General features: G+C 34.2%; 6 protein-coding genes across 8 annotated transcripts; 3 read left to right on the top strand and 3 right to left on the bottom strand.

The window, feature by feature from the left end:
• Nucleotides 1-12,695: 12,695 nt before the first annotated feature.
• Nucleotides 12,696-16,782, top strand: LOC137820719 (palmitoyl-acyl carrier protein thioesterase, chloroplastic). Of its 2 annotated transcripts, none has more exons than XM_068624933.2 (7): nt 12,696-12,955; nt 13,453-13,958; nt 14,128-14,261; nt 14,848-14,961; nt 15,311-15,479; nt 15,572-15,640; nt 16,161-16,782. In XM_068624933.2, exons 2-7 carry the CDS (start codon nt 13,470-13,472, stop codon nt 16,422-16,424), a joined length of 1,239 nt encoding a protein of 412 aa, XP_068481034.1. In that variant the 5' UTR covers nt 12,696-12,955; nt 13,453-13,469; the 3' UTR covers nt 16,425-16,782. The 2 variants fall into 2 exon arrangements, with proteins under 2 accessions (XP_068481034.1, XP_090150964.1); XM_090294838.1 differs by lacking the exon at nt 12,696-12,955 and adding an exon at nt 13,191-13,332.
• A 7,143-nt stretch (nt 16,783-23,925) lies between these two features.
• On the top strand, nt 23,926-28,750 carry LOC150025266 (uncharacterized). The gene is made up of 4 exons (XM_090295698.1): nt 23,926-25,773; nt 26,122-26,395; nt 26,972-28,359; nt 28,679-28,750. Exons 1-4 carry the CDS (start codon nt 23,926-23,928, stop codon nt 28,748-28,750), a joined length of 3,582 nt encoding a protein of 1,193 aa, XP_090151824.1.
• Nucleotides 28,751-35,536: 6,786 nt separating this feature from the next.
• Nucleotides 35,537-39,402, top strand: LOC137820598 (serine/threonine protein phosphatase 2A 57 kDa regulatory subunit B' kappa isoform). The gene is made up of 3 exons (XM_068624759.2): nt 35,537-35,861; nt 36,631-37,809; nt 38,640-39,402. The coding sequence occupies exons 2-3, from the start codon at nt 36,649-36,651 to the stop codon at nt 38,997-38,999; spliced, it is 1,521 nt and encodes a 506-aa protein (XP_068480860.1). The 5' UTR covers nt 35,537-35,861; nt 36,631-36,648; the 3' UTR covers nt 39,000-39,402.
• A 6,707-nt stretch (nt 39,403-46,109) lies between these two features.
• LOC137821763 (tudor domain protein (DUF1767)) lies at nt 46,110-50,433 on the bottom strand. 2 transcript variants are annotated; one of them, XR_016515797.1, is made up of 6 exons: nt 50,006-50,427; nt 49,649-49,816; nt 48,189-48,389; nt 47,263-47,529; nt 46,600-46,868; nt 46,110-46,482 (listed from the first exon to the last, which is right to left on the bottom strand). XR_016515797.1 is itself a non-coding variant. In XM_068626509.2 (6 exons), exons 1-6 carry the CDS (start codon nt 50,348-50,350, stop codon nt 46,315-46,317), a joined length of 1,434 nt encoding a protein of 477 aa, XP_068482610.1. In that variant the 5' UTR covers nt 50,351-50,433; the 3' UTR covers nt 46,110-46,314. The 2 variants fall into 2 exon arrangements, 1 of the variants encoding a protein (XP_068482610.1); XM_068626509.2 differs by having other exon boundaries at nt 48,173-48,389; nt 50,006-50,433.
• A 586-nt stretch (nt 50,434-51,019) lies between these two features.
• On the bottom strand, nt 51,020-54,233 carry CRR21 (Tetratricopeptide repeat (TPR)-like superfamily protein). The gene has a single exon (XM_068626098.2). The coding sequence runs from the start codon at nt 54,071-54,073 to the stop codon at nt 51,617-51,619; it is 2,457 nt and encodes an 818-aa protein (XP_068482199.1). The 5' UTR covers nt 54,074-54,233; the 3' UTR covers nt 51,020-51,616.
• On the bottom strand, nt 54,226-57,698 carry LOC137822383 (uncharacterized). The gene has a single exon (XM_068627270.2). The coding sequence runs from the start codon at nt 57,437-57,439 to the stop codon at nt 54,431-54,433; it is 3,009 nt and encodes a 1,002-aa protein (XP_068483371.2). The 5' UTR covers nt 57,440-57,698; the 3' UTR covers nt 54,226-54,430.
• Between the last annotated feature and the right edge of the window lie 14,391 nt (nt 57,699-72,089).

Raw genomic sequence — 72,089 nt, 5'->3', positions numbered from 1 at the left:
ATAATTTAAATTGTCGATATTATCTGACTTTTTTGTGAGATCGTTATCTATTATTTGAATAACTCAGATATTCATATATAACATAAACATCTTTTAGATGTTGATTGAGAGTTTTGTTTTAATTCAATAATTTTCATATTATATAGGAATTGAAGTCAATACAATTTAAATACATTCTTATTTATTAATTTTTTTTAAATATTTTTAAAAAAATCATGACAAAGTTACAAACATTAAAAAAAGACAATACTTCTAATATGATAATTAATTATAATAATATTATCTAAATAAATTAATATAAAAAATATTGTTAAATATGAATTTAAAATTTGTACCATAGTGGTTACAATTTTATAATTAAGAGTTACTTTACCATTATAGTTACTAGTGGAAACACAGACACTATTGCACTTGTGTATTTGCATTTTTCTTTTTTCTACAACTTTCATGATGATAAAATTTTAATATATATATATTTAGAAATAATTTTGGATGAGTCAAAAATGAAAAACAAAAAATAACATGTAAAAGAAAAATGGTGAATTGATTAAACAACCTTTTTTTTTCTTTTTCTTCTTCAAGTTTTTTCTTTCTCTTCTTCCATTGATAGCTTTAGGATCGGAGGGTGTGATGATGTTCACGTTAAAGTTATGATTGACTTGATGGTAGAAGAGAGTGGTTGAAAATGAAAATTATTTTATTTTATATGTGAGATTTAACGTGTGAGAGTATGCTCTCTTCTTTCTTCTTATTGTTGTCTTAAAATGAGAAATTAAGAAAAGAGTGAGAAGTAAGTTTGTGTGTAAAAACTTTACATTAATATTAAATTAAAAAATATATTTATTTCTTAAATAATTATAAAATGACAAAATATACCAGTGTACTAATAAAATGAGATATATTAAATAAAAATAGAATCGAAAAAAATTTGTGTATAAAAAAACATTATAATGAAGAATCTCTTTATATATAGATATAGATTGTATCTCAAGAGTAAAGTTGTTCCTTATAGTCGAAAGTGACAAGTTTAAAGGTGTGTGAAAAAAAAAATTAATAATGAAGTTAATTTAAATTTTAGTTTTTTTCAATTTCCAGAAAAGTCATTGAAATGTTTTAGATCTTGAAAAGTGTATCTATTTGTAGGGGCATAAAATTGCATAGCTTTCTTAAAACCGTGACAGGTGAGAAGTGTGGGTCACTTTTTTGTAGATGGGAATAGGCACAGTCCATATTCAAAGCTTAAGGAAATACAAATAATTTATTAATGTGAAATTTATTAATGTTCTCGTAAACATAGGAATAAAATAAAATAAAAACTTTAATTGCTGGAAATGATTATTAGTACGTGACACATTTTTATTTATTAATCTGAATATGTATGGTCTTTGTTTGTTGTAAATGCTACATATTGATAGTTAATTCCTTTTATCGATTTCTTCAACTAATGTTGGAGTAGGTCATAGTGTAATTCATATGTACATTACTTTGTACCTAATACTTCACCTATTTATTAATTATACTGCTTAATTCAAATTAGACGAATGAGACAACTCAGATAGACTGCTTAATTCAAATGTTTTAATTAAATATAATTAAAATATTAATTTAATAGACTGTGAAGTGGGTGTATTACTGTAATGAATGTGAACGAATGAACACCCTTAACAATTAATTATCTCCAAAGACCAAATGTGGGAATGTGAGCTACTTGCTTTAAACGGGCTTATTTTCACATGTTAAGTTAAAAAATAATAAGTTAAAATTTATTATAAATTGATTAAGGCATCTATGGGACTGCGAGTTCCATAAAGATATCAAAATTGAAAAAGTTATTGTTAAAATATTGCAACATTATTTTTTTTTATCGAAAATAAAAAATAAATAAATGTGAACTATTTTAGGGGTGGTTCAATCCTTATATAAAATAAAAGATCTAAGATACGCCATTTTAAAACTTGCATCGTCAGACACCTAGGATTACAAAATACCCCTGACTTAACCAAAAAATAAACACCCTAAAAACAATCACCTGAGCTAAAAGATATATCAAGAAATTATCACCATACAGACCAAAGGTTCGAAACACCACTCGGAAAAGGAGAACAAACCAGAGAGAGACTTGGACGTAATCCAAGACCAAGCCTTCACTTGAACCAAGACAACCACTTCTAATCCATCGACAACTCCCTCATTAAAGATTACGTTGTTTCTATGCTTCCACAAAGTCCAAATCACTCCCCACATCTCATTTACTGAAGCAGACGCATTACACAATCTAAACTGAGAAAAATTTAGTTAAAATTTGCAGCATTATTGAAACAGGAGTTAACAAAATTTGGAAAAATTGTGTTGTGGACGTATTGTGTAAAAAACAAATGAGTCTTCTTAGATGCAATGTATAAGCGTATTAATTTTAGTTATATTTTTAACTGTATAGATAAAGTAGGTCTAGATAGTACTAACTGATTAAAGTGTACTTTACAGGTTTATTTATAGTGTTTAGAGTCATAGGTCTTTGTTTTGATGAGCCGAATCAATCAAATATTTGTTACTAACTGATTTATAGCATGATCCCTGATTTATATGGAGGTATATTGGTATATTGATGCCACTTGGATTTGGTAGGACATAATCATAATTCGTGGGGGTTTTCATAGTTTTCATTGCTATCATTTATTGAGCGCCTTTAATATATTAATGCGGTCAGTCGATCACCGAGACCGAGTGACATAGAGTATATAAATTGTCATTGGTCTCGATTCCTAAGTGATGTGAAACTATATTGGCGGTACCAGAACAAACCCCCTAGTCAAGGTTTAAGGGGAGTGGATTCCCCCTAGTTGAAGGGCTCGAGACACATTTTTGTCCCCACAGATGGCGCCACTGTTCTGACCTCAAGTCCAAGAGATAACATCATTAAGGTCAATCATCGCATCTGAGGTATTGTCCGCTTTGGAGGTTGGTGCTCCGTCATGGTTTGGTTTTAAAAGGCGCCTCAGTGGGTTGGAGGAGGAAAGAGTATATAAATTGTCCTTAGCCTCGACTCCTGAGTGATGTGAGACTATATTTGCGATACCGGAACAAGTCCCCCAGACGAGGTCTTAGGAGAGTGGATTCCCCCTGGCTGAAAGGCTTGAGACACATTCTCGTTCCCACAAACGACGCCACTATTCCGACCTCAAGTCCGAGAGATAGCATCGCTAGGGTTAATAATCACATTTGAAGTATTGTCCGCTTTGAAAGTCGGTGCTTTGTCATGGTTTTGTCCTTAAAAGACGCCTCGGTGTATTGGAGGAGAAAATGAGTATATAAACTGTCATTGACCTCGACTCCATACTTTTATTTACTGGATTCTTGTATTAATTATTTATAATGTTTTAAGTGTTTCGTATATTTTTTATAATTTCTTTGTTTCATTATCTGCCTTAAATTTTTTTAAGCTTTTCATTCATTTCTTTGCATGTTCATTTTCATGTTATTGTTGAAAATTTCAAATCGACTAGAGATTACGATATTTCATATAGTGTATAAATGAGTGTAAATCTTACTTTATAAGCTAGTTTTATAAGATTAAGTTAATTTTAAAGTTTATCTTTTAATATTGTATCAAAGTTATTTCAAAATCTATCATGACAAGAGTTTGTTATCAGATCACTCCCTATCAACCATCCATAGTGAGTGCAAACTCTATTTTATAAATTCATTTTATAAAGTTAAGCTATAATTAAAATTATTTTTTAATAGTTATTTATATTACACTCAATTTTTAGATTTCAATTTTTTTTTTAATTTATGTTTAAAACTATTTTCAATAATTTAAATTTTATATTTTCAAATGGATGTTTTGTTTACGTAACAAAATCTAAAAATATTTATGCAGTTGAGCATAACTAGTTGACTTAACATAAATTTAAACTAAAAAATCCTTTAAAAATGTATAGTTTTAGTTTTACATGTTTAGTTTCGAAAACCAGTTTTTTTAAGAAATAAACGTAAAAATGTTTTGTTTTAACGTAGATTGTCATGCTAAGTTCTATTGTTTTCCCTAAATTATCATCTTCTTCTTTTTACTCATGCATTTAAATGGAAAATTTAGAAATTGTTAATATAGATAAAATAATTTTTTTTCTGTTTAAATAAATTAAAATATTTATTTTTCACACCTTAATATAATATAATTATATTTTTTGTTGATGCATAGAACTTTTTACATACTACATCAGAAAGAGAATATAACATTTTTAGGATAAAATTTATAAGTTTACAAATCTAGGATAGTCTAATAAGTCCTAAGATAAACTTTAAAATCATCTTATAACTTTAGATATGTATTTGATAATATTCTAGAATATCACTTATAAGATTTAATCCTCATATTACATCATTTATGAAGTATTGGTAATAAAGGTAATTAAAATATTAAAGCCACCTATTAAGTAAAAATTGTTGTTAGGTTATTATATCACAAGCGCGTAAAATCATGTTAGGATAACTTATAAATACAAAATGATAAAAATAGACATGCTAATTTTTTATTTATTTACAAATATATTATTATAAATTTAAATTATAATTTCATTTATTATATTTTCAAATTATAATTTTACTATTTATCAATAAAAAAATTAATCAAATTTAAAATTAAGTAAAGCATCATATTTTATGTAGACATCTCTTTTATTATAATAATTAATATAACGATTAAAACACATAATATAAACCATTGTCATTTATCATTATGGAAATATGAAATATCATCGCAAATTATGTTATATTCACGTGTTTTGTGAAAAACATAAAAAAATCTATTCAATATTTATTTTTTTAATTATTTTTTTGAATATTCTAATGTTTTGTATATTTAAAGTTATGTTCGACAGATTTTTCTTACTCCTCAGTTCTCTAATAAGGAAGATCTTATTTCTTCTCTAATAAGGAAGATCTTATTTCTTTTATTAAGAATGATGTTGGTTAAATTGCTTAAACTTGCTGCGATAACTTTTTCTATTGGAATGATATGGTGTAGGAGAAATTATGTTAGATTTCAGGATAAGATTGATGTTTTTCGGGCTATTTCGGTAATTAAAGATTTGACTTGTCTAATGGAAAATTCTTCTAAAGCTTCAATGAAGAATGATATGTTGGATTTCAGCGTCATTAAATTTTTTTGTATTAATACTCGTACTGGTAAAGTTTTGCCCTCTTCCTGTTAGATGGGAGTCCCTTCGCTAGGGTGTGTTAAAATTAACACTGGTGGGGCTGTTAGGGGATATTCTGGTTTTGCTACTTGTGGAGGTATTTTCCATGGGAGTATGGGGGAGTTTATTGTGGTTTCTCTACATTTCTTGATTTTCAAACTGCTTTGGTTGCTGAGTTTTATGAAGTTATATATGCTCTGGAGGACGTTCAAAAGATGAGATTTACTAATGTATGACTTGAATGTGATTTTGTGTGGTTTGTGTTGTGTTTACTACTAGGACTACTGTTTCGTGGATGCTTCGTAATTGATGGAATAATTATCTTAATTATTGTGGAAAAATCAGGTATAAGGTTACTCATATTTTGCATGAAGGGGACGCGTGTGCTGATAAGTTGGTTAATCTAAGATTATTTATAGAAAATCATTTCATTGGTATAATAAACTTCCATCTATTATGTTCTTAGAATTCTTTATGAATATGTATAGTCTATCTATGTATCGTTTTTGTTAACTTATGAGTTTTGATCTAGTCCCCCATAGTTTTATTGTATTTTTTTTCTTTTTTTTATTAATATTTTTTTCGTGTGATGACAAATGATTGTTGTTACTTGAGGTATCAACATAACTGAGATGTCAAGTTGCATAATAATGTCTAACATGAAAGTTTTATGTAGGTCCTATCTCCCTAATAGGAATACTTTATAAAAAAAATATTGTTGCAAATTTAACGTCAAAACAATAAAATAATATTTAAATAATAATATGCAATATAAAAGCATAAAAAAATATTTTATATAATAATATATAATGACATTTTCTCATATTATATGTATATTTCATATCTTTAGTTTACCTCTAATTATATTTTAAAATTATAACGTTTGTAATTGGATAAACATCTTAGATAGTTAACAGGAAAGAAAGAGAGAAAAAGAATAATAATAATAGATATAAACTTCTCATCCACTAAATATATAAACTTCTTTTTTCTCCTTCGCATAAATTTATAATCTATGTTACTCCTATAAAATTGTTTTCATTCAAATTGTAAACTACATGCACTAAATATAAAAAATAGAAGAATTAACTACATGCACTAAATATGCATGAATTAATGTGCATTAATTCAGTATTTCCGTTAGTCTATCATTATAAAGTAATAAACACGTAAAAAAATAAAAACTATCTCATAAAAATTTATTTCACGAGTGCAAGAAGAGAAACAAAGTATATATAATATAAAAACATATCATGTACAGAAGATATTAAAAAGAGAAACTTAATAAATAGTTAAAAATAAATACAAAAAAGTTAGAAAGCATATCCCTTTAAAAAAAAGTTAGTTAATGTAGTAGTCTCTCAAACAATATTATTTTAATAAAAAATAGTTTGCCAAATATTACTATTAATCTCAAACAATAATATTAAGAAATACACTTCTACCCATTGATTAGAGATTAGAGTCTTTCATAGTATATAAGTGAGTGCAAACCTCACCTCATTGAGCCGCTTTTATGGGATTGAGTTAGGCTTAAAGTCCACCTCGTAATATGATATCAGAATAATTTCGAACGTATCCTAACGAGTGTTTGTGTTGGACCTATTGTCTTAGAAATATTTATTTTTAGTTGAAGTGTAATTTTCAATAAATGATAAAAAAATATTTAAGAAATAAAAAAGAAGATAGAAAGTAAGTTAAGAATGTTGTGGATATATGGTTTATGCAGAGAGGAAAAAAGGCAAAATGCAGCTATGTAAATAAGGAGTTGAGCAGTTATATAATTAAGGAACCAATTTTGGTGAGAAAATCTGGTAAGTGATGGGTACAGGAGACACTAGACAAGCATATAATTAAGAAACGGCACTGTAGAGGTGATGAGCTGCAAAGAATGCAACTGCTAGCTACAAAAACACACACATATATGCACACTAAATTAAAACAAACCAGCTTTTTCGGCATAAATGTCAGAAATTAAGGCTCAGCTTAAGGCAGAATAATGCAGAAGCCGAACCAACATGGTCATGTTAAATGGGAGATGGAGACTTTCGTTAACAACCTTAACCCACTCTCTTCATTCATACCCACAAATATAAGTTTAATTAATTTGTATAGTAATTAATTATTTATATTTTTAAAATTGATTTTTTTAATAATTTATGTTTTAGTAGTGGTGGTGGTGATAGTGTAACGACATAGAAAAAGATGGAAGGGAGGACCTAGATGTGGGTTTGTGTGTACCTTTGTCATTTGGCACATGATTCTCCTCATTCCCTCAACCATCTTCCATTAATATGCAACCAAATATACGGTTCTTTGTCATCTATGTTTCGCAAATTAACTAACTGCCTTTTGCTTTATTATACCTTCCACCCCACTTCTCTCCACTTACAAATTCCATTATCACATTCATCAACAATTCCTCCTACTTTTCCAAACAATTTTTACAAGACACAAATATATATCTATGTATGAATTAAAATTAACTTTTGCATATGTTTGATTATAATTTTGTTAATATGTTCATCTTATATATTCTTAAATTCTCCAAAAGCATTCGTCATTATTTGCATGATTAGAAAACAATTATTATAAAAACTGTTCTTTCAACCATTTTTTTTCCAATCCAAGATTTTATATGAAACTTTCCATAACTGAAACGACAAATACAAAATATTTGTTGGCGTGTTTTAATTAACATTATCCCTATTTAACCACTACCAAAAAATTGGTGGATTTAATATGGTACGAAGGTGTAAAATTATTGAAGCTTCGTTATTTTCATTTAAAATATGATATTTATAAAAGTAATTCAATAAATATGTTTCCTCTCTCAATTTATAAATATTATACTTCTTATTCAATTTTTTTTATTTGACTTTTCGACTTCTCGATTATCAAGTTTTTGACAGGAATATTTGTGATTATATTTCAACGTTAAAAACGTTCTCATTCTAAGTAAAAGATATTAGTTCAGGATCAGGATTACGTAATATTTGGTCTTGGGGTGTTCTCCTATTTATATTAGTTGTGTTGGACCTTTGGCTATACGGATAATTAGGTCGGGTCCAATGGAGTCTAATTGCTCTTTAATCATGATTTGTGGGTGTTTAATATGAAATACTCATTAATGACATCGTTAATATTGTATGTTGTTCGGGAGACTATTTGTAATTTGTTGAGATGTCGAGATGTCAGTTAGCTCTTGGTACTCAACACTACACCAGTACTCGATGATACATTGATATACACTATGAGGTCTCATCATCTTAGTACTCGGCAGTACACTATTGGACCTTGTCATCTCGGTATTCAATGTTTACTATGAAGTACTTCTTAATGGCATAGTTAATCTTGTATGATGTTCGGGAGGTTGTTTGTGATTTGTCGAGATGCCAAAATGTGATATAGTTCTTGGTAGTCAGGTACTCGGAATTACATCGGTACTCGACAGTACACTATAACATCTCGGTACTCGATAATACACTATAGACCTCGTCATCTCAATATTTGGTACTACACTGGCCCCCAGGCCATGCCGCTCTTTGTCAAGGACTCACGGGAGTAAATTTGATCTTGCCTAAACACATAAGCGCTTCCCAGATGTCATTCTTGACAGGGATTCACTTGGGTGAATTCAACCTTGACTGAGAAAGTTGCGGTGGTTTCCAAATGTCATTATCAGTAGGGATTTATGGATGAATTCGACCTTGACCGAGAATATTGTCACGCTTTCTAGATGTCTTTCTTGACAAGGATTCACTTAGGTGAATTCAACCTTGGCCGAGAATGTTGTCATGTTTTTCAAATGTCGTTCTCGATAGAGATTCACTTGGGTGAATTTGATCTTGCTTGAGAACATTGTCATGCTTTCCATATGTCATTCTCGACAAGGATTTAATTGATTGAATTCGACCTTGGTTGAGAACGTTGTAATGTTTTCCATATGTTGTTTTTGTCAGAGATTCACTTGGGTGAATTCGATCTTGGTTGAGAATGTTGTCACGTTTTTCACATGTCTTTCTCAGCAGAAATGCACTTGGGTGAATTCGACCTTGTAGAGAATGTTGTTACGGTTTTTCATATGTTGTTCTCGATAGGGATCTACTTGTGTGAATTCAACCTTGGTTAAGAACACTAAAAGACTTTCTAGATGTCATTCTCGGGAGAGATTCACTTAGGTAAATTCGCCCTTGATCGAGAAAAGTTTGGTGGTCATCAAAATTAACCACTATTTGGACGAAAAATTTATTGCTTAAAGCATAACAAAAGATATTCAAAATAAGAAACTTAAATTTTCACTTGAAGCAAAATAACACATTCTAACTTAATGCGGGTTAACATTTTTTCAAGTAATTCATTGCTTGAAGCGGTACAAAGACATTCATACTTTTACCTTCCTAAGGTTAATTGTGACAAACCTTACACAAAAGAAACCTAAAAACAATACAATAAATCATTTCTTGGAAACTTGGCTTGTATTGATCTTTTGTTAAATATTTAAAATCAAGTGAACTTTTCTAAGCCTTCTTCGTGAAACTATTTGGTTCCCATTAGAGTCACTTTACACGATTGACTATATCAATCGTTTTGTCGACAAACTTGAACAACTTAATTAAATCCTCATAAGTTTTAGATTTTTTATTTTTATGGGTCAAGGAGAAGTTGTGAATGATGGCAAAGAAAAAGGGACTTGTGTTAGGTAGGCTATGACGCTTCCTACCTCTGACCCAATTGGTTGTTTATGTCTAAATTATCCTCCTAGGCAAAGCACGTGCGAGAAAATTGCTGAAGCATAACAATTTTAGCTAATTTTTCAAGGGATCTTTGATATTGACATATGTTTTTATGAATTATGTTGACAGACGAAGGAAACAAACCTTTCATACAACATAGAATAAAAATGAAGACATTTTTATAAAGTATAACATTAACTTTAGTTTGTGTATTTATATTCTAAGCAAAACTTTACTTATTAGACAAAATGTATTATATTGCCTTTGAGACGAAACACTTGCGTCTTACATAATCTATGATAAATAAAACCTTATAACCATGTTTATATTTTGTTGTTTAACAACACTTATTTAAAATATGAATGTTGAATTTTTTTTTCTCTACCAATTTATTATTATCAAAACTTGGATATTAATATTACAACGTAAAATTAAGAATGATATCTTATAAGATTTTGACTCGTCTTCACTTTAATGCATCTACCATACAAGAAAAAAAAATCAATTACTAATTATCCATGTGTCTATTTTTTTTTTATGTTTACTAATATATTTATTTCATGTATATTTACTTTTTATATATTAGGTTTTTTATTTGTTACATTTTTTAAAATAATAACTTAGTTTATTACAATTTGAAACTAAATATTTTTTTTTTCATAAAATATTTTAAAAAAATTGTGTTTCTAGTTATAGACAAACACATTAATTTCTACTATTTTTTTTATTTAATAAAAATAAAAATATAAGTAATTTTCATAGTTACAATATCATGAAAATTAATTATCTATTATGCTAATATTAATTACCGTCAAAATTGATTTTAATTTTTTATGCTTATATATATTTATTTTATTTGTTTTGGTCCATCTTTTTCAATTAATCATTTGTTTCAAAATTATACATGTTAAGACGTGAAAAAAAAATTTATACATGTGATGATCAATACATTAAAGACATGATTGTAGATTTAAAAAAGATCATAATAAATTCATTGAGTAAATAAACTAATGATCCAAATTTTCGTTGTCATAATTAAAGCTTTGCTTAATTCTAACATAATAATATTATTAATATAATATGATATAATGTTCAAAATAGTTACCATAATCTAATATATAATATGAGATAATATTGGAATATTTGACAAAACTTATTGGAATCGATTTTTTACAATAAAAATATGTATGCCGACAAAAAAAATAAAAATAAAAATATGTATATATTCATTTAAATAATTTAATTATTTTTTTACTTTAGAATAAATCCTTTCAAAATGGTTCACATGATATACCGAATAAAATTTAAATTAAAAATGATTTAAACGTGATTTTTTTTATCTCTTAGTTTTTTAGTTTTGTTTCTCTTAATAGAAAGCTTATTTATGTACAAATTACATTTGAGATATATGAAATACGTGTTAAATTAAATATCTTTTGAGTTTAATTCTTAGTTTAAGTTGTTTAATATTTTTAGTTTTAAATTCTTATTTTGGAGAGTTTTTTAAGTGGTAATCAATAATGTACTTATTTATTAATTAAGTCTCTAGAAATAAGGTGTTATTTTTTTCTTTTATCTTTTATTCATTAGAGTTTCATTTTAATTTTATGATCTTGTTGTACTCTTAACAAAAAAACTATATATATTTTTGGATAAATTATTTTTGTTCTAAATCCTTCCAATTTTTTTAGATGTTAATTACAAGTATTAAAGAGCACCTCATCACTGAAATATTTTATTGTTTTAGTATGAAATTTTGAACATTATTTCTTTATCATGTTTGTTTTTAAGTAGTTTCTTACTTTGCTACCTTTTTCTCCATATTTACTTATTTGTGCATGTTGGTTTTTAACTAATTTTAATGATAACAAAAATCATTAGGTTAAAACTTAATCTTGTACTTTTCACATTTATCCCTGTCCCATTACAAAAGCTTAATCCTTACACGTGAAATTATTATGTTATCTCAACATTTATTATGATCAAATTCCATTTATTAGACAAATCTACCTTCAATATCTACGATCAACTTATGAAGCAAGTGGCAAAATAGAGAGAAAAAAAAAAGATTGGCCCCATAAAGCAAAAGTGCATATTCATAATGTTTAACTATTAATATAGTAATATAAATTTCAACCATCTTATGAACTTACATCATTTACTCATTTATAAAGTACAATTATAAATCATAAAAGAAATAACAAAAAAAAATGTAAGTTATCAAGCATTAAATCAATTTTAAATAAATATTCCATATATTTATTGGAGTTTCACATCCTCATACAACACAGCTATTTCAATTATAGCTTGTTATTAGCATTACACACTAGCCCAGGTCATCATTATTCTTCACAAAAGAAACATAAATTCTAATTTTAATTATATTAATTATAAAATATTTTTTAATTGAAGAATACAATTATTTTATTATATTCCTTTTTCTATCTCTTCTTATTACATATCTTATTTTACAATGAAATTTATGAATACCACATCACATTTAATTTGACGTAGTTGGCAATTTTTTTCATTTATGATAAAAAAGTTATTAGATAAAAACTAATTTTAAAAACAAAAAATAATTCCTTAATTAAATTAAATATTATTTTAGAAATTAAAAATATTAATTTATATTGATTTAGGTAAAATTTGAATGAATAGAATATTTGATGGATTTAAATGGAAAAAAGAAGTTTGAAAGAGAAGAGAGCGAGGGAGGGCCAGGTGTGTTGTATATAACAAAGCGTTTGGAGGCTAATTCGGTGCCACTCTAACAATCGCTGGCCCTATCAAACACACACGCCTTATTATTAATATTCTTTCTTTACCTTTTACTTTTCGAATCCAAAAAATACCATAAAAACATCCATAATTTTTGGATTCCATTCCCAAAACGAGAGAACAAGAAGAAGGAGAGAGAGATTGGAACGGCGTTTCTCTGTTCCTTCGCCACCCAATAATCACCCACTTCTACCCGTTTCACCTCTACCCTCTCTTCTTTTCTCCGTTTCATTCATCAAGGTACGAATATAAAACGCTGCGTTTTCTTCCCGCCACGCTTCCAACCTTTTTTTTTTAATTTCGTTTCACAAATCAATGCAAGATTCGTCTCTCTCAAATCAAATGTAGCACAACCCCACCTTTCTCTCCATTCACCGTTATTTCAATCGCTTCGTGGATTCTGATGCATTGGGTTGCAGCTCATCATTTTGTGGCCATTATATTATACTAATACCAATGCTTTTTTTTTTTTTTTAAATTTTCTTTCAATAACATTAATCTTGATTTCTGGTGTTCTCTTTTCTATATCCAAACTCAGATCTGCACCGACTTTTGCATTTATTGTACATTACTTCACCGGTAGATTGGTGTCTGAAAAATCAATCGTAACTTACACTGTATTTTTTTTTTCTTCACATTTTTGTGTAACGGGAATTTCCATTTGATGTTGTTGTTGGCCTTATGATTTGAATGTTTACATGTTCCTTTTTGTAACGATGTTTCAACTTTCCATGCAGGCGTAGGAGTATTCACGATGGTTGCAACAGCCGTAACGGCGTCGTTTATCCCTGTTGTGCCTTCGCCGGACTCTGGAAAAGGGAAGCAGACGCAATTGGGTGGTGGCTCTGCGAACCTGAGAGGACTCCAACCGAGAAATGGTTTATGCGGTGGCTTGCAGGTGAAGGCAAACGCGCATGCCCCTCCGAAGGTTAACGACACCGTGAAGGTTGAGGATGATTTGCCATCGTCGTCGTCACTTTCTCATGCTCCGAGGACTTTCATCAACCAGTTACCGGACTGGAGCATGCTTCTCGCCGCCATCACCACAGTCTTCCTAGCCGCGGAGAAGCAGTGGATGATGCTCGATTGGAAGCCGCGCCGCCCCGACATGCTCGTTGACCCCTTTGGGATTGGAAAGATCGTGGAGGACGGGCTTGTGTTCAGGCAGAACTTCTCAATTCGGTCCTACGAAATTGGCGCCGATAAAACCGCGTCTATAGAGACGTTGATGAATCATTTGCAGGTCAGCTCATGAAAAAACAACTTACCAGCTGTGTTTTCCATCAGAATTGGAAACCTGTATGCTAAATATTTGTTTGCATGCATGCTACTAAATCAAACTCCAATTCTAAGTTTTTGTCAAGTTTTATGTCGGCGTTTTTTATTTTATTTTATATTTTTCTTAACAACAGGAGACAGCACTTAATCATGTTAAGACTGCGGGGCTTCTTGGTGATGGCTTTGGCTCCACGCCTGAAATGTGTAAGAAGAACTTGATTTGGGTGGTTACCAAGATGCAGGTTGTGGTTGATCGGTATCCTAAATGGTAAGTTAGTTGGACTTGCCTTTTATAGAGTGAATTGCGAAAGCATCCATGCTCTCAACAGTTGATATCTTCTCTTGTCTGTCATCATCCTTTCTTTGACTTTTCATGATATCTGGTTGAATTTTTTTATTTTATTTCTGCAGTTCTGTTACTTATGCATCCTGTTTTTCAAAAGTGAGATAAGAGTTGCGAACTTGGGATTTAATGCGTGTTTGGAATAGATTATGGATCATATTAGAAAATATTTAAAAAAAAAAAAATCTGAAGTTGTTAATAAACTACTTCTGCAATGTGCATGAAATTCTTCCTGGATGGTAATAAATCTAATAAACATAAAGTTTTATACATAAAGAGTTATGGGAAGTTGCCTTACATCTGTTAGACTGGACATGAGAGGGTAATAAACTATGTAGAGATATTTTTACCTTTAGTAGTAAAATTGTATATTTCGCGTAAAAAGATCGGTGCATACACAGGTTTTCAAAAAAAGCAACTTATACCATGTGCTCATCTTTACATTTACTCTGTGGACAATAACTTCTGCTTCTGTTTCATCTGACTCTGAATGAATCTATGTTTGCTTCAGGGGTGATGTTGTTCAAGTCGACACTTGGGTTTCCGCATCAGGGAAGAACGGTATGCGTCGTGACTGGCTTGTACGTGATGCCCAAACGGGTGAAGTCTTGACAAGAGCCTCCAGGTAGATATTCGTTTCAGGAATCCTTTTTTCTGTTGCCTATAGACATGTTTTGAAGTGTTTTTTCTGAATCTGAATATTTCTCTGGTGATTCATCTCTGCTTGTGAAGTTATGTGCTATCATATTTACTTTCTCTTAGTAAAATTGTAACATTCAACTTGCTTTTCTCATGCCTTTAGAAATCATATAAGATTTTTTGTAGATGAGAATTTCTGAATCCACAAACAGTATTTAATACAATCTGAATTTGCTACGAAGTACAAGTCTTCAACGCATCTGTCTGCTGCACCTTGGTGCTAGGAAATTGTAAGGATTTTCTGATTGGTTGATTTTGATTTTGGTGTTGGACAGTGTTTGGGTCATGATGAATAAAGTGACAAGGAAACTGTCTAAGATTCCCGAAGAAGTCAGGGGAGAGATAGGCACTTATTTTGTGGATTCTGCTCCAGTTGTGGAAGAGGATAAAAGAAAACTATCCAAACTTGATGATTCAGCTAATTTCATTCGCACTGGTTTAAGTGTATGCGAACTCTTTGTGTAATTGCTAACATTGGTTTATTTTCTGAAGTATCTCTGATGTCTTGCAATTGTGTTATGTATCTCTATTTTCAGCCTAGATGGAGTGATCTAGATGTTAACCAGCATGTTAACAATGTGAAGTACATTGGGTGGATTCTGGAGGTAATCAATCTTCTGTTCTTGTATTTTTATTTAATCTGTCCTTAATTTTTTTTCTCTTTTTTTAGCGGGGATTTATTAGTAGAGCTCGTTTGACCTTTTAAAGGCAGGTTCAATGGTGATACTGTTATTATGCAACACCCACAGTGTGCCAAAGCAACTGTCAGTTAGTTCTTTTTAGAGTAAACTGGGTTTGATTCTCAATACTTTCGCAGCCCCATAAAGTGAAAGTCGTAAGGGGATATCAATTTTGTATTATAGTTTTGCCTCGTTATGAAAGTAGTTAATGACAGTTTGTGAAGTGCCTTGAAACCTGATAATGAGATAGTTGAGTTGTAAAATGGGACGGTGGATGGGAAAATAGAAAACCACTTTTCCTGGTTTGATCTTTTTGTGTCGTACTTAAGAGTCCTCTTTTTTATCCGTGTGTTTAATTTTAAGGGTAAACAATTGATTTTTATTTGTTTAGTTAGAATTTTGATGGAGCCATTAAACCAAAAATATTATTCTTTGATTACTGCAGAGTGCTCCACAGCCACTTTTGGAGAGTCATGAGTTGTGTGCCATGACTCTGGAGTACAGAAGGGAGTGTGGCAGGAAGAGTGTGCTGGATTCCCTGACTGATATATCTGGTGCTAATGTAGGCAGTTTAGCTGAAGGTGGACTTTTTGAGTGCAAACACTTGCTTCGACTTGAAGATGGTGCTGAAATTGTGAGGGGTAGGACTGAATGGAGGCCAAAATCTGCAAACAACTTTGTTAGTCAGGTTCCATCAGAAAGCACCTGAATATTGATTGGCATAACTGGAGGAGTGGCATAGCATAAAACTCCCTTTCCCACATGCAAATTGGATGAAATTCTTTAGAGCTATGTTTATTTTGATGAGATCTACATGTCTTAAATATATAAAAATTGTGTTACTTGTAAAAAAGGGAAGGGGGAAAGTTGAATTCCATTTGGTTTTGGTTTATGGTTATGCTACTCTTAGGTGTCATCAATATTTAATTGTTCGTCAAAATGGCTAAGCCTGTACATTAGTATAATTTTTTACCTTTCCCTTATAAGAAAGATGCAACGTTCCTCGTGAACATACCTAAACAAATAAATGTATCTATAGGTTGCAGGCTGACTTGGGTCAGATTCTAGCATGGACTTCGTATGACACTTGCTATCACACTCCACTCCCTCTTTCTTCCCCTTTTCTTTTTAATTCTAAAATTTTCTAGGATTCTTAATTAATAAAATCAAGTACGTATTTATGATGATATAAAAATCGAACAAAAATGGTAAACAAATTCTTTTTTTACGTACAAATTAAAAAGGAAGATAAAAAAAGAAATGGAAGGAATAAGATAGTTTAATGCTGTTTTTTAGTTGCAAAAGGTTAGTTTTCTTTAATTTTTATTTATTGTTTTTTTACCATTTTAGTTCTCAGATTTAGAAAAACTAAAGGTTTTAGCCATATTATTTTACCTTTATCCATTCATTCATTTATTTATTTTTATAATTAAATTATTCCGTGGTAGTATCTTAAATAAATGTTAGTCTTATTCAATTGGATCAAAATTTTCAGTTTTCTAAAATCCGGAGACTAAAATAGTTGGAAAACAAAACAGGTTGATCAAAATCGTGGACAATCGATAATCGAGGAACCAAATTATATTTGGTTAATTTTTGGCTCAATTCCCTATCTAGCACCATTTACATCTTTATTTCCCTATCTAGCACCCTTTTGTTTTTATTTCCCTATCTAGCACTTTTTTATTTTTTATTTCCCTATCTAGCACCATTTTAAAAATAAATAAATAAATAATAAATTATTATTTTTTTAATAATTTTAATTTTGAATGCATTAAAAAATAAATATTTTTAATGTTTAAAATAATTAGAAATATAATTAATGAATAAATAAATGAGTTTTTACAAAATAAAAACAAAAAAGTAATAAATTAAAAATGTTTAGTTTAAAATTATTATTTTTTAAAATGAAGAAAATAAAAAATTAAACTCTACAACAACATAAAAGTTGAATCTATAAACATACATTAGTATTTATTTTTATTATTATTGACGATGTAATCATGTTAATTTCAAGTAAAAAATACAGGACATATTTATAAAAAAAACCAAAGTCAATTAGTATTAATTAATAGTGGACACATAAATAATATTGAAGTGTTTACCTAAATGCAAAATTCTAAAAAAAACTAATACAAATGTTACACTTAATGCTTAAAAATGAGAAGAAAAAAATGCAAAAATAAACAAGTCTAGAAAATAAAAACAACAACAATAAAATAAAAACAAAAACCATAAATAAATAAATAAATAAAGATTGCAGAAAAAATAATAATAACTAAAAACATAAAAGGTATAAAATAAAGGAAAAACAAAATAAGATAAAGATAAAAGATATAAAAAAAATCAAATAAATCAAAACAAGATAAATATAAAAGATATAAGACGATACTAAATAAGTATATGTTGATCATAAAAAGGAAAATAAATGAGAGATGATCATTCATTTAATATGTTTCTAGTTATTATTATTTTTTCTGTCATTCTTTATTTATTTCTATTTATGTTTTTATTCATTAATTATATTTCTAACTATTTTAAATACTAAAAATATATTTTTTTAATGCATTCAAAATTAAAATTATAAAAATAATTACTGGATTGTGCAATTCTCGTCATTAATTATGTTTCATTTTGCACAAACTATTTAATGTACCACTGAAGAAAATATCAAATGAATGATCATCTTTTATTTATTTTCCTTTTTATGATCAACATATACTTATTTAATATCGCCTTATATCTCTTATCTTTATCTTGTTCGAATTTTTTTATATATTTTATCTTTACTTATTTTGTTTTGCCTTTATTTTATATCTTTTATGTTTTTAGTTGTTTTCTTTTTTCTGTCATTCTTTATTTATATCTATTTTTTGTTTTTATTTTATTGTTGATGTTTTTATTTTCTATACTTATTTTTTTGTCTCATTTTTAAGCATTAAGTGTAACATTTATATTAGTTTTTTTTAGAATTTTGCATTTAGGTAAATACTTCAATATTATTTATGTGTCCACTATTAATTAATACTAGTTGACTTTGTTTTTTTATATAAATATGTCATGTATTTTTTACTTGAAATTAACATGATTACATCATCAATAATAATAAAAATAAATACTAATTTATGTTTATAGATTCAACTTTTATGTTGTTGTAGAGGTTAATTTTTTATTTTCTTCATTTAAAAAAAAATAATTTTAAACTAAACATTTTTAATTTATTACTTTTTTATTTTTATTTTGTAAAAACTCATTTATTTATTCATTAATTATATTTCTAATTATTTTAAACATTAAAAATATTTATTTTTTAATGCATTCAAAATTAAAATTATTAAAAAAATAATAATTTATTATTTATTTAATTATTTTTAAAATGGTGCTAGATAGGGAAATAAAAAATAAAAGAGTGTTAGATAGGGAAATAAAAACAAAAGGGTGTTAGATAGGGAAATAAAAACAAAAGGGTGCTAGATAGGGAAATAAAGATGTAAATGGTGCTAGATAGGGAATTGAGCCTAATTTTTGTGATATATTACATTTTTTTTCATTTTTTAAGCAGATTTTAATATTATTATAATTGCTACATGTTCATCCACAAAGCATTAAAATACGGAAGCGGATATGGAATTAGGATTGACAAAATGGAGTCAATTACTCAACAATTAGTATTTACACTTTTATTTAGCCATTTAGTATTTTTTTATTTATTTTATTTTCCTATCTAACATCTTTTTATTTTTATTTCCCTATCTAGTACCATTTCAAAAGTGAAAAATTAAAAAAAAATATTTTTAATGTTTAAAATAGTTATTAATGAATAAAAAATGAGTTTTTACAAAATAAATTAAAAAAGTTTATTTTAATTTTTTTTAAATGAAGAAAATAAAAAATTAAACCCTACAACAACATAAAATGCTACCTACACCCCTTATTATACTAAAGGCACCTTATCCTAGCCTATCTTTGCTATTTGGACCCTTAAAGTGAGCCTAAATTATTTACAAACATATTCTATTTTTTAATTAAGAAGACCAAAAGGAACTTCTGATATTCAGGTTTATAACTTCTTCTTTTGTTGATTCTTTCTCAAGGTTTGGTGGGGTCAGACCTTGTATCTTGAGATTATTGACCCTCTTAGAGAGTGCTTGTTGTGTCCTTAGTTATCTGTCGGTTTGTATCAAACTTCTTCCTTGATCAAACCATGTATCAATGTGTTTTTAACATCTATTTGTTACAACTTCATTTTATTGAATTCAACAAATGGGAATAGAATATGAATTCCATCTAACTTAGCATATTGAGCACAAATTTCAATAAAATTTATACACTTTCACTACAAAATATTTTATTTTAAGAGGGGTTTATTAGCTGGGTTCCAATAACCTCTCTTAAAATAAGTGTTTAATGGAATTTTTTAAATCCCTAACAAGCTTAAGTCGTTTAAAAGTTTTATTATTTCCTTCTTTATTTCTATTTTTATTTTTAAAAGTTTTAATTTTAATGAGGGTTTCAAAACCGCCGGAAAGTGATTATTTTTCAGGAGTTCGTAGAAATCGCCGATAATCAGTTAACGACGTTAGATCTTTCAGTGGAAAAGTAAACCGCGGGTAACACACTTAACGGGGGTTAAAACCGCCAGTAACGCCAAATATAATCCCCGTTAAAAAAAATTGTAGTACTTCTACTCTGCAAATTATTCGCCTAGCTCTAAAATATCTTATCAGACTTACAATAATTAAATCTCACATAAACGAATTTTAGCATTAAATGTTCTAAAATTGTAGATTATATGGACCTTAGATCTTTAAAAATCTTTTAAGTAAAATTCCTTCATCACTTTCGAGTGAAGCTTTCTTAAACTTTTCTTAATATTGAGAATGAAACATTAAACTCCAAAAGGATGAAAATAAAATATATTAAAGTTTCAATCTTTCCACAACTCATATCTGTATTTTTTTTATTAATGATATAATGTTAGTTTTGTTTTGTAAATAACAGGCCGTACTAATTACTTATGCTCAAAGGTATTTAGGACATGAATTTGCATCAAGTATCGTTCAAATAATTTATTGTAACAAATTATTTGTTCTCTCGATAACACCATTTTTATAATGTGTTATTGGAGTTGAAAACTACTGTTGATATCATAGTTTAGCAAAAGGTTTGAAAGTTTTCATTTTTAAATTCACATTTATGGACAATTTTGATAGAAACAATTGATAAATTCTTTTAGTTTTGGGCAATTTTACATAATACAATTTATATTAAATTATTTTTAGAATTTTATAGAATACAATTTATAATGTTAATTTTTTTCTTTCACATTTTGATATTTTAAATTTTTTTTATTGCATTTTAAAATATATATTTTTTATTAATTACATTAATCTAATTGCATATTTTATAATTTCATATTATATCATCTTATTTATTTAATTTTTTTTTTGCATTCATGAAGCTAATTTTTTTTTTATAAAGTTTCCATGATAGGAATCACTATGCAATTTGACATCTTAGTTATCCTGACACCTCAGGTAACAATCACATGAAAAAATATTATTAAAAAAAGAAAAAATAAAGAAAATACAATAAAATAATGAGAGGGCTAGACCAAAACCCATATGTTAACAAAAGCGATAAGACTATACCTATTTATAAAGAATTCTAAGAACAGACTAGATGAAACCCTATTATACCAGTGAAATGATTCTCTATGAATAAATCCTAAATTAGTCAACTTATCAACGCACACATTCTCTTCACGAAAAATATGAGTAACCATAAACCTGATTTCTCCATAATAATTAAGACAAATATTTCATTGATTACGAAACATCCACGGAACAGTAGTCCTAGCAATAAATGCAACACAAACCAAGACATAATCACATTCAAACCATACATTAGTAAGTCCCATATTTTTACTTCCTCAGATCATATATAACTCCATAAAACTCAGCAACCAAAGTAGCCTAAACACAAAGAAATGCAGAGAAACTCCCAATAAACTCCCCATACTCCCAATAAGTAGCAAGACCAAGATATCTCCTAGAAGCCCCATCAATGTTAATTTTAACCCACCCTAGTGAAGGGAACTCCCATTTAACAGGAAGAGGACGAAGAACTTTACCAATACAAGTATTAATACCAAAAAAATGACACTGAAATCCAACATATCATTCTTCATTCATGAAGATGCTTAGAACTTCAAATTTTCATTTCTTTATAGAGTGGAATGTTCATTGCTATAATAAAATTAATTACCCAATATGTCAACATTAATTACATTAAAATTGATTGTTAATATATATATATATATATATATATATATTATTTATTTATTCATTTAAATTTTTTATCTTATCATTTTTATTTCAATATTATACATATAAAGACATGAAATTTTTTGCACATGTGACTAGGGATGACAAATGAACTGGTTTTGCTGGTATTGTTTGAATCTTTCAAATTTTAACGAGGTGTACTTGTATAGACAAAGTGGACATAGACAATACATGTGATTGATGGTAACAATTGTTGCAGTGTCGGTCGCTCGATTTCCTTGCTCTTCAATGCTCCACTTCAGACTTTAAAGCTCTCACTCTCCTTAATTCCTTAGCACTCGATCAAGGTTGATATGCAAAAGGTACTCCGAGGATCAACTAAGTACTCTGTGTAAAGAGTATATAATGAGAACTGATTAAAAACGTACCTTACTCCATTGTAGAGGGTTTATTTATAGCATTGAGCCATGGGCCATATGAAGGATGGGTCGAATCTAACATGTATCAGTGTTATTTGATTTTTAGGGTGGTTACCTTGATTTCTTCATTACCCAGATTTCATGGGATGTGACCCTGATTCTTAGGGAGTCTCCACAACTGCCTTAACTACTATTTAGTATAACTATGTTTTAAATATGCTTTTGACCGATCGGTCACCGAGGCCGAGTGTCATGCTCGTTAGGTATCTGACCGATACATGAGGGATCCCCACATTGATTGTGTATGAATATGTATGTATATGGGTATGGATAATACTCAATTTTTTAAATTGGGTAAGTGAACAGGGATGAGTGTGTACATATATCTTGCATCCCCATCCTCATACTCATCCCAATACACATCCATATCATCATAATTATCTTTGTTTTAAATTATTTAAACACCTTTAATTTATTAGGTAAACTAAAAAAAAGTTAATATTAACTTTTCTTTAATTCTTAGTTTCGTAACTTATTTTTGACCATACATTTAATTATTTTTTACTTTTTTCTATAATTATTTATTATTTGATAAACCCTTATTAAGTTATTATTTGATATAGGGGGTGGGTGCTAGTGTACATGTGTTTTCAATGGAGATGAATTTTTACTTTGGAGATAAGGATGAGATAGTTAATCTCGTATCAATCTTATCCGATTGCCATCCCTACATGTGACCACAAAAAATAATAATTAAATAATAATAATAAAAAATAATATATATATATATATATATTAGGAACTTTAAAAAAATAATTTAGTAATATAATGGTATGACATTTTAGTTGTCCAAGTAAAGCTTTACTTAATGACGACATAATAATATTATAAAAAAATAATTGTATATTAATATTAAAAAAAATCATATAATAAAATACGTGATAATATTAGAATATTTTTTAGAACTACTATGAAGAATATATATATATATATATATATATATATATATATTTAATAATTTTCTATCACTTTATAATGAAGTTTTTCAAAATGTTCAGAATGAAGTTTGTACCGGTACGGGGGAGAGATCGGGACCCACCCGGCTGCCCGATGCCGTGTCAGCCTGACCGAGACCATGAGAACCTGGCCAAAACCTTTGAAGACTTGGCCGACCGGCCGGGGGGCCGAAACCTTTGAAGATTTGGCCAACCGGCCGGGGCCGAAACCTTTGAAGACTTGGCCGAACGGCCGGAGCAGAAACCTTTGAAGACTTGTGCCGAGAGGCCGAAGCCTTTGAAGACTTGTGCCGAGAGGCCGACCCCCTCCCCGCGAGACTGAAACGGGCGACGAGTCGTGCCTAATCAGGTCCACCCGGACGACCCTGACGGCCGACCCGAACCGCCGTCACCCCTTTACAAACAACATCATCGAAGTCCCACTTCCTGAGAAGTGGAAGGGTTTCAACCGAGACCGATACGACGGGTCGACCGACCCGGACGAGCATATGGACGCCTACACCACCCATATGAGTCTCTACACCTCGGACGACGCCGTCTTGTGCCGAGTGTTCCCCACATCCTTGAAGGGTGCAGCCCTTAGTTGGTTCACCAAGCTCTCACCCAACTCCATAGATAGCTTTGCCACGCTCATCGCAAAGTTCGAAACACAGTTTGCGACCAGCCGGCCGCACCACCTGACCTCAATCGCCCTGGTAGGCATCCGCCAGGAGAAAGGAGAGTCGCTGAGAACCTTCGTAGATAGGTTCAGCAAAGTGGCAATGAGCATCCGAAATCTGAGTCCGGATGTCGCTATGCACCACATGCTGACGGCCCTGCGCCCGGGGCCCTTTGCCGACAACCTATGCATGCAGCCGGCCGACAGCCTGGACGAGCTGAGAAAGAGAGCCGCTAAGTACATGCAGCTGGAGGAGCTTAGAGAATTCCGCAACCAGGCCCGTGCCGAGGCCGGTGGAGAGAGGAAGGAAGAAAAAGACCGACAGGCTCGGCCGATACAGAGAACGGACCGGCGCCGGGAAAACCGAGACCGACCGATCCGTTTCTCGAGGTATACACCCCTAACGGCCGAGCGGGGAAGGATTCTGGACGAAGCCCTTAACGCCGAGCTGATCCCTCCCCCAAGGAAGGTGGCCAGCCCAAATAACGCCGACCGGAGGAAGCAGTGTCGGTACCACCAGAACACCGGACTCTCAACCGACGAGTGTCAGGCCCTTAAGGACAAGATAGAGGAACTTATCCAGGCTGGGCATCTCCGCCGGTTCGTCAGGAATGGCCGAGACCCACCAGGCCGGGCGGATCCTCCCAGGCGGACGAGGTCACCTCAGCGCGGCCGAGAAAACCAAAACAACAGAGGCGACCGGCAACCCGCAAGGGCCGACCCCCCTCGCAGGGACGATCTCCCAAGGGAGGGCGATAGGAGAGGTAACCGAGAGGTTATCAACACCATAGTCGGCGGTTTCGCCGGGGGAGGAAGCACAAACAACGCCCGGAAGAAGCACCTCCGGGCGGTACACCAGGTAAACGCCGTGGCGTTCCGACCAAGGATGCCACCCATCACGTTCACGGACAAAGACTTTAAAGGCGTGGACTACCGCCAGCAAGACGACCCGATGGTGATAGCGGTCGACATAGATCGATTCACCATAAGGAAGACCCTCGTGGACCAAGGAAGTTCGGTAGATATCCTCTACTGGAAAACTTTCAAGGCCATGAGAATGACCGAGGCCGAGATGATGCCATACGACGACCACGTGGTAGGATTCTCGGGCGAAAGGGTGGGTACCAAGGGGTATATCGACTTGTACACCACCTTCGGAGAGGGGAAGAACACCAGGACCATCAAAATTCGGTACCTGGTCATCGACGCCAACACCTCCTACAACATCTTCCTCGGCCGACCATCCATCAACCGGCTGATGGCCATAGTATCAACCCCTCATCTCGCAATGAAATTCCCTTCGAAGACAGGAGACATTCTCACGGTCCACGTGGACCAGAAAGAAGCACGGGAATGCTACGCCGAGAGCCTCCGGGTGGAGCCTCTAAGGGCAGACACCTCTCCCCTTTGGGCGAGAAAGTCCTCCCGAAAGGACCGCTCCCCCAGGAAGGACCGGCCTAGGGAGACCCGGCCAACCGTGGCACTAGTGGACCTTGATCCCCAGGCAACCGAGGACAGGCTAGAGGCAAGAGAGGAGCTGAGGAGAGTCCCCCTCCTCGACGAAGAGCACAGCACGGCTGTAGGGACAGCCTTGGCGGCGGCCGAGGCCGAGGTCATGCACGCCGCGCTAAAAAAGAATGTCGACATGTTCGCATGGACGCCGGCCGACATGCCGGGAGTAAGTCCGGATGTCATCACCCATCGGCTGTCCATATTTAAGGAAGCCCGTCCGATCTCCCAAAAGAAGAGGGACTTGGGCGACGAAAAACGACTCGCAGCGAAGGAGGAGGCCGGCAAGCTCCTGTCGGCCGGATTCATAAGGGAGGCCCGATACACGATATGGCTGGCCAATGTCGTCATGGTTACCAAGCCTAACGGTAACTGGAGGATGTGCGTCGACTACAGAAACATCAACAACGCATGCCCGAAGGATACCTACCCCCTCCCGAACATTGACCGACTGGTGGATGGGGCGGCCGGCCACAAAATTATGAGCTTCCTGGACGCTTACTCTGGCTATAACCAGATAAGCATGCACCCGCGGGACAAGGAGAAGACGGCCTTCATGACGGCCGATGCCAACTACTACTACGAGGTCATGCCGTTCGGCCTCAAGAACGCCGGGGCAACCTACCAGCGCCTCATGGACAAAATTTTCAAGGGTCTAATAGGCCGGGCGGTAGAAGTCTATGTGGACGACATAGTCGTGAAGTCCGACTCGTTCGAGCAACATCTGAAGGATCTGGACGAGGTCTTCAAGGCCCTAAGGGGGGTCAACATGAAACTCAACCTCGAAAAATGTACTTTCGGGGTGGAGGGAGGAAAGTTCCTAGGCTTCATGCTCACCCACCGAGGGATAGAGGCCAACCCCGACAAATGCCAGGCCATACTCAGCATGAGAAGCCCGAACACCGTGAAGGAGGTACAACAACTCCTTGGGCGGCTGACCGCCCTCTCTCGATTTGTCCCCCGCTTGGCCGAGAGGACGAGGCCGATCGTTCAGTTGCTCCGTAAAGGCAAAAAATTCGTCTGGGACGACCAATGCGAGGAAATCTTCAAAAAATTCAAAGAGTTCCTCACATCTCCGGCCGTCATCCAGAAGCCGAGACCCGACGTCCCAATCCTCGTATATCTAGCAGTCTCGGAAGAAGCAGTCAGCGCTGCCCTAGTGCAGGAAGCCGAGGGCGAGGAGCGACCCATATACTTTGTCAGCCGAACCCTCCATTCGGCCGAGACCCGATATCAGATGATTGAGAAGGTGGCTCTCGCACTCGTCCTCACGGCAACACGGATGCGCCCCTACTTCCAAAATCACTCCATAACTGTAAGAACCGACTACCCTATTTTCAAAATTTTATCTAAACCGGACCTTGCAGGGAGGATGATAGGATGGTCGGTCGAACTCTCCGAGTTCGACATACGTTATGAGCCGAGGGGCGCCATCAAGTCTCAATGCTTGGCCGACTTCTCGGCCGAGCTGACACCACTGCCCACCCTCTCGGACGGTTGGACTCTCTACGTGGACGGCTCATCAAATAAAACAGCCTGTGGGGCGGGAGTCGTCCTGGAAGGGCCGGGCGACCTCCTCCTGGAACAAGCCCTCCAGTTCGGATTTCGGGCGACCAACAATCAGGCCGAGTACGAGGCCTTGCTGGCCGGGCTGAACCTAGCTTACGACATGGGAGCGTGCGAGGTTACATGCAAAAGCGACTCCCAGGTGATGGTCGGCCAAGTCAACGGAGATTTCGAGGTTAAAGAGCCTTTGCTGCAGCGGTACTACCACGCGGCCAAAAACAGTATCGCCCGCTTCAACAAAGCGCCCTTGCAACACATACCGAGGGAGGACAACAAAAGGGCCGACATCCTGTCCAAGCTCTCGATCACCAAAAAGAAGAGCCACCAGAGGTCAGTCATACAAATATGGCTGAGACACCCTAGTGTGACGGAGGCCGAGGCCGAGTGTCTGGCTATCGAAGAAGAAGAGGCCGACGCCGAAAACTGGATGACACCCGTCATCCAATATCTAACGGTCGGCACATGCAAGGCCGGCCAAGAGAAGGCGATGAAGCAGCAATGCGCCCGGTACACCATGATTAACGAAGATTTGTATCGGAGAGGCTACTCGACCCCCCTGCTAAAATGCATCACCAACAAAAGGGCCGAGTACATCCTGGCCGAGATCCATGAAGGAATCTGCGGAAATCACGCCGGGACGAGGACGATGGCCGCCAAAGTTTTGAGGGCCGGCTACTACTGGCCGACCATGCAAGGCGACTGTGCCGAATATGTGAAGAAATGCCCCAAGTGCCAAGAGTTCGGCCCCCTCCATCACACCAGGCCGGAAGAACTGCATAGCATCATCTCCCCATGGCCGTTCGCCATGTGGGGGATGGACATTATCGGGCCATTCTCCCCAGGGAAGGGGCAGACCAAATTCCTCCTGGTGGGAGTCGACTACTTCACCAAATGGATCGAGGCCGAGCCCCTCGCCTCCATCTCGGCGAAGAATGTACAAAACTTCGTATGGAGGAGCATAGTTTGCCGATTCGGCGTCCCACACACAATAGTAACTGACAATGGCCGACAGTTCATCGACCGAGGCCTACAATCCTTCTATGACGACCTGGGCATCAAGTCCGTCACAGCCTCGGTGGAACACCCGCAAACCAATGGGCAGGCCGAGGCCGCCAACAAGGTCATACTCAACGAGCTGAAGAAGCGTCTGGGCAAAGCAAAGGGCCGATGGACCGAGGAGTTGATCGAGGTACTTTGGGCGTACAGGTGCACTCCCCAAACTACCACACAAGAAACGCCCTACAGCCTGACATACGGAACCGAGGCCATGATCCCGGTAGAGGTGGCCGAGCCCACCATACGACGACAGATGTTCGATCTCACCCTAAACGAGGAAAGCCTAGCGGTCAACCTTGACTTGGTAAGTGAGCTTCGTGACAAAAGCAAGATTCGGGAGGCTGCCTGCAAAGCCCGGGCGTCCAGACGGTACAACACCAAAGTCCGGCCGAGAGGTTTCCAGAAGGGCGATCTTGTCTGGAGAATGCGTAGCGACGCAAGAAAAAATGAAGGGAAGTTCTCATCCAACTGGGAGGGACCCTTCCGAGTTCGAGAAGTTGCGCAGGGAGGGGCTTATCATTTAGAATGGCTGTCAGGAAAAATTGTACCGAGGACGTGGAATGCCACGCACCTCAAGTTCTATTACAGCTAAAATCAATAAAATCACGCACTCTTTCCTCACCCAACCAGGGAGGTTTTAACGAGGCGTTTTCATCAAAAGTGTTGCAAATATCCTACCGAAAGTATTGGCCGAACGCCCACTTGCTCGATTAACATCGCAAGTGCCGGCCCGCCGACCGCCCGCTCGATTAACATCGCGAGTGCCGGCCCACCGACTGCCCGCTCGCTCGATTAACATCGCGAGTGCCGGCCCGCCGAACGCCCTCTCGCTCGATTAACATCGCGAGTGCCGGCCCACCGGCTGCCCACTTGCTCGATTAACATCGCCAGTGCCGGCCTGCCGAACGCCCGCTTGCTCGATTAACATCGCAAGTGCCGGCCTACCGAACGCCCTCTTGCTCGATTAACATCGCAAGTGCCGGCCGACCGAATGACCACTTGCTCGATTAACATCGCAAGTGCCGGCACGCCGAATGCCCACTTGCTCGATTAACATCGCAAGTGCCGGCACGCCGAATCCAACATTCGCAAATAGTGGCCGAACGCCGTATTATACCTACTCGAATTTCGACGATCACAGATATTGCCGACCGCCCACATTTCCAGTTGGCCGAATTTTACATTCGTAATTAAATGGCCGATCGCCCACATTCCCACTTGCTCGAATTTTACATTCGCAATTAAATGGCCGGCCGCCAACATTTTCAGTTGCTCGAATTTTACGTTCGCAATTAAATGGCCGATCGCCCACATTTTCAGTTGCTCGAATTTTACATTCGTAATTAAATGGCCGATCGCCCACATTTCCAGTTGCTCGAATTTTACATTCGCAATTAAATGGCCGGCCGCCCTTATTTTTACTTGCTCGAATTTTACATTCGCAATTAAATGGCCAGCCGCCAACATTTTCAGTTGCTCGAATTTTACATTCGCAATTAAATGGCCGGCCGCCCATATTTTTACTTGCTCGAATTTTACATTCGCAATTAAATGGCCGGCGGCCAACATTTTCAGTTGCTCGAATTTTACGTTCGCAATTAAATGGCCGATCGCCCACATTTTCAGTTGCTCGAATTTTACATTCGTAATTAAATGGCCGATCGCCCACATTTCCAGTTGCTCGAATTTTACATTCGCAATTAAATGGCCGGCCGCCCTTATTTTTACTTGCTCGAATTTTACATTCGCAATTAAATGGCCGGCCGCCAACATTTTCAGTTGCTCGAATTTTACGTTCGCAATTAAATGGCCAGTCGCCCATATTTTTAGAAGACCGATTGAGTAACTTGTCAATTCTCACACCAAAATGATGAAAGGAAAACAGGACGACACATTAATAAACAAACATATTAGGCGATACATCAAAAAACCAAAGCAAAAGAGGCCACACCCCGGCCTCGGAGGAAATCAAAAGAGCAAGAAAAGGCCACACCCCGGCTAAGGGAAAACCTACTCCTGAACCTCTATGCACTCCCCCTCCTCGGCCTCAACCTCGTCGACCCGAGCCACGGCCTCCCCTTCATTGGTCCCGGCCGCCGAAGCCTCCTGCGCCGACAAAGCCCCCACCTCAGCACTCGGAACCAGCCGGCCCTGGTAAACCTCATAGTCCATGTTAAATGAACCAGTGGCCGGCGGCCCTCCATAAAGCACATGAGCCTGGCGCACCGCCCGGTCGAAGCATTGCTGGAGCAACTCCTCCGACTCCTCATAATTTTGGTCGAGCTCAGCCTCGACCTGCTCCTTTGCGGTTTGGAGGGCGGCCAACTCAGAGGCCGAAGATGAGAGTTTCTCCTCGGCCATCTTCTTCACCTCGACGACTTCGGCCGCCGCCCTTCGGGCCTCCTCCTTGGCCGAAGCCAAAAGCTGCCTCGCCTGAGCGGCATCCTTCGCGGCAAGCTCTCTCTCAGCAGCCTCCCGGGCAGCATTGGCCGAAAGTTCAGCATTAGCAGCCAAGGACCGCTGCAAATCCTCACGAGCCTCGGCCAGCTCCTGCTCCAACCGAGTCACCTCCTCGGCATGCCGGTCATGGCCTTCAACCCCGTGCTCAACGAGGACGATTGATCGGCACATAAGTTCTAGGCCGCTCCTCACCAAGTCAATGGGGGGGACCGACCGGAGCGACTCCCGAGTCCCCTCGGGGAGAGCCACGCGAACTCTTCGCATGAACCTGTGATTCCCCCCAAGAAGATCCAGGGCCGAGGACGAAGACCGGTGGCCTCCAGCTTGATGCCCAGACGCCTGCTCCACGCGCCGAGGGGACAAAGGAATCGCCTCAACAACCTCACGGGGAGGAGGCGGTGTCGGCAGAGAGCCGGGGGAACGATGGGTGGTAGCAATGTTACCTCCATCCCTCGGTCTCTTCTTGGACTTATGGGAGGGACCGGCCTCGCCCCTTCCAGCACCATGGGCGGTCGAGGGAATAACATCAATACTCTGACGTCCCTTTCGGGCAGCCGCCCTCTCCCGATACTTGTCGAAGACGCTGACGCCGGCCGGTTTCTCCTGAGCCATCGTAGCTGCAAACCAAAACAGTTAGAACAACAGAAATAAAAAACACCGACCGACACAACAAAGGACGAGCCTCATACCCCTAATGGTCGCCCAACGCGCTGTCTCGGTATATGCACCGATCAGTGATCGGCAAGGAAGCTTCCTTGGGAGTGCATCGAAGAAGGAGAGAATCTCCACCTCCTCGCCCTCCGTCGGCCTCGGCCAAGACTTAAACTCCGTCGGCTTGGAAGTCCAATACAGGGGAAACCGAGACCGACCTGCCCGGTCAAAGAAAAAGGCCGTCGCCTCGGGCCGAATGACAACCTTGACGAACCTCTCTTTAAACCTCTTGTACGAGACCGCGAAAGGGTCGAACAAAACACTCCCTGGCCGACCGGCCAAAGATAGCCAAGAAGCAAGGCGACCGGGATGAGAGCCATAATAGCAAAGAAAAGAAGAAGGGGTTGGGCGAAGCCGCATAACGTCACACAACAAGCGAAATGCCTGAAGGGACGCCCATGTATTTGGGTGTACTTGGGTAGGGGCCACGTTGAGCGCCCGAAGGACGCCCATTGTAAACTTATCAAAGGGGAGAGACACGCGAAGGTCGGAGAAGAAGCAAACATACATATAGAAAAAAGGAGGACCGGCACCAGCCCGATCCAGACACACCCGCTCGGTCGGCCCACACGGCAAGATCCTGAAGTAGTCTGGATCCCTGGAATCGTCAGAACCCTCGCCCGCTTTCAACACCGGGTACTTGGCCAAAAACTTGGCCACAGACTTCTCGGTGCCATAAGTGGACGAGAACTCAACAACCCTAGGATCCACCCAACTAAAATCCGCGAGTGGGACAGCTGTCGGGGGTGAGCCCGACCGGTCACCAGCGCTAGCAGGGGGAGAGCCCGGCCGGGCAACTACGATAGTAAGAGGGGAATCCGATCGGTCAACGGCGTTAACCGGGTCGTCCCCCCTAACCACCTCTACCATGGGTGACCCCTCGGCCATCCCAACCGATAAAGAATCGGTGGCAGATGAAGAGGTTGACGAAGAAGAGGTTGACGTAGGAGTTGACAAAGAGGAAGAAAGCCCAAGGGCACAAGAGGGGCAACCGGGAGAGGGGGAAGAATGGCCGGACGACCCTGACGTTGGCCGAGACACGGTTGACATCACTAACCTTGGAAAAACGAGGTGAAGCTTTGCCAAAAGACCGAACGGTCACTCTGTTCTCAGAGAAGTGGGCGAGGGAAGGTTCCACTATCACACAAACTCACTCAGAAAATGCAAGGTCTCGACACTGTTGGAGACCCCTATTTATAGGGCCCATGGGCCTCGGAATTCGAAGCGTCGAATCAATCTCAACCGTTAGATCTCTTAGATCCAACGGTTCACAATACTTCCCGCCCAAAAAACCCCTCATTAATGCCAATCACATCACGTCACCAAAGGTCATGTCACGCCGCCCAGATCACGTCACACCTCGAGAAACAAAACAACCGCACGCCCTAGGAAGACCGGCCGAGTCCCATTATTGAAGACTCATCGGACATAACTCACGCGTCTGCCCTTGAGCCTGGGGGGCAAGTGTACCGGTACGGGGGAGAGATCGGGACCCACCCGGCTGCCCGATGCCGTGTCAGCCTGACTGAGACCATGAGAACCTGACCAAAACCTTTGAAGACTTGGCCGACCGGCCGGGGGGCCGAAACCTTTGAAGATTTGGCCAACCGGCCGGGGCCGAAACCTTTGAAGACTTGGCCGAACGGCCGGAGCAGAAACCTTTGAAGACTTGTGCCGAGAGGCCGAAGCCTTTGAAGACTTGTGCCGAGAGGCCGAAGCCTTTGAAGACTTATGCTGAGAGGCCGAGGCCTTAGAAGGCTTGGCCGAAACCGCCAAAGACCACAGGAATTTGGCCGATGGCCGAACCCCATTACAATTAACGCTCAGACCGAGATCAGTGAAGCTAATCCATCATCAAGAATTAGGTAATGCAACCCTAAGCGGTATCCACCTCGATAAACGGGCCCAACAAGGTAGGCCCACTAGAATAATATAAATAGCACGCATTTCAAGGAGTAAGGTATGTCATTATTACTGTTCACCTACCTGAGAGCTAACCACCCGCTTTACTGACTTGAGCGTCGGAGTGCCTTCGCAGGTACCCCCACCATCCGGTGTTCACCCGGCGACCGAGTCCCGAGTGCCGAAAGATAAGCAGAAGGAAGAGAAGGATCCCAGTTCATCACTCAACCACCTGCCCGACCGAAGGAAGGAGAAGAAGACTTCAACAGTTCTCTAGGTCCCATCTCCCTAGCAGGAACAAAGTTTTTCAAATTTTTTACCATAATATAATACATGGTATTGAAAATATTATAATAACTTTTAAAATTGGCTAAAGTATGTCACTAATTATGAGAATTTTATTTATTTATTTATTTATATTATTTAATTATGTTATAATGTTTTAAGCTAATGTTGTAATTAAAAAAATTCTTTATAATTTTATTCTATGTTATATAAAATACTTTCATCTTTACACCTATCAAAAAAATTTCACAAAGCACAAGTCAATATTAAAGATCTCTTGAAAGACGTGCTAAAGCTATTTAGGTCAATGCACATTTTAACACATCTCATATAAACTCTAGAAATGTTATTTGTCTCGTTTGGTCAAAGACTTTCAATTTTGTTGAAAGCTCTATGATCGAGACCTAATAAATCATGTCAACTAATATGCATGTGCCACCTTATGTCGTTTGGAGTAACCCATGTGCTTCTCCCACTAACTTCTCAAATCAAGGAACAAACCATGCATCTTTTTCTTAATTCATGTGACATGTTTAGTTAAAAATTAACTTAAGTACTAATCATAGGATTAGTTAGTCTTAATTAGTTTTATGAATGTACTTAGGATTCTAAACATTCAACACACAAGTGTCTTTTCTACATCCTAGGTCGTGACATATATCTATAAATAAGAGTCACTCACTTTTTGAAAATCACTTTTAAAGATTGAATGAAATTTCTCCTTATGAGTAATCTGAGAGTCTTGAGAGTTTTTTTTTTCTCTTGCTTTGATTTTTATCTTGAAAAACCTTTTCGAGTGGTGAATCCTCATGACAATTATCCTTTAAGAATTCTTTTGAAGGTGACATGTTCTATCAATCTCTTTTCTCAATCCATTTTTTATTTTCTTTTATTACTTGTTCTTTTTTCTATATGGGTTTTCACATGTCGCAAATTTGACTCACCATGAACACATGCTTTTGCAAGCTATGTGAGTTCTTTCATGGAGTTTTGAGTTTCCAAACACCTATTAAGTTGATCAAGATCCTATCATTCTTCATTCTTTTAAGCATCAGATCAAAAGGTAGACAATCTTGTAGGTTGTTGCAGGTAGAATAAATTGTTCTATATGGTGTAAGTTAGGTGGACCAAGTCACAATTGAATTGAGATACTTAGACTACTATATCTTAAGAAAAAGTTGTGCCCTAACTAGTAGTTATAACTTTTGGTCTAGTGGTAAGCTCTTGATCTAACAATTGGTATCAGAGCCAATGTCACAAGTTTAATTTCTAGGAGGGAAATTATTGAGGGGGAGATTGGTGCTAGTGACATCAATTGTCTCTGTCTCATGACGTAGGATAGATGAGTTAAGTCACAATTGATCTGTTGCACTTGGACTCTTGTGCTCTATGTAGAAAGATATAAACATTGACTAATAACTATAACTTTTGGTCTCGTGGTATATGTTCAATCTAACATAGATGTGCAATGTAACATCAGAGTCATCTACTATAATCCGTTGATCTCTAGCTCTTCATGTAACCCTCACTTCTTCATAAATTCTTTGTACTTGGGTCATGTGATGCTTAACTAAAGCGACTTAAGTTGATTCACATTTAACACTCATTAAATTTACCAAATTGATTTCTATCATCAAAATCTTGGATGACTTGTTTTTAATAATGTATACTTGCACCTAGTTCTCTATATCTTAACAAAATGACCTCATTTAGAATTTTACTCTTTAAAATCTACTAGAATTTTTTTTCTCACTTTTTTTAATAGCTAGCCCGTACACTTATAGGTATCAAAAAGATAATGTAACAAATAAACACATTAATGTTCTCTAATAAAAAAAATAATCTTATAGTTCAGGAAATAAAATTTTCAATAAATATTACATATAGATTAAATTAAACAATTCCATTAATAAAATAAAGTTGAAAAAAATAAAAATGAAGAGACTAAAGTCGCTAAGTAGAAAATGAAAAGTAGAAGTGGGGTTGAGAAGCGGTGTAGCGAAGTAACATGTCGCATCGGTTGTCCTCTTCAATATATGAATTGGTCATGGAAATTCCCAGATAGGGTCTCACCTCTCTCTATTCTCCGAATCAACCATAAACAAATCTCACGTTTTCAACGTCAAACACTCTTTCTTTTTCTTCACCACCCAACAAATCAAATTCTCTCTCTCTCCCTATAATGCTTCTTACTCAATCCTATGGAAATTGGCATACACTTTCTTTGACTATTTCTCCCTCTCTTCTTCCCAATTTTTTCTTTCCCAAACAAATCAGGTTGGTCGTTTCTTCTTCAATCTCAATTACCACCTTTAAAGATTTTTAAATTCTTTCATCTACTGATTTCTATGTTATCTCTTCTTTAGAAGTCTCTTTTAACTATTTTCTTGATGAATAAAATTGTCTGGTATTGGTCACGTAAGGTTCAAGGATTGTGCAATGCTTTAATGCTTCCTCAAGTTCCTTGTAGTTTCTTTAACTTAGACCCCGATCTTGGGTTTTACCATCCACTGTTGCTTCAACTGCAAAGTTTTTAAATTTGTATTAATTTACTGTTAGTTGATTCCTGCTCTTTTCGTTTTTATTTAATACTTGTTCAGATGAACTTCATCTGGCTTTAACATAATGAAAATCATCCTTATCTATTGACTTCTGCAAAGAAGCCTTAGATCTGGTTAGAATTTGTTGCTCTTTGTAGTTCTTTGGAAGATGCCCCGAATGCATTTTTCGAATTACTGTTTATTATATCGACACATATTGTGCAAGAGTGATGTTTTCCTATTGATTTTGTCTAGATTGGTTGTGCTTTTGTATTCTTTCTTTACAGGATTTTTGTTCATTTTTTTCTTTAGTTTATCCTTTTGTACTTGGTTTAATCGAAAAATTGGTCCTAGTTGCGCTATGAACTCTCATACGCGGGTCTTAGTTTGCTTTTTTGTTGAATGATTGCACATTTTCGGGTGCTCTTCTGGTTCATTTCATCAATAAAAGGAGTGCGTATGATTTCGGTTGAGTGAGAAACTCATGCTGGTGTTCTGTCTGCTAGGTTTGCTGCATTGCCACCATGTTAAAGCAAATTCTTAGCAAATTGCCTAAGAAGGTGCCAAAATCTGACACCTCAGATTCGGCCCAGAGTGATTCTGGGAGTGCTACTACTTTTGCAAATGTCTTTCAGTGTACAAATGTTGGGGTTGCCATTTCAAACAAATTAAATGCTGTTAAGCGGGTATCATCAGCGGTATTTCCAGCAAGCTTGAGTGCTGGAGTGGAAGCAGTTGATCCCCATGTATCTTTTAAAGATGTTTCAAATATACAGAAGCACAACCTGTTTATCAGTAAGTTGAATCTTTGCTGCAGTGTTTATAATATAAATTATCCTGATAAGAATTGCAAAGAGGAAGATGTTAAACACCAAACATTAGTAGAGCTTGTTGATTTTGTTTCTTCTGGATCTGCAAAGTTCACAGAACCATCAATAGCTGCAATGTGTAAAATGTGTGCAAGTAACTTGTTCAGGGTTTTCCCACCTAAGTTTCGTGCTAGTGCTAGTGGTGGAGAAACAGAAGATGAAGAGCTAATGTTTGATCCTTCCTGGTCTAACCTGAAAATTGTTTATGATCTACTCCTTCAATTCATAAATTATAATGCGCTTGATCTAAAGGTGGCAAAATTGCATATTGATAATGCTTTCATTGTTAGATTGCTTGACCTTTTTGATTCTGAGGACCCTAGAGAAAGAGATTGCCTGAAAACAATTCTGCATAGAATCTATGGGAAATTCATGGTACACAGGCCTTTCATACGGAAATGTGTCAGCGATATCATCTATCGTTTTGTTTTTGAGACGGAACGTCATAATGGAATTGCTGAGTTGCTGGAGATTTTTGGGAGTGTAATTTGTGGGTTTGCGTTGCCATTGAAGGAGGAGCACAAAATGTTTTTGTGTAGGGTTTTAATACCTTTACACAAACCTAAATCTGTTAGTAGTTATCATCAGCAGTTAACATATTGTGTTGTACAGTTCATTGATAAGGATCCAACACTGGCAAGCACGGTGATAACAGGGCTCCTGAAGTACTGGCCAGTAACAAATAGCCAAAAGGAGTTGATGTTCATAAGTGAGTTGGAAGAGATTTTGGATGCGACAATCATGACTGAATTTCAGAAGGTTATGGTCCCACTGTTCAGACGAATAGCTTGCTGTCTTAATAGCTATCATTACCAGGTAATTTCAGTTAATCTGCTGCTTTTTTAGCTTCATTTTCTTTTGAAAGAGTAAGCTTTTGTCGATTCAAAACTTAATACATATTCCTTTCACCTTATTGAGAGAACTTCCGCGTAAAATAGTAAGAAATTGGATTCTGCTTCTAAATACGATTATGTTGTGAATCCTTTTTTCTGGCTCTTTTGATATTAATTAGTTTTTCTGATATACTTGGATATATACATTGATGTAGCCTTGGTGTCATGCAATGCAATTTCTAGTTACAATTTACATGGTTTCAGAGCTGTGATGGGAATGTTGTGTTGGATGAGTGTACATATCAGACAAGATAGGATTAAGCGTAATGCATTAAATAGAAAAGTGTCTAGAAACAATCTCACCTTGGATGAATTGGACATGTCAAGTGTGTGGAAGAAACTGTAGAAGCAAACTACTGGAAAAATCCTTTAAGAAGGGTTTAGAGATCAATGACTTCTTCTATAAACGTGATATATACAATGGTTTGTTTGATCGATGCAACCGATTCCACCTTTCAGTAAAAGACTAGATTGTTGCATTGTTTTGGTGATGATAACTGTGATGAAACACTGTCTGGCCATATATTCTTCAACAAACTTTTTCTGATACCCTCTTTATTATTAGTTAAAATTTATCATAAATTACAAAAATCATGAATGGATCTCATTGAATACGGAGTGAGATCTAGACAACACAGTTTTTTTATTTTCAATAAAATTTTCAACCTTAATAAAAGTGTATTAGAGGGCATGTTATTAGTATTTCTATTATGAAGAACATCTATAAGTGTACTTATTCACATATTTGTTCAGGTGGCTGAACGTGCTCATTTGCTATGGAACAACGAACACATCTTCGATATTGTCTCCCAAAACCGGCAGGTGATTCTGCCTCTTGTGTTCACAGCACTTGTGCATAACACCCAATATCACTGGAACCGAGCAGTGCTCAACCACACCGAGAACATGAGGAAGATGCTGTCTCAGATGGATGAGGAACTGGTGTTTGCCTGCCAACATAAGTTGGAGGAGGAAGATTCAAGGTCAAGCGCCGCAGCTGAGCGGCGAAGAGTAACATGGGAGCGTCTTGAAGCTGCTGCCATTGCCAATGTCCAACCTATAGCTGTAGTGGGTGATGTTTTAGCATCTCCTGCATGTTCTGTGGCATGCTAGTTAACAATGCTAGTGTGAATGTTCGAATTACTTAGCAACATGGTTCTTGCGTTTTGCCATGTTTTAAGATGCATTTGCAATGCCATTTAGGTTTGTAAATCCTAAATCCTAGAGGTTTGGCTTCAAAATTGTTTAGAGCGTGTTGCTTGTGTTGTGGGAATTGAAGGGTATTTGTTGGTGGTGTCGGTGCAGTCACGCATGCAATTATTTGCTGTGTCAGCACCACCCACTTCTTACTACCTAATGACCTGGCTGGCCCCCACTTTTATTATGCAGTGAGGAAGACGTTGTACCAGAATCGATGTGGTGCCATACGCTAAAGCTATGTATGTAGATGTCTGTATAATACAGCCTTTCTACTGGAGATACCAAATCAAACATACGTATGTGCTGTGTTCCATTCTATCGTTTTGGGAAAACTAGTAACCGTACTGTAGATGATTTTCTTAGTTTGATTTTCATGTATGGTAGGAATTTTGTAGTGTGGACGAATTAGAAAAAAAATGTTTCAGATATAGTTTCTAGAGTAATAATTTTGAAAGTTAATATTTTCATTATAATTCTACTTCTCGATCCTTTTTCTCTGATGCCCTCTTCATAATCTCGTATGTAAAGGATGCATGGTAATCTTATCAGAGAACTATGAAGATGCTCATAATAGATTTCTAGAAAGATACTAGTTACGAACAATCTGTTTTAAAAAATCGCCACTATCGTTATTTGAGATTCTTTCGTACAACTGGATTTTTATTTATTGGACACAACAAATCCTCTAAAGGAAAACATTGTATACACAAGACCTCTTTTTAGGAAAACATTCTATACACAAGACCTGAGAATGATGATAATAGACTATTAGAAAGATACTAGTTATTGACAATTTGTTCTAAAAAAATTGTTTTTGATGAAGCAACTCATCCATGCTATATCAACTATGAAAAATAGGAAATCACAACAAGAGAAAGTTGAATTGTGTTAATTTAAATTTAAATTTTTTCCGCAAATATCCTTTAAAAGATGATGTTCAAATGATATTTCAATCAGATGGTTACTCTATCGTCTAATGTACTATGTTTGACACAACAAGCTAATTTCAATTGATGTTTTTAATATCTTTGACTAATAATCAAATTGTGATTCTTGTGTATGCTAGATTACACCTAATGCAAGTTTGACCTACACTAATTTGTTAAAAAACGAATTTTGAAAGATAATTTTTTTCATAAATATTTTTCTACAGGTTTTGTTCGTATCTTCAACATCTCATAAATTATGGTAAGACAAACTTATTTGGAAGGTTGTTTTATCCTTAGATATTTTAGTCTAACTAGTCATATCAAAAGCAGATTTTACATCTCAAATGAATGACTTGATTAACATATTTTACTGTGTTTCTTTATTGAGTGATCAATTCATATTTCTTGTGTTTGACCAATCAATACAAATGCAAATCAAATACTTAGTTTTAACATGCTTTGATAAAAAAACTTAGATTTGTATTCTCACAATAACTCTCATTCTTGAGTTAGTGTAGATGATTATAACATGCAAAATGAAGGAGACAAGGAAGAGAGAAAATACTCATAATAATTTATCCTGGTTTGTTTGTTGCAATAGACTACATCCAATTCGTGACTAACAAACCAAGTTCAACCAGACAGGCTAATTCTGTGAAGTAAACTAGAGTATTTTTAGGTCTCGTAGTCACTCTTGGCTAATCCCTTAAGTATTTTTTCCCAGACCACTATTATCTTAATGAGTATTCTTTCCTAAGTCACTTCTGGCTCAACCAGTATTCTTTCAAAGTCACTCATGGCTCAACGAGTATTCTTTCAAAGTCACTCATGGCTCAACAAGTATTCTTTCCCTAGCCACTACTGGCTCAATGAGTATTCTTTCCCAAATCACTTCTGACTCAATGAGTATTCTTTCCCAAATCTCAGTAGCAATTTGGCATGGTATATCTCCAACTCTCTCTCTTCTTCTTGATGGCGTTGAACAACTTCAATTATTCTGATGATTTTTCTTCATCAAGCTTAAAAAACTTGATGTATTTAATGCATTTTGTCCTTTTAGAGAGAGAGAGAGAGAGAGAGAGAGAGAGAGAGAGAGAGAGAGAGAGAGAGAGAGAGAGAGATTGAAGGTGAATAACAAAAACAAGGCAAGCTAAGCAATTCAAGTTAATCAAGTGATCTTCTAATCTAGTTGTTAGAGAGTGTAATCTATTGGATTGAGTGTTATTGTAATTCTTCATAAAAATGAACCTAATTTATTATTATTAAAAGGAAATAATTTAAAAACTGAAAATGAAGCATATGGAAAACACATTCACTTTAGAATAAAGTTATAAATGTATGTACAAAATATGTGTCATCATGGTTGCAGTTCAAACAATACTCAGTGAGATAGTCATAAGTGATTGTTGTCTAAACAATACTGTGTATTATCTAGGAGTGGCTGAGATCTGAATAATACTCAGGTTTCTTTTTGTTAGGAGTAGTTAAGTATTCAAACAATAATTGTACTTTTTATTGAACATGATGCTTTGATGTCTCCAAATCCAAGTGGATTGCTTGAAGACCCTGTTGCTGGTTGAGTGTGTGTGTCTTGTGTAGTTTAAATTTGTTAATCCACTCAAAGTTTGATCCAAGTTTGGTTGATTCAAGTTCTTTTGAAAAAGAGATGTTTTCTAAAGACAGTGGAAAATCAACCTGTTGAAATTTCAATTCAATCGGTTGCTTTACACTTAGAGTATTTTGAAAAGAATTTGAAAAGGCTTGAATTTGGTTGACTTTGCTGTCAAGACAATTCAACCGATTGTTTCGTGTTTTCAATTGGTTAATTTTTTGAAAATCTTAATAGAATTCCGTTGATTTTGAAGTTGATTTAATCTGTTTTAATTGATTTAAAATTGTTTTGACCCTTGCATTAAATGCTTTTAACAACTGTTTGGAGTATAAATAAGTAGTTATACGCTCCTGGTTGTTATTGATTCAAGATAACACTTTCAAATCAATTTTTCTGAGATTGCTTCAAGCTTTTGATATTTTCTAAGAGTGGAATAGGATTGTGATGTATCAAGTTTGTTTTTATCTTTGATCATTCCCAGGTGTATTTCGTTCTCTTTCATTTGATTATTGTATTTCTGTAAAAGACTAGTGTAGTGCATATTCAAAAGATGTTCTGAAATCTGTGGTGTTTTGCCAAAGGTGGTGTGTGTTCTTGAAGGGTTCAAGATCACCACTTTGGTGTGTGTTGTGTAATCAAAGTTTTTGATTGCCTAGTGAATTCTCAGTGGTTAGCTGAGGATTGGATGTAGCATTTGGTTAAGAGTGAACCAGTATAAATATCTTGTGTGAATCTTTCTATCTCTTTTAAAACTGTTTTTGCTTTGTTTTTAACACTGTTGATAAAAACAACCTATTATTTCGCAAAAACAACCGGTTGATTTTCTGGAATCACATTAAAAACAGTTTTGAAATTGGCTGAATAGATTTATACTTCATTGATTCCTCATTGGCTTTCAATCTACCTTCAACATTTGCGAAAATCTTTCATAAACAATTCAGCCCCCCCCACACACACTTGTTTAAGGCCTACATTTCTAACAATTGGCATCAAGAGACACGTTCTTGAAAGTCATTCAAGTTTTCGATCCTAAAATCTTTTTATGACTGAAAAACTACCCTTTGGGGAGGATGCTTCAATTAACAAGCTACCTCTGTTTTGTGGTTTGAATTATCAGTTTTGGAAGGTAAGAATGAAGATCTTTGTGGAATCAATTGATAGAAGAATTTGGGATGCCATTGAAAATGGACCTTTTATTCCAAAAGATGAAAAAGATAATGTTTCTACTGTAAAACCTTGGTCCCAATGGACTGAGTCTGAAAGCAAAAAGGCGAAGTTTGATTGCATTGCTAAGAACATCATAACATCTGCTCTAAATTCTGATGAGTTTTTCAGGGTATCACAATGTGCTTCAGCAAAAGAAATATGGAATATTCTTGAAGTTATTCATGAAGGAACCAATAATGTAAAGAGAGCAAGAAAGCATGCTCTAATCCAAGAGTATGAGATGTTCAAAATGAAAAAAGGGGAGACCATTGCTGATGTTCAAAAGAGGTTCACTCACATTGTCAACCATCTAATTATCCTTGAAAGGGAGGAACTCAATATCAAGATCCTCGAGTGTTTAGACAGATCTTGGTAGCCCAAAGTCACAGGCATATCTGAATCCAAATATTTGACTACCAACAACTTCCTTGTTTGGAAAGCTTAGGGAACATGAATTGGAGATGAATAGGCTAAATGATCAAGAGCATGAAGAGAAGCATGTCAGAAGCATTGCTAGGTTGCTGGTCACAAAGATTGTCAAAAATCAAGTGAGAACAGTGATGGAGAAGCTTTTAGCTTGCTGACCAGGAAATTCAACAAGTTCTTGAAGAAAAACAACATCAAGAATCAATCCTCCAACAAGTATAACAACAAGAAACTCAATGATTTTAATACTAACAATTATACCTGCTTTGGATGTGGTAAACAGGGCCATATTGGTTTATGTAGATGATGTAATTGTGACTAGAAATGATAGGAAGAAATAAATCACCACTTGAATTTGGAAAACTAAAGATAATATTCTAAGGTTGAGGACTTACCTCTTATTCACAAATGGAGTCAAAACTCACGACCAATTCTTATTCAATTGCTAGTTATGTTACAATGAAGAGCTCACATACTTATATAAGCATGGTCATGGAAGATGAAACACTTAAGGCTTGCTTGGTGTTCTATCCCTTCTAAACAAGGCCTTCACAAGAAGATGAAGAGTTTATGCCTTATTTGGTTGGTTCTCCCATGTTGTCAACCAAGGTCCTTATTTTTGTGTGTTATCCTTATAACCAAACTACTTGTCTTCTATTTCTATTTTAAAGAAACAAAATATATCTTTTCTATATTTTTACTTACAAGGATATTACACTAATCATTTAAATTTATAATATCTTTTTCAAACTTCTTATACGTTCCCTTTGTACATATACCTTTATATTCTTGAAAAATGCTTTGTAAGCTCTTATTCTTCATATCTTTTCTCTTTCATCTTTTGTATTTAGTTGTTCTTGTTTTTTCCTTGAGTTATAAATCTAAACTCTAAAACCGAGAGGCTTACAAGGCCATACAAGAACATTTAAGCATTTTAACTAACTAAATCACTTATTCTTTATTCATATGAATTAATCATTCAAAAGGCTTCAATCTAATGGGTTAGTTTTGTTCTTAAACCTTGTTTAAATGTTTCTACCAATTGGTTTTGGATCTAAACTCTTTTGTTATGAGTTTTTGAATGTTCATTTGTTATAAGTTATGTTTGATAAATCTTACTTTCCTTTGATCATAATATGAACCTTATCAACCACTAAAGCATAATACATTTCAATGATTTAAGTGATGAAGGAAGCATTGTGGCTGCAAGGTCTAGCTAGAGAGTTCAGGGTGCAAGAGTAGGTAGTCACTGTTTATTATCACAACAACAATCTTACATATTTAGCAAAGAACAAAGTCTATCATGAAATAACAAAACACATTAACATTAATTTTTACTTCATAAAGGTCTCAATAGTCATAATCTCTCTAATATGATTACAAAGGTTCTACTAGCAAGCGTGTTCTTTCATTGCTAGAATTTGATCTACTTGCTTGGTGATTAAGCCTATAATGGACTCAGTGGCAAGGAAGTGAGTCTTGTTATTGAACCAATGTAGAGATTTGTGAAGATTGGTTCAGTAAAAATCTTGTCAAGATTCTTAGACCATCTAGCTTCATCAAATTGTTCAGTAAAAGATATTGTCTTCTAGATCTATGGTGAACAATCTCAATAGAGTGTCTAATCTATTAGCTTCTATTGAGACTAATGATGTTTAAAACAACTACCTTAGTGACGTTTTATATTAGTGTGAAAAACAACGTTCACGTGCCTTCTCCTATATAGACATGTTTATGAAAGTTAGTTATGATGGTTATTATTATTATTATTATTTTTATGGTTATTATTATTATTATTTTATTTTATTTTGATGGTTATGTTATTATATTTAGGAATCTATAATGACAATAAGTTGAGTGAGAATTCATTATAAAAGAGAAATTGTGTTATAATATCTATGATGATGAATTCTTTCATGAACATAAATTAAAATTCATTAACACTTTAATTAAATTAAAATACTTTCGTGCATGGCTCATTTCTTGTTTATCTTTTTTCCAGTTATGTTTGCGACATCATCTTTGTTATCGATTTGTGATTAGAGATTATATTTGGTAGATGGTCTTCCATTTGGGTTTATTCTACTACACCATCCATAAATAAATCCATCCATTTTAAAATATAAAAAATTGTATTGAAAGAAATTCATGCATTTCATTGTGGTTAGTTAATGATTCATCTATTATTTCTTAAAATTTAATAGATCTTTTGATCATTGCTAATGAATTTAAATTAATCCGACTTTTTTTCTTAAATTTTCCTTTTCAAAACTACATTTTAAATAAAATATTTTCAAATTTTTAAAATATAATTATTTTTAATTTTAAAATATATTTTTTAGTTTCTTAAAAATACTAATTTTATGGATGAATTATCCGTCTATGAAAAAATAATGGATGGATTGAAATAAATTTTATAAAATTGACCAGATTTTAAATTAAAATTTTAATGGATCAAAATAATTTAATGAAGTTTACATATCCAATCCATTAATTTCGAAATAGAAGTTATTCGAACCACCCTTTTGTCAGCGCTAACAATATAAGCCCTACATCTAGAAGAATGAAATAGTGGCTTAAGTTTTAAGATTGCAACTAACTACGTCATTTTATCTGTTTTGTTCTAGCGACAACCTTTGAACCATGGCTAAATTTCCAAGAACTTAATAATCTGTTTATTTTGTGTTGGTGAAAAAAATTCTATAATAAGCGAATTATATCTTCATTCTACAGTTTCTTTATGTTGCACATTTCTCTTTACTAATGCACCATGGACCTATAATGCAAGTATACAAGGGAATTCGGTCGGGTTGGAGATGAGAAAATCAGCGAGGCTATGGAAAAAAGGAATGAAATACCCAAGAAACTATACACGTAACAAAGAAAGCCCAAAGGTTTATCACCTTTTTTTCAAGATTCATCACCTTGAAAACTGATCACAATGCTATAGTTGGTTCGGTCATTCGATTCTGCCACGGAACCGATACCATTATGAACCACGGTTTTCATCTTCATAAGAAACAAAAAGGAACAAATATTTTAGTTAACCATATCTTCATCTCCCCCTTCCTCTTCCCCTTCCTCTCCCCCTTCCTCTTCCCCTTCCCCTTCCTCTTCCTCCTTGTGCCATTTGATGGCTGCTGTCAGAATCCCTTTCATATGTGAACATACTTATCCTAATATCCTGTGCCTTGGCTTCATAAGTACCCAAACCCAATCCTACCTAAACAAGTCAAGTCATATAAGATAATAAGACATTGGACCAAGTATTATAAGTGATGAAGAAAATAAAACAACACAACATAATTCATAAATATTACTAAAAGAGTAAGGTACTGACCCGAGAATCCTCAAGGTTTAGTTGATTTTGAAGGTGCCTAGCAAAATCCTCATCATGACTAATGTATCGATCCTTTTCTATATTAGTAAGCTTTGTCTGCGCCTTTCTGTTTTCATATTCTTCCAGAGTGAATACAACTGGATCATCTTCTTTCCCCTTGCCCCTATGTTTCCAACCCCTACCACGTCGATCATTCTGACTTGGTTGATTCAGCTTCTGAAGTAATTTTTGGGCAGCTGCTTGATTTTGCACAGGAACAGATTCCACAACTGTAAACAGGTCAAACATCAATATCACACTAATTCCATTTGAGAGAAAGAGCATTCAATAATTAATAAAAATGGTTCGGGCAAAAAGGGCATGGATTTGATTCCTATTTTATATGCATATGTAACTTAATTGTCAGTTCATTCCCAAAGAGATGCAGAAAGTCTGATTGTTCATATCAATTAAAACATCCAACCTATGAGGCAGTTTTTTCCAGGGCACCTGTCACCTGGCAAGCAAAAGCCATTTCAACCAACTAAAAATAATAAGTGAAAAAAGAATATCTTCCAGAAAGACATTTTCCTGTTGTGGACTCATTTTCAGATGCACCTCAAGATGATCACACACACATATACCAAAAGCACTTAGAACAAAAATATAAAACAAAGAAAGCACCTTCTTTTGGCCTTGTGCCTGAACTACTAGCCTTGTCTTGAGCTCTTTGTTGAGGTAGATTGGATTCTTGATTTGCATCCAAAATATCTGCCTTCTGATTGGGGCCTTGCTGGATATCAGTTGGTCTCGTCTCAGTTGTACCAAGCATAGCAATTGGTTTACGATTTCTACTAGAGTTATAATCTGCAATACCTGTTTGTCTCTTCTCAGCTTCACCAACATCAGCAATTGGCTTATGACTTCTACTAGAGTTATAATCTGTAATACCTGTAGGAGAACACTGCTTTTGTCAATTCCATGCAAACTATCATGAATTCTGAACAAACAGAACATTTGGTGTTTGAAGGTGTATTGTTAGAAGTTAGAACACACATAAAATATCCATATTTGTTCCAGAAATCGTTAAGGCTAGTAGATTTCACTAACTTCCCTTGAGATTACTGAATCCTGCAAATTGGCCATTAGTTTTTTCCCTTCCCGGTTAATTTCAAGGGAATGGAAATGGTATAAAAGGGAATCTCTTTTCTCTGTATAAACTGGTCTGATAAATTTTAATAGGAGGTATCAGTATTACAAAAGCTAACAATGTGATGGTGTAACATTAAAAATTTGAAGAGTTGCTTCCATGAGATTTGACAAATATTGGAGGTCAATGTAATTTACTCCATCAAGCAGTCCTTGCAAATAATACGTCAAAAACAAAAATATCCTTAAGAGGAGGCAGGATGAACATGAATGATCATCATCCATATAACAATTTACTTATTTATCAATTCCAATTCTGTGAAAATAGCAAGAATCGCTTGATTATGAACAATAATGACAAAAAAAAATCACAATCAATGTTGAAGAGACAGTGCACATAATACAAAATAAAAGGGAAAGAATGACAAAAAATGTTCCTTTTGACCTGAGTAAGATCCAACCTGCAGCTTCACAAACTGTGGAGGACCACCTGTATCACGATTCTCTAGCTTTTTTAAAGATGATCGGGAGAATCCTGAATATTTTTTATTCATCTCCCATTCATCGTAGAGTGATTGAACAACACCTCCTAATACAGTCAATACTTTAGGATTTAAGCAAACAATTCCACTGCGAACTACAACTTTATTTTCCAAACGGATCTGTCCAATGGGAACACAACAACAGTATCATAAAAGGTAAAACTGATTTGAAATTGACACATACAATACAAATATAGATTCAAGAATAAACACATAACATAAGAGAGAACCAATAGATCACATAATCACTAAGGTACAAACATGTCACAAACAATGTAACATAAAGCCAGATCACCAATCAAGACAGATTAATGATGATAAACAGAATATAACAATTGTATCAATCAATGTTCCAAACATACAGCAATTCAGCTCCACGTGTAAATGAAGGGTTTTAGAGTTGTCCATACTCATACATCAATACTCCCCATATACTTCTGGCGACATATCTGAAAGTACCCAATTTTCTTATATATATTTTTTAAGAAAAAACTGAAGGAATAAATTAGGGATACAGGTCGGTCAGCTACGTATCAAAGTATCCAATTTTATAAATATATATATATATATGTGTGTGTGTGTGTGTGTATATTATATATAGATATAGACACACTTGAGAGTGAAAATATGAGAAAGAATGCCTAGGAGAGATTGATACATCCCAGCAGATTCATGAATTTATAAGAGTCCATCTATCGAAGATAGAGAGAGAAGATCTGAAAAGACTACACGTAGGTGATAGATAGGTATCACCAAAAACAAGTTAAACTATTCTAAGAAGTTGACCTTTCTAACAATTCTAATACATATTTTAAGGATGACATATTTTCCACGAGCTAAAGACAAAATTTTATGAAGAATTCACTAATTTATCATCTTGTGCGAGTGAATTTGTTCTTTTGATCTAATTGATGACGATGGACATTAAATCAAAAAACTTGATGGATGATGCATGCATCTTCTACCACTCAACTCCAAAAGTGCAGCTATGTTCCCCAAGAGGAATTGGGGGTAGTTATGAACTAAAGCAAAACTATCCATGTCTTCCTTTCCAATAGTTATGAATTAATAAGAAATGATCAATGTCCATTTCTTTACCAATATTCTGCATCTATACTTTGCAGCAATGTTTCCTAATATCCATAGCACTAAATTTAAAAAATTTCCTGTATTCCTAGGTGTATGTCGTACCATGTTTCCAGGCTTCATGTGTTCGCAATATCTCATTATATCAAAGAACAGGGTTTCCCCATTTATAACATTGATATAAATCAATGTAATTTAAAAGGTTTATTATAGACTATGCCATGCATTCGGTCAAAACTCACAATCATAAAGGTACATGCAGTTGCTGAAATACATAGCAAGAACGGCATTACCTTAGTACCCGGAACAACATTGTCAGGTATAGAAGGAACGTGAGAATATTCCACAGCAGTTATTTCGGAGTGACCATCAGTGAGACCCAATCTGAGAACTCTCCGACTACCTGAATTCCTCAAAAACTCATCCACGCTACTCTGAGATATATCCCTCACCGAAGTTATCTGCTAAAAGCCAACAAATTTTCAATTTGAAAATAAACAAATAAATAAAACGAGCCACAGCACCAATCCATAAGCTTACCAAGTTACCAAATCCTATCAGAAATGGAATTGCAACAAAAAAACAAATGAAAATGAAAAACACAAATTTCACCAGCCCTAGTTTTAATAGACGGAGGGTGAAGATATTGCCTGAAGAACTTTTGGGCCGTGAAGAGACGAAGCATTGCGCAGAAGAGAGGGTTGGGGTAAGGACTTGGCGCCAATAGATCGAAGGTCCGAATTGAGAAGCTCTGACTCGACACAACGTAGGAATTGAGAATGTTCATCGGCGAGTGCAGATTGAATGTGGATGATGGCCTTCAATTGATCAGTGTCTTCCAAACACCAACCTCTTTGTGTTAGGGTTTCCAACACCATTCCTGAATTGCAACCTCTCCAATTCTCCTCCATCCGCCAAGTGTGTTCTACTTCCACTCTGCCCGCAACGCTACGCAAAACCTTAACGCCAATGTTATCGGAGTCAGGCCCGTACATTCAATGTTCAAACTGCTCCAAAGGAGAGAGAAACTTAGTTAATGATTTAGGGTTTAAAATAAATAAGTCACATTTATCTCATGAATATGGCTCACGTTGTACCTTGTATTAATGATGTTATCTAAAATGACATTGGACTTTCTACAAAATACATATTCCTTAATGTTCTTTTGCAATGAACAAAAATACATACTATTATCGAGTGTCACATAGTATGAACTAAAAATAACTTTTTTTAGAATTTAAAACCAAATAACTTCTTTTTAGACATTTCAAAACAGATTCATTATATTACAATGATTAACTTTTTTAAAATTTATACTCTAATAATAATATTTTTTATTATTGCTATAAGAATAGACACCACCACCACCATTAATCTCCTTATGGTCACTACTTTACTGTAAAGGATACCATGAGACGAAAGAACGAGCCCATAATAATTTGTTCATCTAAATATAAATATCAAATTTCATTTTAAATTTACAACATACATTTTTAGAATAATTCAAATATTATATATTAAATTAGAATAAATTGTATTACTTACATTAGGAGAAAATGTGTCATTCAAATCACTTAGTTGAATTTCTAAAAACATGGAAGTTAAATTTGGAGATTCTTCAAGAGAACTTGCTCTTCCTGTAATAATAATCTGAATAAAGTTAATTGTTGCCACAAAATCAAAAATACGTTTCACATTTTGCACCCTTGATGATGCCTTGGTGGATCTGAATCAAACAATGTTTTATTAGTGTAAATTCCTCTACTCATAAGAAATCTAAAACAGGACTATTTTGGTGATTAGGAATGAAATACGTGTAGAACAGCTTTTATTTTTCAGATGGAATTGGCTACATGAATCAAACCACCTAGTTTCGCATGTAGTTTTTCTTGCCTGTAGCGCTGTCTTCCATTTAATTTTCTTTCCTTAAAACTTTTACATATCTTCTGTACACATATTAAACCCACTTGAGACAAGTTTCTATTATCTTTTCTACAACAACCCCCCGAACTTGCTTTCTAATCCATTCATTCCTTAAAGTATCTTATCAGGTACATCCACTCATCTGATGCAACTTTCTCATCTCTGCTACATTGAGTTTATATCCCTTTAAAGTGTATATCGTAGCTCCTTTACATTCACACTTGGAAACCATCTGATGATAAATAACGAGACATAAGTTTTTTTCCTGAAGATGATTTTGCTAAAATGTTAGCCACCAAGATGTTGGCTCAGTACTGTACATAAGGGGAATATTTTGCTTAATGCATTTCAGATCCCAACAAATCCAATGTAACATATATCTCTTCGGTTTTAGGGTGTGATCTATCGCCAGCAATAAAATAATGTAGTTCTTGTCCAACTTGAATCCAGCTACACCCAGGAATCTTTCGTAGACCCTTTTCTTTCATGAATCTCCTTATATTTGACACTTCATCCCATTTTCCAACAGTTGCATATACATTTGAAAGAGCCACATAATTCCCTGAATTATGCGGATCCAGTTTCAACAACCATTTTGCTATATAATCAGCTAGTTCAATATCATGATTTTGTCCACACGCCGCAAGCAGAGATCCTAATATATGTTCATCAGGATGGCTTGGCATTGTAAAAATAGTCTCAAGAGCTTCATCTAACTGGCCATCTCCGGCCAAAAGTTTGATCAAACAACCATAATGTTCCTGACTCGGTGACATCTGGAGATCAGAGACCATATACTTGAAAATCTCGATGCCCTCCTTCACCAAACCCCCGTGGCTGCATGCTGACAGCACACTAGTAAGGGTTATATGATCTGGCACAATTCCTTTTTTTCCCAACTGTTTAAAAAGCGCAAGAGCTTCTCTAGCTTGACCATGAGATGCATATGCAGATATCATTGCATTGTACACAGGCAATTCCTTTGTAGAACACAAACTGAAAACATGCTTAGCATCATTCAAAGCTCCACATTTAGCATACATATCCATTATAGTGGTTGCGATATTAAGAGATTGAAACATATAATGCCTCATGATATACCCATGAATTGCCCTTCCATATTTCAATAATGCCATGCTGGTGCAAGCTGAGAGCGCACAAGTTATGCTCATGTTATTGGGACTGATTCCCATATCCTGCATCTCCCTGAAAACCATCATGGCATCATAACCAAGACCATTCTGAGCCAAACCAGACATCACCGTCGTCCACGTGATCAAATTAGGCGTAACACCAGAGGAGCACATTTCTGCAAACATGTTTCTAGCCTCAGCAACCTGACCATTCTTAAAGAAACCAAAAATCACAGAATTCCAAGAAACCACATTTGGAGGCACGCTCTCCAGCTGCAATTGAAAGAACAACTTCAAGGCCTCCCCACTCAGACCCTGCTCAGCACAAGCAGCCAACATCGTATTCCACAACACAATGTCCTTCTTTCTGGTAGAGCTGAAAATTCTTCTTGCACAATCCATCCTCCCACACTTCGCGTACATATCAATGATTCCACTCGAGACAACCACATCATACTCAAAATCATTCTTAACACAATATGCGTGTGCCTTCATGCCCAGTCCAGCATCTCTTGTATCAGCAGCAACAGCCAACAAAGAAGACAATGTCACACAGTCAAACCTCAAATTCTGTTCCCTCATAATACGACACATCTCAAGCGCCTTCCCAACCATCCCATACTGCACGTAACCCGACACAACCAAATTCCAGGCTACCACATCTCTCATCACCATGTCTCCAAAAACCACCTCGGCTTCCTCAACGAAACCAACCTTGAAATAGAAGTTCATAATTGAACTCCCCAAAACGTTATCCAACTCCAACCCTCTCACAACAGCAAGGCCATGCCCTTGTCGTCCTTCTCCAACGGCCTCCATATTCGCACATGCCGTAAAAAAACCCGACAAAGCAACGGGAGTTAGTTCTACTCCCTGCAACCTCATCTCCCGAAACATCCCAATCGCCTCCTCATTCATTCCGTTTTGCGCGTAGGTCACAATCATGGAGTTCCAAGCGACGTCGTTTCTCTCAGCCATTCCATCAAACACCCTCTCCGCATCCTCCAAAGCTCCACACTTCCCGTACATGTCCACAAGGCTAGTAGCAACATAAACACATTCACTGAACCCCATTGTCTTCACAACGAATGCGTGAACCCCTTTACCAAATCCAACCCACCGAAGAAACCCACAAGCCTTCAAAGCATTGGGGACAACGAAGTTGTCGGGTAAGAACCCCTGGTTCTGCATTTCGATGTAACTCAAAAGCGCTTCTTGGCAACGGCCCGTTCGCGTGTGCAACCCGATAATGGCGGCCCAGGAGAAGACGTTCTGGCTTTGCGAATCGCGGAAGAGGCGCGTTGCCACGTCGGATGCGCCGCATTTTGCGTAGAGAATGATTAGCTTGGATTCGACGAACTCGTTTTGGGAGAAGGAAGGACCTTTTTTTATGAGGTGGCCGTGGATTTGGCTGCCGAGCGGTAGGGCTCTCTCGTACACGCAGCCCTGAAGGATCGTTCCGTAAACGTCGGGTCCCGCCGGGAGGTTTCGCCATTGCATTTCAGAGAGGCAGTCTACGGCTTCGCGGATTCGGCCATCTTTGCAGAGCGAAGAGAAGTGGTTGTGAGAGAATTGCTTCGGCGTGAGGTTTGTGAGGGTTTGGGGTTTGGAATGAGGAAGATGGAGCGGAGGGTTGGGGACTGAGGGAGGGAGAAAAGCCATGCACGCATGGAGGTGACGGTGGTTGGAACTTGCAGTGGTGAACTGAGAATTTGAACGGCAGTGCTTGGCTCTGAACAGATAATTCAGCACATGCTACATCATCAACTCTAGTTACACAAATTTTATCCTTTAGTTTTTATTTATTTAAAATTCATTTATTCCCTTTGCATATTATTTTCTCCCTTATACATAATCTTTTTTATTTGTATTCTCTAAATGAAAGGTAAAGTATCTAACATAATAAATTAAAACTATTAATTGCAACAGTAACATAGAATTCTCATTGATTCAGATGTTCGATTATAGAAATAATTTGCAGGTCACAGTTAAATGGCACACAAAATAGCAATTTTACATTTATTGGCACAATGATTTCCGAGTACTGCAGCTTTGTTGAATGTGAACCACACTTGCAACTAAAACCATAATGATGGGAACTGTGGCGCCAGCGATGCCATAAATGGAAAAGAAATTTGAGGTAGTTCTGTTGAAATCACCATTATCAGAGTATGGAACTAGGACAGGGTCTCTGATGTAGTCATAAGAATAGAGAATTAGCCTTAGCAGTGTTAGTCCAACATAGTACATTTTCCTCAAAGGCTTAACTTTGCTTTGCCACACAGACTTCTTAAGAGCTTGAGGAACCAGAAAAAGATTTTGAGCCCAAAGCGCATGCATTAGCACTTGTTGAATCAACACGTCAGGCATAACAACAAAATCAATCCAATCTAGAGACCTTAAATTATTTCCGAGAAAAAACTCAATTCTCAGTATGCATGTTAGCACCAGAGACACAACAGTGTGAACCTTCAAAATCAATAAAACAGCATTCCTATTTTGTGGTAGGCGCTTTTCCTTGTTAGACCCATATACATTTATCCTTTTCTTAGCTTTTGACACCTTCTTGTACAGCCTTATGGTAAGAAGCAAGGCAACAAGAATCATTAGCCTTGTTATGATTTCTAAGGGATTCAGTATGTGTTCATAATAACCATGAGCATCGTGAGAAAATTCTCTGTAAGCTGAAGATTCCTTTGATTCCAAAAGGATCTCGGTATCCCTAAGCAACTCAGCACCAAAACCAAGAATCTGTTCAGCAACCATGACAAGAGACATGTGAGGAATGGAAGCCACGTTTCTGTTCATGTAACTTAGTTGGCTAAAGACGATTCCTGCAAGAGCACAGGAAATCAGTATCCTAAGAACTCTTTCAAAGCGTTTTCTGAAGGCGGCATAATGCTTTAAGTAGGGAATAATGTCTGTCTGAAAAGCTATAGCGTTAAAATGAAGAGGGTCATTTTTAGGCCTTTGACTAGAAATGGTCATTTCAACTGAAGGATTTTTCAGCCATCGTCCAGTTAAAGGAGGATACTGAACCTTAACATCAATTAGACAATCTATGCCGAGCTCAACATTGGTGCTCACATTTGAAACCATTCTGCAACCAATTAGATACATTTGACCAGCTAAAGGATCATATACACCTTCCAAGAATAAAGGTGACAAATGTTTATATTGCTTGATTGGAAACACTGAAGATCTTTCATTGAATATAAGATGCAATGAGATATCGAGAATTTCTGCAGTAGTGAATTTTTCAGTTCCTGTAGGTTTCCTTCGTCCATCATTTTTACTCAACCTGGGTACATATGGACTGAATAATGAACCTAAAGAAAACACCTCCATATGGATGAAGACCCTTGAGCTATGTTTGTCTAAACAATGCTTGCAAATTGTATATGCCTCAATATTGAGATTCTTGGAAAGAAAAAGTAGCTGAGCAAGTACATCTTGTTCGTCTTCCAAAGCTGGATACTTCAAGAATGATAAATGTTTGAGAAGTGTGAATTTTGACGGCTGATTTTTCCTTCTCATTGAAGTTGCTAGCTGGACCACCGAGTAATTATATGATAAATAAGAACCGCATGGACCAATACTCCTATGGAGAAACACAGGACGCGGCACATAATTAATCAGCAGAGGGAAGAACATGTTCGTTTCATTGCCAATTCTTGATATACTTCCCAGTATGAGACTTCTCTGCTTAATGGAGTACACTCGTGGAAAGTATAAGAATATCTGATAGTTACATTCTTCGGACACTGAAATAACTTCACCAGGACATCCTATCATGCATAGTTTCCCACTTGATGAATCCCATGTACCCTCCGCCAACAATGTAAGGTTGGAGAGGCCTGTTCTTTCTCTTGCAGTATCTTCTGGTATGGATGCAGGAAACACTCTCAGTGTTGCTGAAATTCTTGCATTTTTTATACTACGATTGTTAGTTTCCTCCACACATATTACATGCTGGAAGACAAGCCTGAAGTCTTCATGGTTCAATCTCCAGTGAGCCATGCCAAATTCTTTTCCTGGTTGGAGAGGGCTTAATTTGCTTAACTTGTAATTTGGGATAACGTTGAAAGGTTCTGAAATACTTTCAAGAGTCTTGCAAAACTCACAGCCACTGAATGTGAGTACACCATATTCTTCCCATTCCTCTTGAAAGAAGTGTTTATTATTATCATCACAAGATCTTGGCATTGATTCTGGACTAAACTGATAATTGGAATACCGATTCAACTGAGAAGAAATGTGAACATTATCAAAGTAATTCAAGGTTCCATGTTTGTTTAAACTTCTAATTTCACCCTTTATAGCCCTGCTAGTCAAATTGAATTTCTGAGGGTACCTGAGAAGAAGCAATATCTGATCATCTTGGAATAGACGTGATTGGTTGCTATAACCGGACCAATGACTATTGGATATATCCCAATATTCAACATGGGGTTCTGATATGGGTAAAGCTGCGTTCCCCAAAAGACACAACAAACGATCTCCCCCACTTTCAAAATAGACCCCTTCCAATACAACAGTGAGGATGGAGAAACCAGGCATCATGGTGAAATATGGTGGAGGATAGTAAACAGAAGGATAAATTGTAGTATTTCTAGATATGCCTATTGACAATATCCCTCCAACATTGACTGAAGCATTTTCTTTGTGGTGAACTATATTGATGTCCTCCATTTTAAATGAAGCAAGTTGTAATCTATCTGCTCCATGAGGGGACTGCAAATCACTCTCATCAAATGGCATCAATGGAAAACCGCCATTCTCCTGGTTCCAATCTCCATTACCGAAAGAGAGTTCTGTTTGAAGTGTGTAATCTCTATTGTCATCAGGAACTGATTGGTATGATGAAGTAACATATGGGTTACAATGCTTTTCTATTTCAGCTACACGATTGTATCTGTAGACTATTGAAGATTCCACTCCGAAATTCTTGTAAGCAGTCGACTGGGAAAGAAGCATAAGCAGTTGGAACAAAGTATAAAGGCTTAGACTTGCAGATTCGGCCATCATACTGGGAAAAATTAACCCCTAACTAGAACATTGGAAACATGGTAGAAGTGTATGACATAATAAAAAGACTAAAGCCAATTGGGTGACACAAAAAGGGAAAAATCAGAGGAATGATTATGAACTTGGCATGATCCCTGGTTGGTTAAAGAATAAAACAGGGACTTGTAATAATTGGATAGATGGTTAAAGGGAAGATAGATCCATAATAATGGAGAGGAGTTGACCTGAAAGAAGTTGCAGTTTCTCTTGGTTGAACTCAGCAAAGATGGGAGTGGTGATGCTTTTAAACAAAGCTCATAATCAAGGGTTGACCAATAGCATGTGTAACGTGGAGGAAAGTTCTTGCAAAATGGATTAAATTACGGATACCATTACTTTTAAATTACATATAACTGCATAATTATTTGAAAAATTATGTTTTTATTAAAGTCATGATATATTAATAACCAACAGTAAATTGCTCCCAATCTCATTACAACCTTTCAAAATTTCTCCATGGATCCACATTTTAATAAAAGATTATTTTTTTTTTTACATTTAACATGTGTAATCTGAAACAATTTACTAGTGGGTTGTGGGACTCTTTCTCAATCTCTTACTAATATACAATCAATTGGGAACTCTCTTCTAATAATATAATAATGATAAAGCTTAAGGATATGTTTGGAATGTTGAAGAAATGTGTGAAATTTTGGGAAATTAGATGTGTGAGAATTTAAGATAAAAGTGTGAAAAAAAGTGGATGTGTGAATAAAATTTATTGGAGTTAGTGAGAGATAAGATGAGTTCATGTAGGAATTTTAAATTTTGATGTAAGATTACAAAATTACCTTTGTCTTTAAAAATATTTAAATAATAAAATATGAGGTATTTTTGTGTACATTTGAGTTAATTAAAATTTTATGAATTTTTTTTGAATAATTATTTAAAATAACACGAGTTTTTTGGAATATGAAAATTTTTCATAAAAATAAGTTTGTGATTTGATGGGTGTGATTAAATTTTTATTTTATTTAATTAATAAAAGACTAAGATTATTTTGAAAAACTAATTAATTAACTAATGTATTTATTTTATAATTAATAATGTTACTATTATATAAATTTTTTTTATATAAATAACTATATTATATTATAATTTTATTTTTATTATTATTAATTATTATTATTTTCTTTTATTAACAATAATATTAAATATTTGATACAAATAAAATAAAACTAAAATAATTATTATTAATGATATTATTATTTAATAAAATTATTTAATTATTATTAATTTTTAAATATTATTTTATTCTTATTATATTATATATTTTATTAAATTAAATGATATTATATTACTTTTTATTTTATTAAATTACATTATATTATAGTTTTTTATTATATTATAGTATAGTATATTTAATTATATTATTACATTTAAAATTAATTAATTATTTAAACATTTATGTAAAATAAAACTTTTGTATTTTGAAAAATATTATGAAAATTGATTTGTGTGTTAATATTATGAAAATCGATTTGTGTGCATGTTAATATAGTGAGAATCGATTTGTGTGTGTTAATAGTGTGAGAATCAATTTTTGTGTGTGTTAATAGTGTGAAAATTGATTTGTGCGTGTGTGTTAATAGTGTTAGAATTCATTTGTGTGTATTAATAGTGTGAAAACCGATTTGTGTGTGTTAATATTGTGAGGATCGATTTGTATGTGTAAATATTATGAAAATCGATTTATGTATTAATAGTGTGAGAATCAGTTTGTGTGTTAATAGTGTAAAAATCGATTTATGTGTGTTAATAGTATGAAAATCTTTGTGCAAAAGTTCACTACTCATAAATGGTCAAAAGAAAGGTAAACATGTATTTCAATTAATGTTGATTTTTCTTTTTTTCCTTTCTATGGCTATTTTCGCACCTCAACATGGATGAGAAAATCATACATTCCCGCAAATTCATGCTCTTCTTTCTCATCACATACAAACGCGAATGGCACCCTCAGTTCAGTGTTCATGAACAATTCATCCCTCAATTTAAACTCAACATAAAATTTATACGACTTATTCAATAGCAATTTCTCTTGTTTGACCTCACAAAGATGGGAGTGGTGGTGCTTGTCGACAAAGCTCATAATCAAGGGTTGACCAATAGCATGTGTAACGTGGAAGAAAGTTCTTGCAAAATGCTATTAAATTACGGATATTATTACTCTAATATTACATATAACTACATAATTATTTGAAAAATGATGTTTTTATTAAAGTCATGATATATTAATAACCAACAGTAAATTGCTCCGATGAGATGGAGAATTTTTTTTTAAACTTTCATTATACACTTGTCAAACTAATATTTCTCAATCTCATTACAACCTTTCAAAATTTCTCCATCTAATTAGATGCATCCACATTTTAATAAAAGATTTTTTTTTTTTTACATTTAACATGTGTAATTTGAAACAATTTACTAGTGGGTTGTGGGACTCTTTCCAATCTCTTACTAATATACAATCAATTGGAACTCTCTTATAATAATATAATAATGATAAAGCTTAAGGGTGTGTTTGGAATGGAGGAGGAAATGTGTGAAATTTTAATAGAGTAGATGTGTGAGAATTTGAGAGAAAAATGAGAAAAAAGTGAATTTGTTTGAATTATGATATGTTATAGTGGATGTGTCAGAAAAATTTATTGGAGTTTGTGAGTGATAGGATGAGTCCATGTAAAAATTTTGAATTTTGATGTAAGATTACAAATTTATCTTTCTCTTTAAAACTAGTTAAATAATAAAATATGAGGTGTTTACATTTGAGTTAATTAAAATTTTGTGAACTATTCTTTGAATAGTTTTTTAAAAAAAACACAACTTTTTTGGAATATGAAATTTTTTCATAAAAATAAGTTTGTGATGTGATGAGGGTGATTAAAATTTATTTTATTTAATTAATAAAATATTAAGATTTAAAACTTACTCTTATATTTTAAAGAACTAATTAATTAATTTATTTATTTATTTTATACTTAATAATATTATTATTATATAAATTTATTTTTATATAAATAAATAAATAAATTATATTATAATTTTATTTTTATTATTATTTATTTTTATTAGCAATAATATTAAATATTTAATACAAATAAAATAAAACTAAAATAATCATTATTAATGATATTATTATTTAATAAATTTATTTAATTATTATTAATTTTTAAATATTATTTTATTCTTATTATATTATATATTTTATTAAATTATATTTTTTATTAAATTAAATGATATTATATTATATTACTTTTTATTTTTTATTAAATTACATTATATTATAGTTTTTATTATATTATATTATATTATATTTAATTGTATAATTACATTTAAAATTAATTTAATATTTAAACATTTATTATGTAAAATAAAATTTTTGTATTTTAAAAAATATTATGAAAATCGATTTGTGTGTTAATATTATGAAAATCGATTTTTGTGTGTGTTAATATTGTGAGAATCGATTTTTGTGTGTTAATAGTGTGAGAATCGATTTTTGTACGTGTTAATAGTGTGAAAATCGATTTGTGCATGTATATTAATAGTGTAAAAATTGATTTGTGAGTGTGTTAATTCATTTTTGTATGTTAATAGTGTGAAAATCAATTTTTGTGTGTTAATATTTTGAAAATCGATTTGTATGTGTTAATATTGTGAGAATTGATTTGTGGGTGTTAATAGTGTGAGAATCGATTTATGTGATTTAATAGTGTAAGAATGTACAAAAATTCACTCATAAAAGACAAAAAAAAAGGCAAATATGTATTTCAATTAATATTGATTTGTCTTTTCTTCCTTTCTAGTGTTATCTTCGCACCTCACCATGGATGAGAAAATCATACACTCCCACAAATCCATATCCTTCTTTCTCACAACATCTCTTTGGTACTTGACACCCTCATTTCTGTGTTCATGAACAATACATCTTTCAACCCTAAATCCTAAATCCAACATAAAAGTTATAAAAGTTATATGACTTATTTATATATATATATATATAATTATATTCTAATAAGGTTATCTGTATATAAAATAAGGGTATAAAAATATTACTATTCCAATCACTGCAACATTTTTGAGAAAGAAGAAGAAATTCAAAGGGAAGAAAAAGAAATGCAGAGTCTAAGAAGAGAAGCAAAAATAAGGAGAAGAGGAAAGGAAAAACATTGGGCCCTGCAACATATCTTGTTACGGTAAAAAATAATATTGTTTATTCTATTTAGATTTCTTACAACGATTTTAAAATTTTGGAAAGGTTATGGAGACGGGATTTCCAAAATGAACCGCTACTTCTATGAATAATACTGGTACAGTTTCATTTGTAAAGTTCTTTTAAATGAGTTTATTATGAAAAAATATCACATATTTTACCTCTCTCTTTTTTCTTCTTTTTATGTTATGTTCTTCAATTAATTTCTAATGGAGATTGAAGGCTAATTCATGGTTCCTCCGATGATGGATAAAATTTGAGCTTTTTTTATTTAATTGCGAATTCAAATGATTTTTCTTTCTTTTTTACTTTCCAGTTCTGAATTTAACTTTTAATTATAAATGTTTTAAGTTTGGAACTAAAATAGATTAGATTTATTCAATTTAAGGGTTTTTTATTAATAAATAATAAATAAATAAAATAGAATATTTCAGATATATCTCAATTTGTATAGTGAATAAACTTTTATACCTTTGTGACACTCGAATTTAAGGTTAGGATAGTGAATAATCGTTTAAGTAATTTTGAGTTCTTAAATTTGTAATTATTAGAGATTGTGATTATAATTTCAATTTTCCTTAATATATGTCAGGTTATTATGCGAGTGATTTTGTGTTGATGTGATCGTGAATAACTCTGAATTTTGTTAGAACAATGATGATTTTATTGCAATTAATTTGTATATTTGGATTGATGATTTCGTTCATTTGATACTGTAATCTCAATTTTTAATTCTATTCGATTCAATAAATTATCCTCTAGTAATGAAATTAAAAGAAACTGATTTTTTTTTCATAAGAAAATGATCTAGTATACTATATTACAAAATTTTGTTGTGATATATTTGCTTTTGATAGCGTTGCCACTAACACTGTCATTAACATCAATATTCCTTGCTCAATTTCTACATATATATACATATGTACATATATATATATGTATATATATATATATATATATATAGTTATCTATTAAGTTTAGATATTATTATAACTAAAATTATGAAAGAATACAAAATCATTGTTAAAGTGCAATTACATGATGGGTCCAACATGTAGAGGCCCACATGAAAAAAGAAACCCAATTGCTAGAATATCATCTTTTACAGTCTTAAGTCCATAAATTTAGTTATGCTGTTTTTCTTTGTAAAATATGTATAAAATATATTAGTTATACATCAAAATGTTGGGATTATATTTTTATATACTTCGAAGTGTAAGAAAAATAAATTTTTTAAATAATTTAAGAGTGAATGGAATAAACAAAATGTTTAATTGTTAATTAAAGTGAGAGCAATTTTTCGATTAGAATTTTTTTTTAAATAATTTGATCTTATCAAGAATTTCTTAATTCTTGTGGCGATCCTTAAGACTTATAAAACTTGATATTGTTGATGATACCTATCTTATAATTTTTTTTTTCTAATTCCAATTCTACATGTTAGAATCTTTATTTTCCAATTATGCAAATTTTAGGATTCAAAATTCATAATATCATCATGCAAATTTCAAATTTGTTCATCAAATTTTTTTAAATTGTAAATCAAGTTTTACAAATATTTTTTTCAATTATTTAGAGATTTTAAATTGCATGTTATTTCATGAAATTTCACCTTGTTTCGGAATCACTCAATTCAAAATTTTGTACCATAAGCTAAGTCCATGTCTTAGTTAGGAGCAAAATTCTTTAAGGCTAAGAAGAATCTTCATCATTTGGTATCAAGAGCTTGCTTGGTACCCAAATTTGGCAACATTAGCTTCTATTTAAAGAACTTGTTATTCATAGTGATCATGAATCACACTTCATTTCCTTAAGCTTCAGCATGAACTTGGATGATAACTTTTGCAGTGACTCAAGCTTTTGCTTCTTCCCTGACATCTTCTTTAGCTTTAGCAAGTGCCTCAACATGCAATGTTACTTGTTCTCCTTTTGTTATCAAGTATTCTTTTATCTTCCTTTTCTACTTTTTTTGCTAGACTTTTAACTTCAACGACATATGTTATCTTCGAATCTAACTCATGTCAAACAATGTCTAATGTTGTTATATAAATATTACAAAAGCTTGTGATTTCTACAACTTGAGTAATTATGCTTAACGTCTTCCAAAATTCAAAGATAAATTCTTGAATGTATTCTTCTTTAGTTAAGGTCCTCTTGAAGGCGTTACTGGTAAGCATGATCTTTCTTCAAAAATTGCACTAGACTCATCCTTTTCATCATCTGATAAAGAGGAAGTTGATGATCTTTCTTACAAAGATCTTCTTAATAGTTATAACAAAATCTCCTAGCAATAATTTAAATTGAAACAAAAATTTAAAGTTTTAGTTATTGAAAATGAAAAGCTCAAATAGAATCATTTAGCAACTAAGGAAAAGATGTCATATCTAGAATAAACTCATATATCATATGTAAAAAAGAAAAAAAAATCTTGAAGGAAAAATAACCTATTGTAAAAATGATTTTGCAAAGTTTAGTGAGAGTTCCAAAACTCTAAACATTCTTTTTTCAAACTCTAGATATGCATCAAATAAGGTTGGTTTAGGCTATGACCTTAAGAGTAAGAAACATATTAAGAAAAATGTCAAGACTACTTGTGGTAAATCTGGACAACTTTGTTTCATATGTAAACACAAAAGGAATTCAACCAAAGTTAATAAGAAAGTGTTGAACATAGACTTTGATGTCTCCAAATCCAAGTGGATTGCTTGAAGACCCTGTTGCTGGTTGTGTGTGTGTCTTGTATAGTTTGAATTTGTTAATCCACTCAAAGTTATGATCCAAGGTTGTTTGATTCAAGTGTTATATACTATAGTTGAATAAAACATTGTTTGAATGTTCAAGTGTTATAAATCACATCTAAAATAGATAGAACATTCATATTGTTTTTGTTATCATCAAAACTCAAACTACACCCATAGTTTATTGGTTATGAGACCGTCTAGTGGGATATAAAGCGTGTAGTAGGTATAAACCGTTTATAAGGTTTCAACAAAACTTATTAAACTTAAGTTCTTTTTTTAAGATTTCTTGTTAGTGTGGTCCCCACATCTTTTTGTAACTTTTTTTTTTCTCATTTGTGATATACTTTATGAGATAATACATGAGATTGTGAAAATTCACTGATGTCTAACATAAATTTTATATATAAAAAGTCTCAATTTCAATAAAAAATTAAAACAAAGTAATCATGAGTATGTTATGTACTCATTGTAGAAAAACTGATTTGTGCTATGGTAATACGTGTACTTGTTATTATTATTGACTTGATTATTGAAATCTCTTAAAGATGTTGCCTTAAAAGAAATAATTGAATACAACTTACGAGTTTAGTAAATTAATATGAGTTTTTTTTATGTGTTATTAATATTTGTTAACTAAATGATCTAATTTATATATATATATATATATATTATAGTCTTTTGTTGTTATTTTTCCAATAAATGTAAAATATAAATTGTGATAAAGTGATTAAATAATTAGTTAAAGTAAACTATAAATTTATGAAAATTCTATATGACATTTATAATGATAGAATACTTTTAGTATTATATAGAATATTAAATAAGATTCAAAGATGAAAAGGTAAGAAATAAAATGAGAATTTTTGAAAAAGAAAAAGATAAGAGTGAGTTTCACACCTGTTTACGGTGACCAACTCATAGAGAATAAAGTTGTATTTAACTCTAATTATACTTTATTATAAATTTACTTGTTGCCTGCACGGTGGAGGTAGAAAGGAAAACAAATTAGTTAATGTAAGTGGAAATATTCTTCAAATTTTTTAAAATCTTTACGAGAACAATAATTGTCTTTGAAAGGTGATAGAACCCTTCTTTCACTAGAAATGTTGGAACTCATTGCTCACTATGTACCACTGACCTTCTTCGTTCAACTTTCTTTATGCCAAATTTATTCCTTATTCCTTATTCGTTAGTCTTTTGCTTTTGTTAATTGTAGCTTTCAAACGCAATTACAGTCTCATTTTCATACCTATATTTAATTTTTTCAGCTTTGCAATTACATCTTTAAAAAAAATATAAGATTTTTTTTTGTAATTAAGAAGCAGAAAGAAATTTCTTCTGTGAAAAACATTCCTGTCTTAATTAAATTCAAGGAAATGAAGACGAAAATTGACATGGGTTTTGAAAATTACTGAATAATTAAGTCATACGAGGAGGAATGACAAAGTGTAGTAAATTTGTCCGCTTATTATCATTAGATTAATTTTTTAAACATATTAGTCTTTACTGACTCAATCCGTATTAAGAAGTGATCTTTTATATGTAACTTAACCTTATAAAATTAGTTTATAAGGGGAGACTTGCACTCACTATATATTATGAAATGTTCTTATCTCGGTGTAAGATCTTCAACACATCTCCCTCAAGCCGAGACCATCTAACTTGTACGTGACACTATATATTTATAGGTGGTCCGATTAGTCCAACGTTAGAATAGACTCTAAATGACTCTGATATCATATTAAGAAGTGAACTTTAGGTCTAACTTAATTTTAAAAAACGACTTATAAGATGAGATTTACACTCACTTATATATATTATCAAATATATTTATATCTAATGGATGAGACGACTAAGAATTCAAAACAAAAAATTGCAAATTTTATTTTACTTGAAACTAAATGGTGTCTAATTAAGTATTAATTTTTTTATCAACGTCTAATTAAGTATTGATGTAGCCTAAAAGTAAATTTGAGAGAAATTTGAGATGGGTTGCATGAAAAAGAATAATGTTTTGAGGCATTGATGGCCTATGTTTTGTGTTGTAGGAGATGGGAATTGTAGAAGGAAGGAATATTCTGCGTCTTTGTATGTTAGTATTGATGGAGCAGACAAAAGGGATATTCAGAAGGAGGATATGGAGGAATATTACGAACACATCTCACCCACAACACTCTTCCACTTACCCTTCTTTTTCAGTGTTTTTTCCCCTAAATTTATCTTTTGCTTTTGCTTTCTAATAGAGAACAAAAAAAAGAAGAAAATGTGGCAATGAAAGGTATGGGTTGTAGTCTAGCTTGAAGGAGAAGACTGAAGTTTAAAAGCAAGGAACCAGCCATTATTGTATTGTATGCTGAGCACAGGGACAGGGAATTTGATGCACTCTCTCTCTCTCTCTCTCTTTCTCTCTTTCCACACTTAACCTTTCTCTTTTTCATTTTTAATTAAGAATTCTACTTTTTCTCTTTTGGTCGTTAGGTTCCTTTAATTTAATAAAGTGGCCACCTGACTCGGGCCAGACTCACTGATGATCCAATTACGTGCGTGTGCCACAATTGTTGCTGTTAGAAAATACCTTCTGCAGATATTTTGATCCATGTTTTTGAAAGAAACAAAATTAAAATTAACTCTTTCATTAAAATTAAGGTATGCATAAATTGCAATATATATAAATTGGTATACATTAACTAATATATTAAATAAATTAAGTTTAAGCTATAAAATCAATTTTAGTAGGAAGTGGATTTTTAAGTAAATTTCACCCTTACAATATTTTTATATTTACTTATATACTATAATATCTTATATCTCTAGTTAATGTGGAATCTCCAACGTATTCCTTCACGTGTGAGTCTAAGTGTCATATTGATTAAAAATCATAAAGTTAAGCAACATATAAAGAAGAATACTCATGAACACATTGTCTTTAAGGTTTTTGGGTTGAATGTGGTGTCAATTTCATAGGTGAGTTTGACTAAAGTCTTATTGTTGTTGAATCTTCCTTGTGAATCTCCTTCAAAAAAAACCCATCTCTAATATCAGAGTCCTACATTGAGTAAAAATGAAAAAGTTCAGTAACTTAATAAGAAAACAACTCATAAATTCATTGTCTTAAGGTTTTGGATTGGAGTCAATCACTTATGTGAGTTTGATTTATGCCTCATTGTTGTTGAATCTCTCTTGTGAATCCCCCTCAAAAGACTCTTCACAAGTTAAATGAGTGTGACAAATTGTTCAAATGAGTTGTTTTTCCTTTAATACATCCAAGACAATTATAAATAAAGGTTGTACAAAAATTGATTAATTAAACCAATGAATTAAAAAATCAATAACCATGAACATTAAAAAACAAGGTGTTACAAGAGTCAACCAAAAACCTAGAAAGTAGAAGTCCAAGCATGGACCAAGAAGTCCTACATCACATCAAATAAGTCAGTTTTAGGATAGTTTTATGCGCTAATCCTTACTCTTGGACGTCCTTTTATATAACTTTTATTCCCACATTAAATTGACCAAACTTGCAAGGGGAGTTAGGTAATCTATATATAGAACACCATGTTCCATGTATAAATCACTTTTGAATTGCTTACAAGCATTCTCTTATTCTTTGAAAGTCATTAAATAAGTATTTTCTCCTATTTTATTGTCAATGAATCTTCCTTGAAAGAGGATCCAAATTAAGTTTTCTTTAGAAACTTAGTAAGTTTAAGAATTTACAACCTCTCCTTAGAGTTTTGGTTAAGGATGAGAGAAGGACTCCATCATAGCATGTTCTCTACTATTCCAATTCTCTTATAAACACTATCCCACATTTCATAGTAGCAGTTATGTTATGTTAATGGTCACACTTAATAACTTCAAAGATGGATACCTATTTTAAGAAAACATTTTGACCGAACACCCAAAATTTGATGATGCGCTTTTTTTAAGATCATAACATTCTTCTAGAAAATTTTCACTAGCTCAAGTTAGATGGTCTAAGGCTCAAAGAAATGACCTTGGAAATGACACATTTCAAGAGATCTTTTACCATTGAGACCTCTTTGATTAAGTTCTTCCACACATAGTTGATGCTCAATTTGTATATGAATTTTCTCTTATGTTAGAATGCTTTAGGGTTGTTGTTTGTTTAAGGTTCCATGGCGGTGGAAGTTTTGGTTCTTAGTTGAGAATGCAGCTTGCACAAAATTAGTATAGAAGATTTAAGAGAACTGATTTGATAATTTAGGTAAAAAAAGTCATAACTGTTTTGATAATTTATTTTACTATTTTGTGTAATAATTCATACTTTATTTATAGAAAAAACATATTGAAATTAAATATTACTTTATCAAATATCATACTCAAAAGGAATAGTGGTAGATTTACAATTTCTACTAACAAAAGATAAATCAACTAATATTTTCACTAATAAAGAAAGATTAACTTGTGTACAGAAACATAGTTGTTATAGTGTCGTGCATCATTTATCTGGAAGAATGTCTGTGTTTTCATAACCGTTAGACAGTCTAGCTGCACAACATGGCTACCATAAGCATCTTATGTTCTAAATATGAAAAATTGATATTTCTCTTAATTTCATTTTTTCACACAATGTCTTTTTTTTCTTTCTTAAATACACAAACGGAAATAATTTTTACAAGGCAAATCATTGTTTAAGCCTTCTATACTAATTTTGTGCAAGCTGCATTCTCTTAAATCTTCTAATATGATAATATTTAAATTTATCATAATATTTTAAATGTAAATTAAGTCTACAATCCACAACGATGAAGTAAATCCACAATCATGTCATTAATCAATTGCTAAGTTCTTAATTACATTTATATGTGAGAAATATATATTGACTCTTTTATTTTTAAAAACATTAGTATTTAATGGGATATTTCATTATATATTAGAAATTCAATATTATTAAACTATACATTATTATAAATTATTTTTTTTGAAATGGAAATGTAAATTAAATTTAGAGATTAAAAATTGTAAAAATAAAAATTTTAAACGGTAATTTATTTGCATATTTTAGTAATGCTAGTTTGTTTTATGAAGAATACAAAATTTAAACATGTTTTTATTTCAAAAAACCTATATTATGTTTCACTTCTAACTTTGACATCTCAGCTAGACTGATTCTAACTTTGACATCTCAGATAGACTGACACGTCGCAATTTATCTATCATTTGTTATCACATAAAACATATCATAAAAAAAACAAGAACAAAATATGAGGACCAAGCCGAACTCATGCTTAGAAATACAAAGCAAACTCCCTACAAAGAAACTATACAAAATGAAACGTAACGGAGTTGAAACCTATTATGGAGAAAATATAAACTAATAACATAAGGAAGATAACTAAACCACTTGAAATCAAATTTGTTGTTAATCCCAAAGTTAGCAAGTTTACCATCATAGTGATTTCCCGATAAATGCGAGAAGTCTTAAAATCCATAGCAATAAAAAAGCTTGATGCCTTTTCTCCATTTTCCTCAAAGAAGACATGGGAAAATCAAAGGAGAAGAAAAAGTTTGGCATAACAAAGCAGAGTCACACTCCAGCCGCACACGTTTACAACCAGTAGAACATGAGATCTCAATAGCTAAAATAACTCCCATAATCTCAACATACAAATAATTTTGAATACTCACAAAAGAAGTAAAACTGTCAATATACTCACCCCGACTGCCCCTTAAGAATACCATTACAACCAACATTTCCCAGGCAACCTCTAACAACTCTTTTTAGGCATCTTCCAAAGGACTTGGATAGTGTTAGTACCTTTTCTAGGTCTAGTTTGGATGCCAAAAAAAAAATTCAAAACTAGAAAAGTCAATTATATCATTATTTATATACTTTTTAGAAGTATTGCCTAAAATCCTAATGAAGCATTTCATAGAGTTTATAACATAATCCAAATTTATACTTTGTTAAAACCTTGGGTGATTCTTCATTCTCCACATCATCCAAACAAAAAAAAATAAGAAACAATAATAATGCATATTTCTTTAACCAAAGGGCTACCTACAACTTTGAAAAATTGAATTAAATAATTAGGAAAGGAGAAATACATATTAGGGAACAACTGTTGCAACTAAGAGAAAATTTGGGTGGCAATTTGACATCCAAAAGAGATATGAAAAGTACTCTAATCTTTTCACCTACATAAACACAAAGAAAAACTTCTTAATTGAACCTCTTTATCCATAGCCAACCTATTATGAAAAATCTTCCAAAGGACTAAAGTTTTAGCAAGAGGGATGACATTATTCTAAATAACTTCCCCCAATCAAACATGTTACAATAGAGGTGTAAGAGTTCTTGGACAACCTTCTAACTTAACAAACCAAAATTTTCTAGAGGTCAAATGGGAATGTCAAGTAAGTCATTGAGGGTGAGATTCTTCATATTATCCAAACCTCAAATTCTACGTAGATTATGAGGAAGAGAGCAATTGAATTTGTCCCAAGCCTAAAAAACTTTAGCAAAAGAATTAATCCTCTCCATAGAAGGGACCCCTACAATGTGAACATCATATATCATTATAGAAATTAATGTCATCACCCTTGCCAATAGTTTAAGAAGTATTTTCTAAGATCCTGCCATACCAATGGCTAATGCTAAGTCAAATAGATGATGATTTATACAAAGCAATCTTCTTATATTTAGACTTCAAAAATGTAGCTCCCATCAAAATAAATGTCATATAATTGTAAGCAAAATCACAGGTTAACTTCAAGATATAAGCCTTATTTTTCGTGTAATACCCTAGAGAGGATTTGGGCAACATAAATAATAATAGTTGTGAATAATAAGATTTACATAGAGGAACATTTACATAACATAATATTCGTTATACATTGATCTTCCCAAATAAATGGTACAAAAGCAAACAAAAAGCTGATCCATTTAACTTATGAAAATTAATGCAAGGTTATTTACAAAATGCTAAATAAGCAACACATAAGTTACATGAAACTAAAAAAAAAATTGCTTTATACTTCATAATTTGTAATTTACCTTTGAACTTGTTCATTTGGAATATATAAAACTATGTGAAATTAATTTGGAATATATAAAACTATGTGAAATTAACTTAGTGAGTGGTGACATAACATACAAAAAAAAAGTTCATCATTAAAATTTCTTTAACTTTTCCTTTTGAGTTAGCCTCAGGGTTGAAGGTTAACTTCCATAAGTCAAAACTAGTAGGCATAAATGTCTTGGAAAGCAAGTTGGACTGCTATGCAAAGAATCTGAACTGTGGCCAGATGGTTGTACCTTTCAACTATATAGGCTTAGAAGTGGGGGGTAATCCGAGGAAGAAAAAATTCTGGGAACCTGTCTTAAACAAACTAAAGTCAAGACTTAGTGTGTGGAAAGGGAGGTTTCTCTCAACGGCAGGCAGATTGTGCTTAATCAAATATGTGTTATTCGCTACACCGCTCTACTACCTGTCTATCTTCAAAGCACCAGAGGTGGTCTGCAAAAGTATCATTAGCATTCAAAGGAGGTTTCTATGGGGGTGGGGAAAGGAGAAGAGGTCTATATCTTGGGTTAGCTGGAGAGACTTGTGCAGAACAAAAGAGGAAGGTGGTCTGGGAATCAGAGATATTCGGAAGTTCAATTATGCTCTTATGGCAAAGTGGATGTGGC

This window comes from Phaseolus vulgaris, chromosome 9 (genome assembly GCF_051622355.1).
Source record: "Phaseolus vulgaris cultivar YP4 chromosome 9, ASM5162235v1, whole genome shotgun sequence".
Taxonomy (NCBI): domain Eukaryota; kingdom Viridiplantae; phylum Streptophyta; class Magnoliopsida; order Fabales; family Fabaceae; genus Phaseolus; species Phaseolus vulgaris.
The sequence above is the reverse complement of the archived record's forward strand: the minus strand, read 5'-3'. Positions and strand labels throughout refer to the sequence as shown.

What these genes read in the sequence shown, in the direction of transcription:
- LOC137820598 (XM_068624759.2), top strand. Translation starts at nt 36,649, where the DNA reads ATGTTAAAGCAAATTCTTAGCAAATTGCCTAAGAAGGTGCCAAAATCT. An exon ending in TTAATAGCTATCATTACCAG is followed by an intron (nt 37,810 to 38,639) that starts GTAATTTCAGTT and finishes ATATTTGTTCAG; the next exon opens with GTGGCTGAACGTGCTCATTT.
- LOC150025266 (XM_090295698.1), top strand. Translation starts at nt 23,926, where the DNA reads ATGGACGCCTACACCACCCATATGAGTCTCTACACCTCGGACGACGCC. An exon ending in CGCCGGCCGACATGCCGGGA is followed by an intron (nt 25,774 to 26,121) that starts GTAAGTCCGGAT and finishes GGCTATAACCAG; the next exon opens with ATAAGCATGCACCCGCGGGA. An exon ending in GGACCGAGGAGTTGATCGAG is followed by an intron (nt 28,360 to 28,678) that starts GTACTTTGGGCG and finishes GAAAAAATGAAG; the next exon opens with GGAAGTTCTCATCCAACTGG.
- LOC137820719 (XM_068624933.2), top strand. Translation starts at nt 13,470, where the DNA reads ATGGTTGCAACAGCCGTAACGGCGTCGTTTATCCCTGTTGTGCCTTCG. An exon ending in CGTTGATGAATCATTTGCAG is followed by an intron (nt 13,959 to 14,127) that starts GTCAGCTCATGA and finishes TCTTAACAACAG; the next exon opens with GAGACAGCACTTAATCATGT. An exon ending in ACATTGGGTGGATTCTGGAG is followed by an intron (nt 15,641 to 16,160) that starts GTAATCAATCTT and finishes TGATTACTGCAG; the next exon opens with AGTGCTCCACAGCCACTTTT.
- CRR21 (XM_068626098.2), bottom strand. Translation starts at nt 54,073, where the DNA reads ATGGCTTTTCTCCCTCCCTCAGTCCCCAACCCTCCGCTCCATCTTCCT.
- LOC137822383 (XM_068627270.2), bottom strand. Translation starts at nt 57,439, where the DNA reads ATGATGGCCGAATCTGCAAGTCTAAGCCTTTATACTTTGTTCCAACTG.
- LOC137821763 (XM_068626509.2), bottom strand. Translation starts at nt 50,350, where the DNA reads ATGTACGGGCCTGACTCCGATAACATTGGCGTTAAGGTTTTGCGTAGC. An exon ending in ACGGCCCAAAAGTTCTTCAG is followed by an intron (nt 49,817 to 50,005) that starts GCAATATCTTCA and finishes GGCTTTTAGCAG; the next exon opens with ATAACTTCGGTGAGGGATAT. An exon ending in AGGCACAAGGCCAAAAGAAG is followed by an intron (nt 46,869 to 47,262) that starts GTGCTTTCTTTG and finishes ACCTGTTTACAG; the next exon opens with TTGTGGAATCTGTTCCTGTG.